Source organism: Erigeron canadensis, chromosome 5 (genome assembly GCF_010389155.1).
Source record: "Erigeron canadensis isolate Cc75 chromosome 5, C_canadensis_v1, whole genome shotgun sequence".
In the NCBI taxonomy this organism is placed as follows: Eukaryota; Viridiplantae; Streptophyta; class Magnoliopsida; order Asterales; family Asteraceae; genus Erigeron; species Erigeron canadensis.
Genome location: NC_057765.1, coordinates 39,516,698 through 39,577,415, shown reverse-complemented (window position 1 = coordinate 39,577,415; position 60,718 = coordinate 39,516,698). Strand labels below are relative to the sequence as shown.

Here is a 60,718-nt window from a genome sequence, read left to right as displayed (position 1 = left end):
CATGTCAGTAAAAAAAAAATTGTATCAGTTGTTAGTCATTCTAAACAATCATCTAATTGAAATTATTATGTCAAGATGACAAGGTTAATCGACTAATCGTCATGGGAACATGCAAATATCAGAAAAGGGTTTAAGATTATTACTAAAACTACGAATAGAATAAAGTCCATCAATTTATAAGTCGTTACAAAATATGTGAAGTTGAATCAAACTTTCAATATCAAAAGGCAAATTGTACAAAAAATAAAAATAAAAAAATTCCAAGTTTGTTAATTTCAAAAATTTACGTATTCTATTTTTTCAACAACTAATATTTGTTATTACAAAATAAATATCAAAAATAAGTAAACCGATTAATTAAAATAAACAAGTTGTGGAATCCACTGGTAATCCGATTGGAGCCCACCGAAAATGAAAAGAATATCTGCTAATATAGATACATACAAACCCATATATCTAAACACCATAGATTCTTCCGATTATTATTCTTTTCTTTTCTTAAACAAAGAAAAAAAAAGTTTACAGCTTTATTTTGCATCAACAACAAGAGGTTCAGGATCTTCAAGGTAATCAATCACCCACTTTCAATCTATATCTATATTCTTTCATATATACACACACATATAATTTCATTGTTTTTAGCTGATTTTTATAATTTAGTTTGTGTTTGTTAAGGATGGCTTCAAAGAGGATCTTGAAAGAACTCAAGGATCTTCAAAAAGATCCTCCTACCTCTTGCAGTGCAGGTATTATTTGCATCTTTTTGATCTATTAGATAATAAAGATTACATTTTTATGCTCTAATATTTCATTTTTTGTATGTGATATTATATATTGTGGGTATTATGTATCGTGTAAGGTTTTGATGTATATGTTTGTTAATAAAAGTTGTGAATTGTGGGACTTTTTTGTATGCATGTATGAGGTTTTAAGATTGTTGGATGAGATCTTTTTTTAAATTGTGTTATGTTTAGGGTATATAGATGTTGATATATACCCTGACCCCTGGTGACAGAGGTCAAGGGTTCAATCCTCATCCCATGCAAAGGCCGGCCGGAGGTCCTTTTCTACCATTTAGGTAGAAACTGGAAGCAACCTCTCTACCTTGTAGGGGTAAGGTCTGCCTACATCTTAACCTCCCTCATGCACCGTCGAGGTATTGGGACTCAAAACCTGCGGAAGGATGCACTGAGCAGTTTCTTCTAGATGTTGATATAGATGGTAGAGTAAAAGTGTTGTGAAAATTTGTGGGATGGTTGTTAAGATGTTTGATTTAGGAGTTTTGGTTGTTTTCGATGTTGGGATGCTTGCGAGTAAGATGTATCTTGAATCTTTCATATAAAAGTAAGGAGTGGCAATATGTACGTGACAAAAGTTACCCACGCACAATAGGTATATGCAGTGATCGCACAATCGACGTCTATGTAATGTATGCCCGGTTACCTGATTAAGCAATGAGCAACAATAGGCAACAAGTGTGAGCTAATTCTGAATTGTGCTTTAAGCAATGGGCAACAATAGGCAACAAGTGTGAGCTAATTCTGAATTGTGCTTTACAAAGTATAAACCCCGTTTAACTATGTTCTGTTTATGCTGAGTATTTATGTACATATGTAGTATATAAGCTAAACTGAAAACCACTGGTTCTTCCTTGCATTTAGCGTGATTTTTTGATGTGATTTTAGGTCCGGTGGCAGAAGACATGTTTCATTGGCAAGCAACCATTATGGGTCCTCCAGACAGTCCATATTCGGGAGGAGTGTTTCTAGTTACTATTCATTTCCCTCCAGATTATCCATTTAAGCCACCTAAGGTAATCGCCGACTGCATTTCGTTTTGGAATAGATGCGGTGATCTGTGTTCTATACATGCACATATCACTTTTGAATTTCTACTCTTCATATTGTGAATAATATATTCAGATTTCATCTCATAATTATTTTTGCTACTTAATGTATATGTCTTCCGTTCATTCTGAAGGTGGCTTTCAGGACAAAGGTTTTCCACCCAAATATCAACAGCAACGGCAGCATTTGTCTTGATATTTTGAAGGAACAGTGGAGCCCAGCTCTTACGATCTCCAAGGTTAGCATATTTAGCAGTTAGTTTCACCTGAATACCCAAATATCATATTATCATCTAATAGGATTTTTCGTCTGGTTCAATGGTTTTCTCCAATTTGTAGGTCTATTTATATTTCTTATTACAGCAAGCTACTAAACTTCTGTTTCTTGTGATTATTTAAATGTGATCCATAAACGGAAACGGTAAATCATATAGACGTATATGACTTGGAGCTCCAATTGGCGGGATCATGCTAACTGAGGTGGCAAAATGAGGGTTGGGCAGGTTGGGTAATGTGTCAAGATGGATAACTTTTGTTGCCTTGTTGGCGTGAGTTGAGCTACAGTCAATTGGTGAATATTGACATGGTTGACCTGTTTTCTTTTGAGCTAACTTTATTTTTGTTATATTTACCTATAATTTGTCTTGTTAGAGATAAAACATACAGTGTATATTCGACCCTTTTCATATTTTTTTAGGGTTAAGTATCTGTGAATGTAACTAACTATGCACAAATTTCTATAGTGTGAAAAAACTAATATGAAGTTCTGGTCAACTCAATATGAGGATTGTTTTGCAAATGACCTGATTACAAGTTTACAATGTTTTCATAAGCCAATGTAACCAAAACGTAAGCACCAACAATTGATTGATGAAGAAGTTCTACAACCTTTCTTTTTGTATGCTATAATTTGATCCTGATGTAATTATTAGGTTTTGCTGTCGATATGCTCCTTGTTAACGGACCCAAACCCAGATGACCCGCTGGTACCTGAGATTGCTCACATGTACAAGACGGACAGGAGCAAGTACGAGACAACGGCTAGGAGCTGGACCCAAAAGTATGCCATGGGGTAGCTGCTATGTGAGCTGAGGAAGGAAAAGGTCCTTCCCCTTATGGTTTATGCTTTTTTGTTTTATAAAATGTAATGAATGTAAAATCTGCTAATTAAGCTAAGTGTCTGTTGTAAGACTTAAAATGGGAATGCCAACAAAGTCCCTCCTATGCTTTCATTTATTATGGGAAAGTTTTCTTTTCAAGTGCCTGTTATTTCATCTGCACTTAGAATTAGGGGTGTAAAAGAGCCTTGGTCTCACTTTACTCATAAAACTTGGAGTGGAGCTAGTTAGGCTTGTTACAACCCTGTTTTGAAAGTAAGTTTGCTTTGCTTCAGTTTGCTAGCAAATGCAAATATTTTGCGTATCAGGTGTTGCAGGGATGAATAAGCGAACCAATTAGCCATTTCAAGATCTTATTGTCTGAAACAAAAACGCCAGTTCTTTATATTATGTAAAAAAATCAAAAATAAAACCTTTTAATGTCGTACAAAGCTACAATCCATTTGCGTGGCCCAAATTTTGTGTACATGTATAAAAAAAAAGAAGCTAAAATATCTCACGAATAGATTTTGGGGTGGGTTTCGTGGACACATGATGCCGATGCACAATGACGCCGAATCACATATTCACATCAATATCATAACTCGGCTTGTTACATTTATTTTTGACATGAATAAAAGAGAATGGTCTTGATAGTTTGCGAATTTTCAACTTATAAATCCTCAAGATAAGTTTTAGCTTGATGTCATTCAACGTCATTATTCTTCGTGATTCATGAAATAAAAGATTAAAAGCCCTCTAAGTTTTACTTTTCAACTTATTCATTCTCAAAATAGGTTTTACTATATTTCAAAAACAAGACTTTTAAACTTAGAAGTAAGTAAAAGTTTTACATTTGACATCTTCGTCTCATCTACTACACTCGTAAAAAACCCATGTATCACCCCTTAAATCGGAAAGATGACTTATACGCTAATCACAACCCATCTTTCTTATTTGTTAGTAGACGTATAGATTTTTACCACCCGTTTAACTTTTCAATTTGTTAGTAAACTTATAAAACTACATTTTGTAACAACTAGGTACATTCACAAAATACGATTCTATTTTGGTTGGAGTAAGGTCCGCCTACATTTGAATATTTCATACATCGTCGAGATATTAAAACTTAAAACCCGCGAAAGGTTATAGGAGCAGTTTCTTTTATTTATGGTCCAAAACATTTTGAACACAAATCTAGCAAAATCAATCCATTTTCTCTCAAAAAAATAAATAAAAAAAAATAAATTAAATTGACCGATTTAGACTTTGAAGATGAAAGACCATCCGGGTCTATATAATGTTCATTTTGTCCAACCCTTATAAATATCATTTCATAAATTTCCTTCCTCGGGTCAAGATCTTCAAAGTCAAGGTGATTGCTTTCTTGATTCATATTCTCTTTCAATCATTCATTCTCTCAAGATCATTTCTTTTACAAATTTTCTATCTTTATTTGTTGGATTAAAATACAGGAGGATCTGGTTTGTGAAAGCAGGAAGATCAGATGGCTTCAAAGAGAATCTTGAAAGAGCTCAAAGATCTTCAAAAAGACCCTCCTACTTCTTGCAGTGCTGGTTTGTACCCCCTTTTAAATTTTTCATTTTTTGGTGATTTTACTGCAACATGGCTTTGATTTTATGAAGAACAAAACTTAAATTTCAAGGCTTTTTTTGTTATTATGTGGAATTATTTTTTGATCTTAAAGAGAAGTTTGTTTAATGATATTTTACTTGGAGTATAATTGATTAGCTGTGGATAATGATTGAGGTAGAAAAGTATATGATATAGATCTATAGTGTATAGTGAATATTGTAGAGATAGAATTTGTATACATGTCAAAAATGGGTATGTCCATTGTTTGGCTTACTATGAATGTATATTTTTTGCTTGGTATTAATAAAAGATGCAACCTTTTAGATTATCTTTTTTTTTTTTTTTAAATGGTTGTTTATTTATTGGGTATTTGTGGCAAAGAGTCACCTTGCCTCCCTAAGGTTTCAGATTCGAATCTTGTCATAGACAAATATCTCGGGGATGGCTGGAACTGGCCACGAGCATAAAAAACCTAGTTAGGCCGCTATATCTGAGTCAAACATGACCCGCACCCACCATCCCCAGGTAACTCGAAAAGGGCAAACCTTTTTCGTTTACCCATTTGTGTATGACAAATTTTTGTTGCGTACATATCCCCTCCTATTAGAATATCTAGTTGTGAGCCGGGTGAAATTAATTTCCACATGCTACAACTTTGGGTTTGATCCTTGGCTGTGTAGCTCAGTTGGTTAAGGAGAAGATGACTTTGAGAATTTAGTCATGATTTCTGGGGTGATAACCCTATTCTTAGCGGGTCGCTGATTCAGTCAGAACATTGCCTTCCATATATGAGATTGTGCTTAGGTGGGGCGTGTCGCGTGTCATCTGGAAACCAACGTTTTACATTTTGTGTTCTGTCAAGGTTTTTGACTGTGAATGCCCAACAAGATGTACTTTACTCATTGGTATACCGTATACCATGTCCTTTGGTTCTTAGATTGGTGCATCCGTAACTTTGTTGTATACCGTTGTGCTTCTGGTTATAATTAATAGTTATGGATAAATATTAGTTTTGGATATACATAACATAAGTGTGATCTTGAAGTTTTAAGCTCTATTACACTTTCTGATTATAGATGAGTTTGCTATTTCCTGTCATGACCTCGGTCTTCTTTCAGTTTTGGGATGTATGAGGTGATATTCTTGTACTACTGAAAACATTAGAAAGCGGTATTTTAGAGGTTTTAACATCTCATTATCTCACATCTCTTCATTAACGGTTACAGCAGATCTTACATATAGAAAGTTGAAGATGCAAAGCCTTTGTGTAATTCGGACGCTATACGGTGCTTAGAAAATAAGCTTGTTCTGTTTGAAGGATATTGCATTCGAAATCTGATATTATTTGTGGAGAACTTGTCTCACTGAACGACTGGCGGTTGATGAGTGGACATTACCCAGCAATAGCGTGTCCATTTTCCACTAAGTTAGGATTGCAGTTTTTTATTTGGATATACACCATTAATCTCCATGGATAGAACCCCACAAGACTCAGCTAGGTTTCGAACCCCGGTCTATCAATAAAAAAGTCCTCTGGCAGTCCCAGTTGATCTAGGCCTCATTGGCTAGGATTGCAGTTAGCGGTAAATTTTGGAGATACAAGTGACTTATGGCAAAGCCATTGGTTTGAAATGGGAAATTAAAGAATGCTATGAACGCCACTTTGGGAAATCTCAAATATGTTGAAAAGTGCAGTAGCTATAAACAAAGTCTGGTATGAACTTTATACAAGGCTAAACAATGGTGAAAAGAAATTACAAAAAGAATATACGCTATGATCAGCTAGATAATATTGAATATGTTCTTATGTGCGACTAGGTGTATGCGTAATATGAAGCATGGACTTAGGTTAGGTCAGCTCTTATTTGCTTTTTCATTGGTTTTGGTAGCCAATCACTCTCATGTATCTTCGTAGCAGTTTAGCTTTACACTTTCTTATGTTTTTATATTAATTACTGGCATATATTGTCTCGAAAAGAGTGGGATATAATAGCAATATAATAGCAATACGACTACATAAGAATTCCCACTTAGCTTTTCATTTGTTATCCTTGTAAGTTGTTGCTTGACAAGGTTGAGTCTATGCATGTGTATCCAAATTTTTGAGGTGTACCCTCTTAGTGAGTGTTGGAAGATATCAAGTAGAAGTACGGAAATTAACAACATATCCATTGCCTACTTTAGTTATTTTATTAATTTTGTTAGCCAAAAGGCCATATCTACTTTGTTGATACAATCAGCAATTCTGTATGTTCTTGACGGTGTTAATGTGTGCTATATACTGAATCTTCAACTTGTGCGTGTGGCTTATTGAGATGGAAGATGTGTATAACATCGACCAACATTGTCCATAACCTGCCGTTTTGATGTGGTGGAACATTTTTTGCATATTAACATGGTTACATTTGTCTTCTTACACGTTCCACATGGTGCTTTCTTTAGTTATTTCAACGTTCAATCATCAGTACCACCATCAGAACTATTATAGTAGCTATTCACTTATCTAAGAAATATGCCGGCTCCCCTTTTCTATCATGTGACATTTTGAGTCATGTTTACTCTATATTGCTACTATACCTTACAGGATTATGGCATCAGTTATGTAAAGTCATTATATTGAGATGGATATACTCCAATGTTAGAATAAGTTATTGGCTTACCTTTTGTAAACAGATAAAGATACATGATCTATATGTGTGCTGATGTAGATTGAAAACCAATGTGAATATTATTAATTTCTTATTTCATATACCTCAATTTTGTCTTGTTACTTTAATTTAGGTCCAGTGGCAGAAGACATGTTTCACTGGCAAGCTACTATTATGGGTCCTGCTGATAGTCCCTACTCGGGTGGAGTGTTTTTAGTTACTATCCATTTCCCTCCAGATTATCCTTTTAAGCCACCTAAGGTAACCGTCAGTTACAATATTCATTGTATAAGTGTTGATCTTTAGATACCCTTCATCTTTAATGCTCAACATTTTAATCTCGCTTAGTTGTTTTTTTTTTTTTTTAATCCAGAAAGTTAATGTTAAACACTTATACTGCAATGTTTTGTCAAATAAAAGTTTATATAATGATTACAGGACATATACCTGTAGATGTACTGTAAGAGAATTCTGAAGCCTATTAATTTATTATCTATTGATAATTTAATATAGTAGTTGTAAACTTGTAATGATATATATCTTAAGAAGTGTAAAATTTGAACAAGGTTTTTTGGTCAACTCAACCTGTTTTGATATTCAACGCCTACTAAAAAGTACCCATATTGATCTAAGCTTGTTTTGGCTCAACAGTCAACACCCATGACCCAACTCACCTGACCCACCCAATTAGCTACCTCTGCTTTTAACGTATGAAGCGTCTTTTTGGCTTAGCTTATTTTGTTGAGGTTATTTAAGGCTAATAAGCCAATCTAAAATAGGGCCACATCTTTTGGATTTGAATATCAGCTTATTAAGGCTAATAAGCCAATACTTTGATAAGCTGTTTAGATGAAAAAAAGAGGAGTTTTTTGCTCTTGAAAAGCTAATAAGCTCCTTTACTAATAAGTGAAACAGCCCCTAAGTTAGATTAGGGGTACTCTTTGTTGATCTCACTACTATGTATCAAGTAACCTTTACATATATTGTATTGACCTCTCTTTAGCATAACTTGTATCTTATTTCTTTCTGCTACATAAACATACTTCTGTGGCCAACTTCTATAGGTGGCTTTTAGGACAAAGGTTTTCCACCCAAATGTCAATAGCAACGGGAGCATTTGTCTTGATATTTTGAAAGAACAGTGGAGCCCAGCTCTTACTATCTCCAAGGTTCGTGTTTTACTACTTCATAAACAACCCAAATATGTTACTGAAAATGACACCCTGAGAACCTTTAGCTGTGTTTGCCTAGTGGTGGTAATTACGATTTGTTTATTTAAATATCTCTTGATTTGGGCTATATAAACGCTAACAAGCCAAATGAGTAATATGAAAAATTTTAACGTAAAACAAAGCGGGACATGGGTAGTGGATTAAAATTAACTCATGTAATACTCTAAGTGTTCATTAGCTTTTAAATTGCTATATCAAAAAAAATTAAATCATTATTGTTTTGATAGTTCTTATTTACATATAGATTAAAATGTCCCTTATATAACTGCTTTTATCTGTTACCCCTTGACCAACCCGCTCTTGACTCACCTGTTTTGCCTTCTATACATTCAAAATAATGGCCACAAATTGGTTATATGCAGTGTTAATATGTTTTTGTGGCACAATTATTAGGTATTGCTATCGATATGCTCCTTGTTGACCGACCCAAACCCAGATGATCCTCTTGTGCCGGAAATTGCTCACATGTACAAAACAGACAGAAACAAGTACGAGACAACTGCACGAAGCTGGACCCAGAAGTATGCCATGGGATAGCTGTGCTGCACCCAAAGGTATCATGAGACGAGGAAGGGCTCCTTTTCTTTTGGTTTATCACTGTTTTTTCTCTTAAAATGTATGGAATTGAATGCCTACTGTGAATTGTGTCGAATTGTAAGATAGACTTAAAGAAGGAGCATGCTCTCCATGAATGTTCTAACTTTATATATGGGAAGATTGCTATATGTTTGTTGTCACTTACACAATGGTTTTCTCTTTAGAACATCAGTATTATGAATTTTTCTCATACATCTTTCCTAACTGATTCATTATCGTTGTGGATAATGATGAGTACTTGTTAGGGATAATATACAGATGTTGAATATAAGGCGATCTCCAATGAGGGTGCCCTTAGGCGTTCTTAGGTGTTCTTGGATATTCTTTGCAAGCTTGTCTAAAACTAAAGATTTTTTTAAGGATGTTCTTACTTAAGGACATGTCCTTACTTGTCCTTAGCTAATATATTTTTGTTTTTATTTGGAGGTAAATGATATATAAGGATGTTTGTATGGTTGAAGATAAAATGATAGGATTTGAAGGATTTATAAAGATGTATAAGGATTTGTAAGGATATGATGTGGCAGCTCAAGGACGTCTAAGAGCGTCCTTAGCATTGGAGATAGTTAAGGCTATCTCTAATGGGGTGCCCTTAGGCGTGTTTAGGTGTCCTTGGATATCCTTTGTCATTGAAGCTTGTTCAAAACTAAAGATTTTTCAAGGATGCCCTTACTTAAGGACATGCCCTTACTTGTCCTTAGACTATCTCCAATGGGGATGTCTTTGGGCGTCCTTGGGTACCCTTAGGTGTCCGTGGATATCCTTTGCGGTTGAAGTTTGTCCAAAACTAAAGATTTTTTGATGCATGTCCTTATTTAAGGGCATGCCCTTAGGTGCCCTTACTTATATTTTTTTCGTTTTTAGTGGAGTTATGTAACATCCAAAATTCTTTTCTTTTAGCATAAATAAAAGTGACATTTATTAAGTTGTCAAATTGTGACTACAAACTATAAATATCTAAATGTCAGGTAAATAGGTTGATTTAGACTATCATCTAATTTTGTCAAACGTTATATACGTAGTGTGCTAATATTTTTAGTTTGATATGATGATATGATTAATATTAGTTGTTATTCGAGCCATATTTAGAATAAAGCTGGTAACTAACTTTTGGTTCATCACATGTATAATGTATTAGAGCTATTAAAAGAAGATAATAACATTTAATTTCGAGGAGCTAAATGTGACAAAGAGGAAAGACTAAGGAGGCGATATGTGCATAAGTTCATGATAGAATATATAAATTTAAGTTGTTAACTTTGTAGAGGAGAAAATTACTATTGGGAACGTATTAGGGTTTTGAGGGTGCCTTGTATGCGGCGATGCTGAATACGAATATGAGAGCTAGCTAGATGACCATCGATAGATTGTGTTCGTCATTATATCTTCATGATCGCGTTCAGCCATTAGTGAATTTAGAATTATACATCGTGTCAACGTCCAACAAGTGTCGAGCGAGCCGAGATAATGAGAAAGCTATAAGGTGAGATCGATCAATGAAGGTACCTTTTGTTTGACACTTTCTGGTCTTGCCGTTTTCTTTATGAATTGAATTAAAACTGTTTAAAGGCATCCTATTGTGGGAGTCGTGATGTGATATCAATGACCAGTAGACAGATTAGCATTGGGGTTTTAGTTGTTGTGTGATGTAGGTGTTTGAACTCCGTTTCATTGTAAGGAGGAGAGGTCGATAGTGGTTACCTCTTTGTTTGACATCTTCTGGTGGATTTCGATATTGTGTCTACGAAATTGAGAAGACATATATAGATATATTTAGGCGTGTGAGAGGGAGTGTGCGTGTATATATATATATACGTATAGCGAGTTTATGTTGATACGGAGGACATGACGACAAGTTTCATTGGAATTTCGCTGCAGTATGATTTACGGTTCAAGCTGATTTCGTTATAAGGTATAATTATTCGATCATAGTTATATATAACGTAATAACATTAAATAGGCGAGGAGGGGCTGGGGTGGTCCAGTTTCAAAATAGATATTGTACTGTTTTCGTACGTCTTCGTGTCGTTCATGTATATATGTTAGTAGAGAACACTAAACGAAAATACTTTCTTTTATTCCAACGGTGAACTGAAATTTACAACTATAAAGTTTTGATGTCTTTGACCTTTTGTGGAAATTGTTAAATTGATAAACGAGGCTGTTGTGTACTTAACTGCTAAATGAAGTTATATCATGAAGTTTGTGTAGTCACGTTACACATTATATCATGCAGTAATGATATTCATGCAAAAATTATATACATTATCCACGATATTCACTGAAAGTCATGACATGAATGTCTAGTTGGTGGTCATTTTATGATTTATAATTATATTATGGTATCTATAGGTGCTAGACAACAACAGCAAAGTCCGTGATGGATATTTATCTCGAGTAAGGTAAGATAACTTACTTTTGACACATGAAGAACACAACAAAACTTAGTTTTGATAATTAAACTCCATTTTATGTTGCTTAAATTATCTCATGCATATGTTGGGTGTGAGATATATGAAGGAGGTTGACTGTGGTATTGTTTATGCATGTTTATGTAGTAATGAGATGTTTATTGCATGATTTACTTATGCAGCTTGTTGTTTCAGTTGTGAATATATTGGGTGGACTTGTTGACATAGAACACTAGACATTATTTAAGTTGCCATGTCACGTGCACGATAAGGGCCCTAGTGTTGATAAGTAGATTTGGTTGCAGCCTATTTGTGTAGATAAGTCTCGAGCATTGTGTTGGAAGAGTTAAGCTTAACCCACAGTTAGCCTATTTAGGCTAGTTATGCTGCGTTGATCATTCGGGGGCACTGTACATGTTTCTCGTTTGACCCAATTAGTGTTGGTAGAGTAATTCCGGGTGAAGTGATTGACCACCAGTGTAGTAACAGGTTACTCATGGATTTGGTTATGCCTATCCATAACGACAATGTGGGCGCCGTAAGGTCTACCCATCTAGTCGGGTGTGAGGTTTCCTATTTGGTCATGTGGCCGCCTCATACAACTTATTTGTGCAGATTTTATTTGGCATAACCTTTGCGTTGATTGTGTTGCTTGTGCAGTTAAATAGCTAGTGTTGATATGGAGGATTGCTAGACACATTATAGAAAGTAATACTCTTATTATGTAGATTGTGTTGATATTGTTGTTGTGCCTTTATGTATGCATAAGTTGTTTTATAAGTTGTTTTAATTGGCAATCCTTTTTATTAAACTAACCTGTTATCTTACTGTAACACCCCAATATTTTAAGGTAATAGAAAATTAACCTTTTTTGTAGTTTTGACATTTAATTAGTTTCCTGGTATTTTGTTTTGAGTTAAGAGGTTAATTTAGTTGGAACTTTAGTGGCTAGCGGGTATTAAACCCACTGAAAATTTTGTATGCTTTCAAGTGATGAGCCAGGCAAACACTTTTGTGACTCATATTTTCCCACTTCAAGTTCACTTCTTTCCCAACTATCCCATTTGTCTCAAAATTCTGCCATAGTCCATGCAATTGAATCTTCATTCATAAATTAAAGAATTTCAATCCTAAAACTATATCAACAATCATCTCCTATTGTGTTAGAATTGAAATATGGGGCTTTCTTGGAGGTGGTGGTGACCGATTCTTTAAGGAAGAAAAAGGGAAGAATTTCAATTTGAAAACCCTAATTCTTTGTTTCCCATTCTTGAGGTATAGATTTCATAACCCTAGTTTGATTTGTTATTAAAATTAGGGTTCTTAGCCTTAGAGTTGGGGTTTTTGCTATTGGGGTATTCAAGTAAACTCTAACTAATTTGAATGATATATGGATTATTGATTGAAAGAATTTGTTGTTAGTGAGAATCCCCTTTGGTAAGAATCTCATGGTGTTTGGCTAGTGTTTATAAAATAAAGCTTTATTTTGAGAATTGAAGATTTGTTGGAAAGTGTTTAGTAGCCAAACACCATAATCTTAGAGTTGTTGAATGTAAGTAGTTGAGTCATGGAACTCATAGATGATATGTGATTACTCTTGTATAGGTGTTGAAGATTAAATTGTTGATCTTGTAGCCTTGTTGTGTCAACTAGCCAAGTTTAAGGTGAGTGTATATGCATATAATCATGTTCTTGTTACTAGAGGTCATAGGTGGGTAAATTCCTATGACCCATTTGATAGTTGTTTGTTAGAACTAGTAGGTGGGTAAATTCCTACTAGTCAATTTGTTTGTAAGAGCTAGTAGGTGGGTAAATTCCTACTAGCCAAACTTTCCATGGCCATGTTGAAAATCAATGTATGTTGTTTGAAATGTATGAAAAGGCTAGCTTGCTAGGCTTATATGGTGCTTGATGCACAGAGTTGAAATGACATGATTATGATTATATGTGTATGCATTCACTAAGCGTTGCTTATGTTTTAGTTGTTTAACTCTCTTATAGGAGTTGGTAGTAGCAAAGGTAAAGAAGTAATCGAGTGAAGTTAGAATTTGGAAGCTCTTGCCTTTTGGAAGGTTGGCATTTTGGATAATTTGGGTAGATGATCCCTTTGGTACCCATTGGCTTTTGATACATGTTCTTTGGTCAAATTATTTTGGTAGAACTTCTGAAAAGTTGTAGTTGCATTGGAAACTTTAGTAATGGTAGAATTTGTAACTAACTTGACAATTACCCAAGTAGGGTTATCAACCCGCTTGTGGAATTTTGTAGTCAAAAGTCTTGTAAAAAGGAATGATTCAATGTATGGGTGATTTATATGCTCTAAAGGTCATGTTTTGGTATTTGGAAATGTTGAAGTTGAAATGGTGTTTTGGTTTAACAAAATGAGTCAAGTGCATGGAAAACCTGATTTTGAACAAAAGTTTGCTGTAGGTAGCTCCACTGCGCCGCAGTGGGAGCCTGTCCTAGCTCACTGCGCCGCAGTGAGCTTTTGGGTAATTGTTGCCGAGGAAAACCACTGCGCCGCAGTGGGTGTGTGGTGCTCCACTGCGTCGCAGTGGGAGGTTTTTCACTCGCAGATCAGAGATTTCCCACTGAGTCGCAGTGGGAGGTGTCCTAACCCTACTGAGTCGCAGTGGGAGGTTTTTGCGCTTGCAGATCAGAGATTTCCCACTGACTCGTAGTGGGAGGTGTCCTAACCCCACTGAGAGTGGGAGGTTTTTTCGCTTGCAGATCAGAGATTTTCCACCGAGTCGCAGTGGGAGGTGTCCTAACCCCACTGAGTCGCAGTGGGTGTAAAAAAAAAAAAAAATTATTTGATTTTGTTTAAAAAGGTTTGGGTTCTTACACTTACTCAGCTTTAATAGTTGACACTTGTTTTGTGGAAAATGTGTTGTGCCCTCAGGTTATGCGCTAATGGAGCTACTAGATTTGCGAGAGATGGGGTAGCTATTGATGAGGAATAGAGATGCCTTTTAGTTACCCATTTGCTAGTAGATTTAAGTAGACTTATTTATTATGGCGGTTGACATTTCATATTATTGATTGTGGATTTCCTTTATTTTTTGTGATGATACGATGCTAGTAACACCATTTAAAGTTGTTTAATAATTCCGTTAGGGATCAAATCAGATTTTTGTAACGTCGCTTTCACATTTTATTAAAGGAGTTATATTAATAGTTGAAATTTTTTGAAAATTTACATTTTTATAAAGCAAGGTGTTACAAGTTAAAGGATATGTAAGGATGTTTGTATGGTTGTAGGTAAAATTATAGGATTTTAAGGATTTATAAGGATGTGTAAGGATTTGTAAGGATATGATGTGTCAGCTCTTAGCATTGGAGATAGCCTTAGCTAATATATTTTTGTTTTTATTTGGAAGTAAAGGATATGTAAGGATGTTTTTATGGTTGGAGATAAAATTATAGGATTTGAAGAATTTATAAGGATGTATAAGGATTTGTAAGGATATGATATGGCAGTTCAAGAACGTCTAAGGGTAGTGGTGGTGGTTATAGACGGCGGTGGCAGGTGGTGGTTGTAGACGGTGGTAGTTGGAAATGGTGGTGGATGGTGGTCATTCCGCCGTCACATGGTGCATTCCCGTCGCTTGAATATCTTGCCAGAAATCGGAAAACGGGAAAAGTCCCGACGGTGGTGGCGTCGGTGGTGATGGCGACGGAGATTGGTGGTGGTGGTGGTGGTAAACTGTAGGTTAAAATCTTGTTTTGATGTGTCGTACATTACGGATTGGAATTTGTACATTGTTAAATTTGAAATGTTGAAAGTGAATTTGTTTTATAATATAGTATAGATTAATTCATTGATCATTATTAATTAGATAAATGGTTATTATGGCCACACATAAATATAAATATAAATATATATAAATACATAAGTATATATTTTATTCTTACAATGTCCGTACATAACCAATCCATGAGGTACTGAATCCTAACAATTCCATAAATTTAAACAAGTAACTCCAAAAAATAGAGTCGTAAGCCTTTTCGGTATCAACTTTAGGACAAAAGTAACTTACTCTTCTTCCTTTTATACCAGTTGATGATTTCGCTCAGCATGAAAGGACCATCTAGGATTTGTTGACCCTTTATAAAAGCCTATTGTTCTTGACGAACTATATTCTAACTACCCTTGACAATCGGTTAGCCAATATTTTTGCAATAATTTTATATTGGATGCCAATTAGACTAATTGCCCGATAATCAGACATAAGCACAGGATTACTCACCTTTGGGATTAGGGTGATGAATGACGAGTTGCATCAAGAAGGAATGAAGGGTTGCGAAAAGAAGTCAGCCACAAAAGAAAATATATCCTCTTTAATCAGATCCCAATAATGTTTCATAAAACTGAAAGTGAAGCTGTCCGAGCCCGGAGATTTATCATTACATCAACACCATACAGCTGCCTTAACTTCGTCCAAAAGGATAGGTGCCTCTAGAATGTGAATGTGAGAATCAGGGAGTAAAGTCCACAGTACTGATCTTACCAAACTTTGAAGCAAAATAATTATGGAACGCATCTTTGATATCTTTTGGGGGTAGAGATTCCTTCAAGTTATCAGAACTTGATGGGTAAAGTTGCAATGATATTGATCATTAGATCAAAATCAATGGTTAAGATTTAAAGATGAATCTTGAATCTTCATCATTGATTTCAATCTAATTGCTTCACTTCTCTTAACAATAGAAACTTCATCTTTATTATTAATAACAAGTTTGGATTCAAGTTTGGCAATCTCCGAAACCAATTCTTGGCGTTTGTTTTTCACATTTTCAACTAGCCTCCAATTTTGAGACTAGTTTCCGCAGCTTGTAAACATTTCTTAAAGAAGATACCTTTATTTTCCCCAATTCTCCTAACAGTCCCATTCCATGCTTCCTTTACAAGTTAACCACCCGGGCTTTGCAAAACACTTTAGGATGGTAATAAGGCCAACAGAATGCCCCTCTAGCCAAACTCAGCAAACTCAAAACGATAATTTTAATTCCCATATACTCTTTAATCTCCTGATATTACAGAAGTCATGAAAGATTCTTGTAATCCCAAAAAATTGATCTTATTCTTTAACAAGCTGGGACGCATGTTCTTCCTCTTCCTAGAGCTACCCTTTCCACAAACATTCAATGAGAGCACATTCATTAGTTCACCTGTAACTCACGAATACATTTTCCCATATGATCAAGTACCTTCCTTAAATTGTCAACCTGAAAGCCCGTTAACATGCCTATATCATTGACTTCTTTTACCAACAGTTCTGAATCATTTGACTGTGTTGAAGAATAAATAGGGAAAGTTACAACATTTTCATTATTATCTAACCAATCCACTTGTGTGCTAACCCCCATTCTTTATATCTTCCATATACTTCACAACCTCCTATACCCAGGAGCTATTTTTGGTCCTGAGTAGTTACCAAAATGATCAATTGACATAGACTTGGTTTTAGTTGCCTCTTCAGGAGTCTCAGAACTATTCGAGAACTCCTTAAAAATAACTTTAATTGGCGCCTCCATTATTACAAGAAAACATAGATAAAGTGATGATGAAAAGGAAGAAAATAAAAACAGATGCTACTAGTCATTGGATAGAAACCCTATTCAAATCCAAAATACAATTCTCTTCGAAATTTTTGTTACTTCATAACTTAGTGCTACATCATGTTGCCTGAATCCTCAAGACTATTCAAACCCCAAACATGGTCTGAATCATCCGAGATGTAATCCTCATAGTCTGAATCCTCGTAGTCTAATCATCTTCGACTGAATCCTCGTAGTCTGATTCATGTTCGCCTGGATCCTCGTAGTCTGATTCATCTTTGCCTGAATCCTCGTAGTCTGATTCATCGTCGTCTGAATACATAAACCACGGTCCTCTCGCTGATTCTTCAGGCTGCGGTGGTGGCTCAGGCTTTATGCCTCTCAAAGGAGTGTCACTGCAAAGATTTCGTCGTGAAATAAAAGTGAGGGTGGGAGCTATTATACCAGAAAAGTATGATAATACAAGAAAAATTAGACAAGAGAAACACAAAAGATGGGAGGAAGAAAGAATACTCACTAGCGTCCCAACAAGAGCTGCCAAGTTATCCAATTCAGTCTACAATTAATTCATTACAAAAACAATTAAGCAGGGTTAATATCATCATTTAATTAGTAACCATGCATATGAAAAGAAATAGCATTAGATGCTCACTTTTGTAATGTGGATAGGGAATGATAAGCATCAACACCCATTTTACTTAAACCTTCATCCACATTCACTTCAACTGATACAAATATATTAATGATCTTAAACGGATGAGACCGGGAAAAAATTGGATTTATAAAACGAAACAAAGAGAGAATAAATAAATATTTTAAGAGTTCTACATTCACCTTCTTCTTTGGTTAGATCCTTTGCACCCACTCTTTCAAGATACTCATATAAGAGTTCTACAATCCATCAAATTGTAAATAAATAAATAACTTAAACCTCAGCCAATTGGGAACAAATAAAGTAAAACACAAAAAAGAGGAAAAAATTTATGCACCTCCATCTACTGAACTATCATCGTCATCATCCCACATTGATTCTGCAAAAATCAATTTGTTTATAAATAAACCAATCCAGAAAAAAGTTCTAGTAATATAACAGAGATAATTATTCACCTTTCCTTGAACTGCTACCATCCAACTTCCGCTACAATCCATCCAATTTGTTAACACATAATACACATTCCCAATTGAGACTGAAAAATTGAAGGAAAAAAAAACTTTATGCACCTAAAACATCAGGCAGAGTCCACCGAGGATATATTGGTCCTGATACTCAAAAAAGGACAAGTAAAATGTTAATTAACCAATCCGAAGTCTCAACTAGTTAAAATCTAAATTTGCCTATTAATGAAGCAAAATAGCAAAGAAATTACATATTAATAAATTTAATTCATATATATATATATATATATCCCATATAGAAAAATCAAGATAACAAAAAGAACAAACATGATACAAAAAAACAGTCTAGAGTACTGCTGCTGCATCAACAGTCATTTTCCCAATACTTATTATTGTAACTATCACTTATCAATAAACAATTAGTTTTTTCATCTTTAAACTTATGACAGAACAAAAAAAAAGGAAGAGTAAAAAAATGTCAACCGTTGTAACTATCATTTACCAATATTTATTATGATCTCTGTTAACTAGTGATGATCAATAACTTTTAAGTCAACCTTAAAAGTGTCACTAGTTGAAACATTATTGTTGAACTAACTGCAAAAATTGGACCAAAAAAAGAGGGGGAAAAAATGCACCTGAAATGTCAGGTCTGTCCATTAAAGCAAGGTGGGTATACAGCATACTTGAGCATTCTACAATCCATCAAATAGAAATGTTAACAAATAAAATATTTAGATCTCAGCCATATATTAATAAATGAAGTAATAAAAATATGCAACTGGTCTGTATACAAAACTCTCCCACAATGGTTGGTTGTTCTGCTAAAATTATGCATGTTGCCTATCGTCAACAGCTACTGACCATAACTATGCTAGTTCTAATATATTTTTTTTAAAGAAGGACAAGTCTAAAAGTTAATTAACCAATCCTCAACTCGTTAAAATCTAAATTTGTCTAATAATGAATCATATATAGCAAAAATATTACAAACAAATAATTTAAACACTTTAATTAGTTCGTGAGCACACACACACAGACCCACATTACTTTACAGTTAAGTTGCTAGCATAAATTGTCAATAAAATTAAGTTTTCCTAGCAGAAAGATATCATTACAGCTAGGTTCATGGTGAAAAATTGCAAATACAGAAATGATATTGATTTGAATTTCTCAAGTGCAAGTAGAATGAACTCTGTTAACTAGTGATCATCAATCTCAATTCGCATAAATGATTTAAACAACTTTTTCACATATATTACATGTCAACTATGTTATCAATTTCGTGGGATTTAGGTTTAATGTTATTGTCTTTTTTATAAAAAAAAAACTTTTGCTTTTGGTCCAAAGTTGCACACTAATTTTTACAAATATTATCACTAATCTATCAAAAATTGACACTTATAAGCTTGACTTTTGATATTTCTATCAAGTATTAAGAATTCATTATTTATATATATAGATATCACATAATATTAAAATTATGAAACACCGAAATTTCGGTCATTGATTACATAGCATGTCAAGCGTATTGAGATGTTTATTCAATCTGTTCATGTGACTAAATCTTGCAATTGACAATTCTAAATCTCCAACAAAGGTGTTGTTAATAAATAAATAAATAAATAATCTATACATTAAAAAAATGGATCAGACTCCGTGTTTGCAACGATCCATGAATTTGATAGTAAATATACTAAACCAGGAATAACCGAAGTAAAATAACAAAGAGAGAGAGAAATCATCCACCTACCATCAGGAGGCAAAGATTCAAATAACTTAAAATCGAAGTGCCTCTTTACTGCTACAATACATCAATTGGTAAGTAATATATAAATTAAACAGGGAATAATTGAAATAAAAAATCAACCTAAAAACTGAAGTAATAAACAAAGTATGCACCTTGACCATCAGAAGGTTCCAATAAATTATACTTGAACTTGATTTCTACAATATGAAATTGATAGTATATACATCAAACCAAGAATATTTGAAGTAAAATAGCAAAGAGAGAAAGAAACTATGCACCTTCACCATCAACATACGTCAAATAACTTAGGATTGAAGTCCTTCGTTTCTGCCACAATCCATCAGTGGGTAATATATTAAACAAACAGGGAATAATTGAAATAAAAAGTCAACCATGAAAGCTTCAATATTTAAAGTTTAGGCCAAAAAAAGAATAACATATATATATATATATATATATAACATTATATCAATGTTATTGGACAGCTATTGCACCGATAACATATGAATAAGTTGAAGTAAAGAAACAAAGAAATAAACAAGCTAGCACCTTGACCATCAAAAGGTGACACTTCAAATGATGCAGAATCGAACTTCTTTTCCACTACAAATTCATAAATTTGCAAATAGTTCACAATGAAATGAACAGGGAACAAATGAAATAAAAGAAAGAAAAAAAAGATTCATAAATGTAGCACCTTGACCACCGGACCCTTCAGATAAAACAGGATTGAAGTTCTTTGTTTCTGCTACAATCCATCAAACTGTAAGTTATATATATATATATATATAAACAAGGGGGAATATTGAAGTAATAAATCAACTATGCACCTTGACCATCAGAAGGCGACCGCTAATAAATTAGTACGGAACATCTCGTTTTCTACAAACCATGATTAAACAGGGAATTATTGAAGTTAAAAAAAAAAATACACATTAAAATACGTTAGGCACCCTTTGTTAATAATAAGCAAGGGCAACAACAACAAACTGTACCAATCTTGGAATGAGCGGGGTATAAGAAGGGTATATACTATTAATTGGGATTCGAAAGGAACTAATTCAAGTGGAAAAAAATAAAAGAGATAAATTATGCACCTTTATCTGAAGATGGCGATAGTGATCTATCAGATACATCAGATTCAGAAGAACGTCTTCTTAGTTTTGGCTTCATCTTTTTTGGCTTGTCAATAGCTTCAACCAAGAAAATTATTTACTTAGAGAAATAATATATATATATATATATATATATATATATCCAAACCAAAAAATACATAAAATAGGTGTATCTTTCATTTAGCACCCAAAAAATCCCTGAATTGATTTGTTTGTCGGAAAAAAATCTCTAAATTATTTGTTACCAAAAAGCAAAACGTTAGACTAGATCGAACAGCAACGAATATAACGAGATATGTGGTGGTATTTGTTACCAAAGAACTAACCTCCTAACTCCATGAGAGGAAACCTGCGTCTGGATCAGATGGATGAAAGAATGCCCAAACCCTAGTATATATATGTATATATATAAGAAAATGTCTCAAATGGTCATGTGTTTTTTGGTATTCGCATTTTGTCCCCTCTAATTTTTTCCGTTGCAAATAGGTTTTTCGTTCTCGTTGGTACCGGTCCCTAAAACTAACTTATGTTAGTTTTGGTCGTCTAAACCCCTCAGGATTTTGTAATCACATGGACTACTTGTGATAAAAAAAAATGAAAATATCTTAATTAACAATACACATATATGCATATATATGTTACCGATCACAAGTCTATATCATTAAAAAAAATCTATACCATCAGTCCATCACCATTAAAAAAAATTAAAAATATCCACTTTTGTTATGAAATCACGAGTCCACTATGATGCCACCACCGTAGAGCGCCTCTTACCACCACTGTTGGGTCATCATCGGTCGTTGGGGAACATCTGGAAGGCCCGACTAAGGGAAGGGGTACATCCACTAGAAGTAAAGAGCTCTATTAAAAAGATTATAGGAGGTTTGAATTCAAACAAATAGGTTAAAACTCTAACAACCAAATAAGTGTATCTTGTTGTCTATTAAAAAATCTTTCATGTGCAGGTAATGTATTGGCCTAATGGGGATACATGGGTCTATGTATCTATTAAAACACACATTACATACTTTAAAGTTTTAACTACACTTATATACCGCTATCCATTTCATCATTAAAAAAAATATAAAAATGACAAAAGTTTACAAAGCTAAACCGACCAAATATCAAAAACTGAGAAGAAATCAAAAGGAAAAGTGTACAAGCAAATATGGCACAACTGCCGACACCATGATGTAATGACCTATTATTGAGGATGGAATTCAAGAGTGAATTTTTGATACATTAAATTCATATTTACAATTTAAACTTTTATTTTATTAACTTATACCATAATTATTATTTTTTAAAATATCATTATTATCATCTTTACATTAGGTATATTAACGTCATCCTATACCACTCAACATCGTCACCACCACCACCAATAGTCACCGCCATCATCATCATCGATGGTCGCCCAGAGGCGGCTCCACATAATAAGGGGTCTAAAGCAAGCTTTTTGTTTTGGGGCTTTTCGAATTAATAAAACTATTCATACTTTTTGTAACTACTTTTGATTACATTAACATGTTTTGAGCCTATGACATTTGATTTTCGTTACATATAATATACATACATGTAAATGAATACGTTCACATAACACATAATCATATGTATTTTATTTTCCTAAACTCTTTTCTAGTTCTCGTTTGTACTAAATTTTATGTATAATTATAAAAAAATGAGGTTTTAGGTCCAGTTTTGGTGAAAATTGGAGAGTCTCCAATTACATCTGGAGACCAAAAGATTTGTCCAGAAATATTAGAAGTTTAGTGCCCAGTGTTATTTCACTGGAGCTTCACTCCAGTTGAGATCTGAACAAGAACTGCAAACATTGCAGGTAAAGTCGAAGACAACAAGTGGAAGAAAGAGAGTGACCATGGAAGCGAAGCCCAGTGGACATTCTGCCCAGATCAAGACTGGAATGCATTAGTGTAAAGTACTTACAAAGCTTTAACTGATTACGAGGAAGACCTTTTTGCTTTATGTACTATTATTTGTATTTCGAATCAAATTCCAATGGTGGGGGCGGGAAAGAAACGTGGTGATTGTGGCAATAGCGATAGAACGGCGGTGATGGTGGCTACGGGGTAAGATGGAGAAAAAGCGGGGGGGGGGGGGGGGTTATGTGGTTAAGAATTATATATATTACAATTCAGGTCGGCTTAGGAACAGTAGCTGATGATGTCATGCTGACATCAGCTATTTTGTTTTCTTCTACTTTTTTTTAAATTTTATTTTACTTGGTTTTTTTTTTCTTCTAATTTTTCCCCCCTTTTCATAAAAAATATTTTAAAAAAGAAAAAAAATAGATTTTTGCCTCACTGATTAGGCAGTTAACTAAAAGTCTAAAACATTACACTTTTTTCTTTTTTCCTTGCTTTTTAGGTCTAATATTTTCCTCTCTTTTTTACAAAAACTCTTTTTAAAAGAGAAAAATAATTATACTTTTGGTAAAGATAATTAAAAAGGTAACTAAAAGTCTAAAACAATTAGACGATGAACAGACATGTATAACAATATATCGTACTACTTTTGTATCATTGACCTTATACAAACGTACGTTTTACGTACCGTTAGGTCTCCCGGAGCAACGTCCGCGTTACAATGCCTGTTATTATTCAATTTATAAAAAATTTGTCTACTTCCATTTAGTTGTAACTATTAAATGTAAATAAAAGATCTAACAAATTTTAGTATTATTATACTCTTTATTTAAAACATAACTTATATCATATAAAATCAACAAGGCTATAAAGTTTTTTTTTTATCTCGTTATTCTTAACATAAAATTGAAAAAGTTAAATGGGTTTCATTCATTGAAAAATGCTTAGAGCTCATGACAGTTAAAGCTCTTCGCCGAACAGGGTATACCCGTTTTCCCTCCAAATTTTCTAGGAAAACACATTTACGTGAAACATTGGTATTCACGTAAATTTTTATTAATAAGGTTGTAGGAACATTTTGATATTTGCCGAAAATTTTCATCCAAAACAAGCCGAAAACGCACAAAAAGGGACCAAAAATTTTTCGAACGCTACCAAACTTCAAATCTCCATGAATCATGTCATTTTAAGACCATGGGCAAAAATTATTTTTCCCGCCAAAAAATTCCTTTTTTTTTTGCTTTTCTACTACCCTGTCTTGTGTGCTTCAATAGATATGTCTGCACACAACTTGGAACCTCTTTACTCGATTTGCTTCTTATTATAAGATTCAAACAAGGAAGTAGTCATCTTCGTGTTAATCCAAGCACGAACTTGTTTCAGATCGATATACATCTTCAGCATGACGTCAATGCGTAGTAAAGGATACTAAGGCAAGACGTAAGCACGAACTTGATAGATTTGTGATTATCTTCGTGGTGATGTCAGCACGAAGGAAAATCTCCTCATGATGACATATACACAAACTTAATCAAAATTCGTGATATCTTGGCCTTAAACTCGTGGTGATGTAAGCACGAAACAAACATTTTTGTGGTGATGTCATCGTAAACTTGATCCACTTCGTGCTGACGTAAGCACAAGGCTAAACTCTCTTCGTGCTGACGTAAGCACGAAGTCACACGAATTTCTTCATTTTCACGAATTTGACACGCGAATTCGACAGAAAATCCTCAATACAAATCACGATTGAAGTCTGGAAACGTCTTCCCTGCTCTGATACCATGTTGAAACAAGTAGGATCGATCAAATCGTGACTAATATGACTACAAAAGTGCGGAATCCAATTGTAATCGTCTTTGAGGATTCTGATAATTAATGGACATGTAATCACGAATTACATGAAGAATAAGAGATAAGAACAGATGCAAAACTGGTGAATATCATTAATCATATGAACATTACACCAAATTGAGTATACGTCTGACTGGCACGGGGTATAAATCTCTACCCCGTGCACGTTGGACGATTTCTGTCTAGACTAAAACCCTCAAACGCAAATTGTGACCTAATTCTTATATTTATAGGTTGCTTCATGGGCTGGATTTCTATCTCGTTCGTGGGCCTTGCACTCCCTTACACGAACTAGTTGCCTCGTGCTGACGTAATCACGAGGTGATGATGACGTCATCACGACCTTGATGAAGCCTTCTCTTCATCATAGTCAGCCATTAGAATTGCATTGCGACGGACAACAATCTATGCACGAAATGTGCATCTACACATTGTGTATAAACATGATACATTTTGGTGTTTAAGTTTGACACTACAAGAGAGCAGAATTGGTGTGACAAGTTAGACGAATCATCACCCATCATTTAGTTTTATGACTAGATAGCCAAGGAGTTTTTTCTTTTCATTTTTAAAAAAAAAATACATGGGTGGCTTCTCCAATTCTGTCAAATTAATCCCCATGGGTGTAGTAGAGACAAAGTGGGTGCCTATTATTTGTTACATGGATTCAGTTGTTTTTTTTTTATCAAACTAATATTTGTTACGTTTTCATCATTTGATATCATACTCTTTCCAAATGTCTTTTTCCGTGGACTTCTAATAGATGTGATGGCATGACTAAGGTACTTCCGTGATAATATAATTTGTTAGATATGTTCGATGTGCAGTTTGTATTGTGTGCTTACTGTCTTTGGAGAACATAAAAAGGGAGTTTAATTAGATTTTAGGTACTCTAAATGTTTCAAGTCATAAAATTATAACGAAAAGGGTGTGTTTTAGAGACTTTGGAAATGGGCCAGGTAGAACCAAAACACTTTGCAAATAGATGATTTACAAGGGTTACACAATTTCACCAAAATATCTACTTTTGATTAAAATGAATAGATGTTTTCTTTTTTGTACATCAGGCACCGTAGCGATATTGTTAGATTTGGTCGCAACCTGCGATTTGTATTCACGATTTTTTAAAGTCTATTGAATGACCAAATACGAGTAACATCATTTAACTGTACATAAACTTTATCGCAGATATGGATCCAAACGATGGAAATGGAGTAGCTGAGGATGCTTTGCCACCACCTTCACATGTTCCAGAAGTTGTTGAACAAGTTCTGGAGCCAGTTAAGAGCAGTGCTTTTCTTTATTTTGCGTGGTATTTTTGGTTGTTAAGCTGATTATAATTGTCTAGAAATCAATTGTTTTTAGTGAAGCAAAGGAATTTACTAAAGCAATGCATAAGTTATAGTATGGGAAGTACTAAAGGATCTCTGGATTACTCCAACCAGTTACTATATATAGTTTTTGAGTTACTCGGTGTGAGCTAGCATGGATTATATTATGTCGATTGATCAAATTGTAACACCCCAATAATTTTAAGGTGATAAATTAACCCTTTTTGTAGTTTTGACATTAAAATAAGTTCCTAGTATTTTATGTTTGAATATGGGGTTAATTTAGTTGGATCTTTAGTGGATAGCGGGTAAAATAACCACAAAAGTGAAGGGGGAGTGGCATCACACTAGGATGCCAACCATATTATTTTGATTATTCATCCTTCCACCATCCTCTCTTTTCTCTAGTCTTCATATTTTCTTCTCATTTCAATTCAACCAAATCCCAACCTTTCATGCAATTCAAGTAATCCATTTAAGAACTATAACAATAATCTTCTTCAATTAAAATAGAAATTTAAAAGTTAGGGTTTGAGTTGGAGTGAGGTGGTGGTGGCCGAAATTACAAGAAGGAAGAGGGGAAGAGAAATTTGTGACCTAGAGCCTTACTTTAGTCTCTTGAATCCTTTGAGGTATTGATTTTTAACCTAATTCCTTTCTTTTCTAAGAATTAGGGTTCTAGATTGGTGGAATTTGGGGGTTTTGCTAGAAATGACTTTATAGGTGAGTTTTTCCCCAAATTCATGTATATTATGTTTTAGTTATTGAGTTGCTTATTTGAAATTGTTTATAATGAGAATGTTGGTAATGAAACTCCAACTATGAAAATGATGATTTGACTAGTTAAGTGATGTAATGTTGATGATGATGATGATTTCTTGATTTGATATGAGAAATTTTCTAAGTAAGCTTAATGGGGTGATTTGAGATTAGGAATGCTAGTGTAATGTTGAAAGACTAGGTTGAGTATCCAAAATAGCGAACATGGTCTTGTATGCGTATTGTGATGATTTGAATAGGTTGAAAGCTTAATTTATTGCAAATTTGCGGTTATCTTGATGTGTTGTTGTATCGCGAAGGAGGTGAGTATACTTGCATATCTTTGTATATTCGACGGGTCAATTACCATACGATGGTGGATTCCATGTGTGGTGATTGATTTGGCGTTAAGCCTAATTGGTGGCTTTCTTTGATTACAGGCCTAATTGGTGGCCTTAGCTCATGTGGAACATTGTTATTGTTATATTTGTTAGTAATTGTAATCATTTGCTTATATGGATCCATGTATAGCGTTTGACACAAAGGTGAGTATTATAGGTATGACACGAAGGTGTCATAGTCTATATGTAATAGACCTTTGTGCATTGCCCTCCTTCGTTTATATAAATATATGCAAGCATATTCACTAAGCATTCACTTACCCGTTAGTTGTTTATCATTTTATAGGTAGTTCCGGAAGAAGGAACTAGGCTTGGTTGATTTGAAGTATTGATTTTGAAGTTGCTAGGCTTGTGGAAGGTATTTTGATCATTCTAGGAAGAATGGTGTCGCTAGAAACCTAATTCATCCCTCCTCATCTTGGCTCTTGGTATATTTTGTGTCTTATGTTTAATTGTGAGACAATGTCATCTTTTTGGGTCATGATCTCTGAAATGTGTAAGTTAGTAAAGGGTATAGTGTACAAAAAGGGCTTTTTGACAACTTGGGTAATATGGGTAAATGACCCATATTGTTGTGTTCATGATGGTTGGCAAATTTGGAACTTTGATTTTGTTGTAATGGTATTTTAAACTTGTTAGGTGATTAGTAATGATGCATTTGGAAGGTTGATTTCTGAATTGGTATTGTGTAGGTTGTTCTAGTGTCAAAGAATGAAAATTTAGAAGGTCTGGATCAGTCATATTCCACTACGGCGCAGTGAGGGGTGGTATCACCCACTGCGGCGCAGTGGTAATCTTCTGGTCCGGGGTGTACATTGCTCCCACTGCGGCGCAGTGGGGATTGCATCCACCAACTACGACGCAGTGGGTATCAGCTGTAAATATATATATATATATTGTTTCTTTTATGTGTATCGAGTTTAGTCGTTTCAAGTTGGTTTCAGAACCAAGGTTTAAGGGATTTAGGTATTCCCACGTATAGAGAGTGCCTAGACTTAAACCTTAGTTGAGACTCGACCTTAGGTATTTGAAAATTTTATATGGGACCCGAATAAGTGTTTGATGATGTTAGCTTATAAATACTTTCTAGGCATTGAGGTCATTAATAATGGTGATGATGTTTGTTTATCACAAAGAAAATATTGTATAGATCTAATTTCTGAATTTGGATTGTTGGGGTGTAAGCCATCTAAAACACCCATTGATTATAATTTGAATCTTGACAATGACTTTTGTAAAGGTGTACCTCTTGAGAATGTTATTGGCTACCAGAAACTTGTTGGTAAGCTAATCTATTTAACTTTAACAAGGCCTGATATAGCATACTCAGTTCAGATTCTCAGCCAATTCATGCATGATCCTTATGAAACTCATCTCAAACTTGCCATGAGAGTTCTCATGTATTTAAAAGGATCGCCAGGTAAAGGAATTCTATTTAAGGGAAATTCTTCCCTCTCTCTTTCTGCCTATGTAGACTCAGACTGGGCCAAGCATGTAACTGCCAGAAAGAGTGTCTTCGGATACTGTCTCTTTCTTGGTGGTTCACCTATTGCTTGGAAAAGCAAAAAACAGTCCACTATATCTAGATCTTCTGCTAAGGCCGAATTTAGAGCTCTTGCTTCAGTGACTTGTGAAATTATTTGGGTATTAATAATGGATGAACTTGGAATTAAAAACCAAGTTCCAGTTAAGGTATACTGTGATAGCAAGGCAGCTTTACAAATAGCTGCAAACCCTGTCTTCCATGAAAAAACAAAACACTTTGAGATAGATTTATTCTTTGTTAGGGAAAAAATTAATCTTGGGGTTATTAAAACCATCAAGATTAAATCTGAACACAATGTTGCTGATATCTTTACAAAGGGACTTACTGTCACACAACATTATACTCTTAGCAAGCAACTTGGACTCTTTGACATATTCTCTCAATTAAGCTGAAGGGGGGTGTTGAAATTACACCTTAATTGTCTTAATTTTAACTTAGAAAGTTTGGTGCAGGAACTGTGAATTAAGCATTGCAAAGGACTAGTTTGGTGCATAAGAAGAAGATGAAGTTAGAAGGGCTAGATGTGCTCAAGATGGATTCTGAAGGACCAAAACTGACACACTCAATATCTTCTGCTGCCTATATATACCTGCAGACTTTCCTCTCTTCTTCAACCCTAAATAATAATCCTCTTTCTATCCTTCTTAATTTAGCCGTTTGTACTTTCCTCAAATTTGTATTCAAAACCTTTATTTAAAACCTTTTGTAATTTGTTCTTGCTTTGATGAAATATCACTTTTGGATATTATCATTCTTGTATTCAGATTCTATCTTAAGCTCAATCAATCATATGACTAGTTCGTTATATTATGTGTCTATTACAATCAGTTTTTTATCACATTAGCTTTTAAATTGCTATATCAAAAAATTAAATCATTATTGTTTTGATAGTTCTTATTTACATATAGATTAAAATGTCCCTTATATACATTCAAGATAATGGCCACAAATTGGTTATACGCAGTGTTAAATATGTTTTTGTGGCACAATTATTAGGTATTGTTGTCGATATGCTCCTTGTTCACCGACCCAAACCCAGATGACCCTTTTGTGCCGGAAATTGCTCACATGTACAAAACAGACAGAAACAAGTACGAGACAACTGCACGAAGCTGGACCCAGAAGTATGCCATGGGATAGTTGTGCTGCACCCAAAGGTATCATGAGACGAAGAAGGGCTCCTTTTCTTTTGGTTTATCACTGTTTTTTCTCTTAAAATGTATGGAATTGAATGCCTACTGTGAATTGTGTCGAATTGTAAGATAGACTTAATTAAAGAAGGAGCATGCCCTCCATGAATGTTCTAACTTTATATGTGGGAAGATTGCTATATGTTTGTTGTCACTTACACAATGGTTTTCTCTTTAGAACATCAGTATTATGAGTTTTTCTCATACATCTTTCCTAACTGATTCATTATCGTTGTTGATGATGACGAGTACTGTTAGGGATAATTTACAGATGGAGAATCTAATGATCTAAACAATAGAGGTAGTGTCAGAATTGCAACCCAACTTCTAAGATTGTGCCATTTATGCTCATATGGTTAAACTCACATGTATCGTCTTGAATCACATGATGGTGCTATGAGCATGCAAGCATATGAGGTTTATATTTGTTCAGATTACCAATAAAGGGCAACCCAAATCGCCTAGTAGTCTATTATACCACCCCGGTTGGGTGACCTGCACCATTTCTGTAGTTCCATGGCCTACAGAGGACGCCACATCCTCCTTAAGTAGTTCCTCCACTCTCCCATTTTTGGGTAGCAACTTGGGCTATGACAGGTCAAGCCCTCCACCCCCAAAAAAAGTGACACCACTTTTTTTTTAGAAAACAAATACGTGTATCTTATAGTATCCGTTAACACTTAACACATAAAAATTAGGATTAGTTAATTATTAACATAAACAAATATTTTTTTTTTTGAACATTATTAACATAAACAAAACAAATTAGCCTTAGTTGATAATAGAAACCTTGAAAAACTCAAAGCCTTGATGGAAGGCAGTGTTTTTAGACATCAAATTTGAATGAAATTAGTATTTGTTTAATTTAGTGGCTCGAAGTTGGTGATTAAGTTGGGTTTGATGCAAAACTTTGACTTAGATATCTCACTAATCAAATTCCCAATGCCAAGGCAAATTGTAATTGGAATACACAAAACAGAAGTTACCAAGCATTTGTGGAATATAGTGTCATTCAAAAACCACACTTGTTTCTATTGTTTTTGACATCATCGGTATAATGAATGTTTAGGATTATTGCACATTTCAATACCTATACTTATATTTATGCATATATGATACAATATAATTAACAGACTTTCATGATATAATCTTGTATAAAAATCGGAATCAAACTAAGTTATGAAATATAATTTGAAGTTGATCATTTTGGCTTCAAATATATGAAGACAGAACAAAAAAATCAATATTTAAGATTAAAAAAAATATATAAAATTCATATGTCATCATCTTAAAATTGATTTTTTTTACTAGTTTGTAGAATAAATTATCAATTCACTATCCAAACATTAAAATTACATGATTATAAGAAATTATCTTTTATAATTTAGATATGAAAAAAGCTGAATTTTGCGAGATAAGATGTCGGTTTGATTGGAAAACCGTCTGGTTTAATCCTAAATTCAATTCTACTAAAAACCGCTTTAAGTTAAACTAAGTGATTCAATGGGTTGCGGTTAATTATTGGTCGTCAATTGGCTATTCAAATTGGTGTAAAATGGAAAAGAACAAAAGAAATGCTTAGAGGTATGTAACCCATCGGTCATAAAAGGGAATTGATAAAGCTACAACAAGTTATAACCATCTACAATAATGTTTTATACGGTTGTATACTGTGTTGTAAAACTTGTATATTTGTTGTAGATGACTAATAATTGTTGTATATTTATCACTTCCCTTGAAGTTGCGGAAATCAATGTTGCCCCCTACCACTCATCGTGTTGTTCCAACCCGAAATTACCTCGACATTTCTATGCTTGTGTTTTATAAAAATAATAATAATAAAGTTCAGAACAGAAAGAAGGTTTAGAAAGAGTAAAAAGAAGTTTAGAAAATGTTTTTGGGTGTCTTGAATCAGAAAGAAAGAAAGAACAAAACATGCATGCTTGTGTGCCTTTTATGCTGTAGAATTGGATAAAAAGCATCAAAAGTTAAACACTTTTAATTGAAAGTATATTTTTATTGTAGCTTGCTAAGCTTAAAATCTTGAAATGCCTGTATGGCTTGCCTAATACGAATAATCTTGCTATATTCTTTATCGTAGGTGATTGAAAGTGGGAGTTTTTTTCCAAAATAGTGTAGTGGTAAAATTTATTTATCAAACTAGTATAGTTTCAATAATATTTACCATTTTAGTATAAATCATAATTAAACATTATATTTATATCTATTAAATATAATAAATAAAGATATGTTAGTATAAAGACAAAAATATCGGCATTTACGATGACACGTGAATACAAATCGATCAAGTATATCTCAAACACTAAAAATTTATGCTCTATAATATCGATCTAATTTGATATTATTATACGCCAATTAGTTTAATAATCTGAGATAAATAGGATAATAGCTAAAGCTAAAAGCAATTACTTGGTAGTTAATCAGAGATGTTATTCTCAATGGGATGACATCCTCTCTAGAAATGTCTCTTCCATTGATTCGACGATCCGCATTTAATTTATCATTTATTCTATTGTTTCAATAGAAATACCATTATATTTTACTATTTCTTTGTTAGTGATTTTTTGTATATTTATCGACATTTTTTTTTTATAAAGTTAGTTTCGATTCAGACGTGCTGAAGACAATTTTAACCAACAAATTGTTGGAACTCCAACCCCCTCCTTATGGAAAATACCTTGAGATGAGAAACCCAAAATTCGAACCCGAGACATTGGGGAAAACTCACCTTCGAGACCCACGTAATAGATTTAAAAAATACCCCTGACCAACCCACCTAATTTAATGTTTAATTAAGTTGTAAACTAACGTATCTTTATTTATTATATTTAATAAATATAAATTAATGTTTAATTATGTTTTATACTAAAATGGTAAATATTATTGAAACTATACTAGTTTGGTAAATAAGTTTTCCCACTACACTAGTTTGGAAAAAAACTCTTGAAAGTGGAATAGTTTATAAAAAAAAAAAATTATATACATGCACGTTTGAAAATTATAACATAACTACGCATATAAAGTAAAAATTCTAAATTCGGCAATTTATATAAGGGTTTAAAATCTATTTACTAAATTATATCATGATTGTAATTGTAATTGAGATCGGTCTACTTGTTAAATTAACGGAAAGCCTCGTCAGTCGTTACTACTGTTAGTGTCACGTGATTATCAGAAAAGGACTCTACGTCCAAATGTCATATATAATAGTATCTCTTTCGAATTTCGAATGTGACTTTATTTCGTTTACTTCTTCAACTTTGTTTTGGCGATTACAATTTTGAATTTTATAGTTAACCGTGGATATTAATACTCCAACTTAATTGTTATTTGATTTACTAAAAATGATTTTTAATTTTTCATTTATTACACATTAAAACACTTAAAAAAACGTCTATAACTCTTTGTATAGTCTAAATTTTAAAGTCATAAAATGTACTCCATATCATTAGTAAACGTACACATGTAGATGTGGGTAATAAACATACATTTATGAATGTGGGTGATAAACTTACATTTATGAACTTCTGCTGCCCATCGACATCCGTCGGGTGGTTTTATTGTTTTGTAACTAGTAAGCCCGCAAAAAAAGCCGAAAATAAACGGTTAGGCTTAATTCGATGCTAAGTTCAAAAAAAAAATTTGCCCCCTACTTTTTAGCTTGGTTAACAACCAAGCACCAGCCACCATTCATGATAATTTTTTATTGATACAAATTTCATCGATTATTATATATAAAAATTAAAAATAAAATATGTAAAAGACCCATTCTCCATATATGTGAGAGTTAATTTTTAATATGGTTTTCAAAAGTCTTAGATCTCATCTCATAAATTCGTGTGATTACTTGTGAGTACACCCATATATCGAATTTTCCAACTTGTGAGTACTTGTTTTTTTAGGTATATATTCAAATTGATTGATGCATTTACATACTCTATTACTGTTTATTAAATTTTATATCAACATTCAAAAAAGATCGATTAAATAACGATTGTCATATGCAGTTTAGAAAATGGTAACTTATTATGGCAAGAAGATACAACCGTAGTAGTGTTTATAGTAAGACTTATTTGAAATGGTTTACTCGTATTAATTAAGTCTATTTCTTTACGAGGCAAAGTGTTAGCCCTGCATAAATGTATGAGAAATGTATATGCTTAAAATGTTTATGGACAAACATAAACCCATGCAATAAACTAAGTCCCAATCAGCCTTATTAATTCATAGACCTTTACGGCTTTATCAGCCTAATTAACAATGCATATGGACAATATTCACAATGATGAAATCATGAAAATAGGGTAGTCACTAAGTACTAATTTGTGGTGAAATAGTATTAAAAATCAATATGTTTAAGAAGTAATTAAGTTTCGATAGGCTACACACTATAGAGTCATGTTATTCATTGTAACTAGTCATAGACATAGTCACATATATAGAGTGCTAGATACCATTGGGTTTATTACTCAACTAACGTTATCTCATAATGTAATGTAGTTAATTTTGTTCATGCTTATTTATAATTTGTCCATAATATTGAAGAATGTTTAAAATTATGGTATTTGTGGATATTTACATATTAATTAATTGATCAAAGATTAAGAGTTTAAAACTTTGAATCTCGATCTCCATGTCTCGTTGACATACCGTGTACATAATTTATCTTTTATCTTTGTTGATATTAAACTTATAACCACAATATGACACAATTTACATTTTCTTTAAAGATAGATCAATGAAAAACTGAAAGTGAGTCATTTCTATAGATACGTATTAAAATATCGTATGTTATAAACGTACGTAAAATTCTAGACTTTATCATGTGAGTGTTTTTTTAATAAAAAAGGCTTGAAGTTTAAAATATTGTTGTTGGTAGATTCTATAAAAACAACAAACACGTAGACATTCTCCCAAAAACCCCATTTTGTTTTATTCCTCCCTTTAAAACACCCCTCTCAGTCTACTTTCTTCACCCACTCTCTTCTACTTCCACCACAGTAATTTCCCCAAAACCCCACTCCACTGTAAAAAAAAAAATTCCATCCACATTTCCCCCTTGATGAAAACAAACTTCTTCATCTTCACTCTCACAACTCCTTCCTTTTTATAACCCCTGTCTCTATCTATCAATCTATATCTTTCTTTTCTCTCTTTTATTCTTCTTTTTTCAATGCGAATATAACATAATTCCATTACTATTCATCTTTCCAAAAAAAAAAACAATTATGGCAGAATTAGTAAAACACAGTGTACACAAAACCAATGTTACCAAAACCATAACCAACTCACAGTCGCCACCACAAACATGTTCTAACCGTGTCGTTAGAATATCCTTTACCGACGCTTATGCTACTGATTCTTCTTCTAGCGACGAAGAATCAAAATCAAAAACTTCGTCGTTTTGTCGCCAAAGAGTCAAAAAACACGTCGCTGAAGTCAAAATAGAATCAGAATCTCGTTCTGTTATTCAGCATGATGATAATAATAATAATAACAGTGTGAAGGATATTAAGCAGGTTGTGAAATCTGATAATAACAAGAAGAATAAAAATGTTTGTTATTATGGAAATGGCAACAAATATCGCGGTGTTCGGAAAAGGCCATGGGGAAAGTACGCGGCGGAGATAAGAGATCCCACGCGGCGCGTGAGAATATGGCTTGGTACTTTTAAGACAGCTAAAGAAGCCGCTATGGTTTATGACCAAGCCGCTATTCAGCTGCGTGGACGTCACGCGCTTACTAACTTTGTAATTCCGCCCGATGATAACAAACCAGACGACCCTGTATCGTCGGGTTATAATTCGGGTAATGAATTACTTGATGTCAAAACGACGTCGCCTAAATCCGTGCTGCGTTTCCCTTCGGTTTCAACTGACGGGTCGGATTCCGGGTCGGGTAAGGTCTTTGGAGAGCCCGATGTGTTTTCGGATTTCCGGCCATTTGATGATTTTGTTTCCACATTTGAGCTATTTGAGTTGCAAAAAGTCGACAATATTTTTGACCCGATGGATAAAGTATTCGGGTCGGGTAATGAGTTTGATATCGGGTCTTTAAATTGGCCGATGGATGAGGATGACCGTCTTCTTGATGACTACGGTGACATATTCGGGTCGGATCCTCTTGTGGTGCTATAAATTTTTTTGTAATTTAGGATAAATTAAAACATGAAGAACGTTATTCTATGATTTTTGATTGTATAAATATTTAGTGAACTCCGTTAGATTAAACGGTAACGGACGAGTTTGTGAGTTCTTTTTGTATCTAATGTTTTGAATCGAATTGGGTAGAACTTAACGAGAATGTCGATCAAGTTGTTTTGTATTATGTGTGTTGGAGTTTAACTTTTCATTTGGTAATTGTTCACGTAGTTCGTTTTTTCGGTACTTCTATCATCACGATAACTAAATCTATTTTATCTTTATTTTTGGTATTACGCTGTCTAAACAAAAATCACATATATGAAACTTTTTTTGTTGTTGTTGTCTAATACTCAACACAAACCATGATCCAATATGGCTTATCCGTAACTATGACTGTTTGCTATTACGAATTGTTAACATATCATTAGCAATTTATCATTTATATCTATATGATTATAATATACTCGTATTTATGAAAAACTATAACTGAGTTAAAACTTATAAATTTTTTTTTTTTTTCAAAATAGAAGTCATTGTATACATTTACACTATTCTGCAATTACAAAATAGTAAAGATTACAAGAGAATCACATTACATTTAATTTACTTCAATCCTCCCAACTTAAAGCGTCTCTTTTCATTCTACATTTATACCCAAAAAAACTTATAAATTTCGCCTCCAAGAACACTTTCTCGACACTAATAGAAGCTTGATTAAAAATCTTCTCATTTCGGGCTTTCCAAAAACACCAACTCGTCACGAAAATAATTCCTTTAAGTATCTTGGTCGTGTTCTTTCCAACATCCAAACCATCAGCAAGCATAATCAATTCTTTTACCGACAAAAACACTAAAGTTCAAACCTTGCACCAGGTACTTACGAGACCCCCAATCGCCGAAGAAGATGATCAATCGTCTCGTCCCAAATGTCACATAGACCACAAAGTGTAGTACCAAAATGGCAATTACGGTGTCCAATAGCCGTGTATGTAGGTAAACGATCAAGCGTCGTTCGCCACATAAAAATATTACATCTCTTCGTAACCTCTTTCGCCCATTTAAAAATAAAGCGATCACTGTAATCCCTATCACTTCTAAGAAACCGTTTAGCACTCTTCACAGTAAATTTTACACTATTGTACCCCAACCATCCCCATGAATCCGCAGTATCCGAGATTCTACAAGATTCCATCAAACTTTGTAATGAAACCCACTCATCCAGTAACGCTTGCGAAAAAGGAATAGAGTGCCAAGAGTTACATCCTACAAACCTTTTATACTCAGCACAAAATCTATCCCGTACATATCATTTTTTATCTTATTCGATTCTAAAAAAGTTCGGAAATAAATCTTTTAAGCAAGAATCATTTACCCAGGGATCAAGCCAAAATCTGATTTTATCCCCTCTACCACAAGTGCCTTTAAATAGATTACTAATGGACTTACCTGCAACTTTGAATCTTTCGACTGATTTGATGATGGCTGTCCAAACACCTAAATAAGATGGCACATAAGGGACTGAAGTCCAGCTTCTATTCCTGCCATGAAAAGCATCAATAACGGATCTCCTAATTAGTGCCGTTGGCTCCATTTTATATCTCCAAATCCACTTAGCTAACAACGCAATATTAGCCTCTTTCAATTTACCAATACCCAAGCCTCCGTCTAAAACCGGTGATGCAACTCGATCCCAAGCAACCCATTTAATTTTCCTTTTATCCGTTGTCCCACCCCATAGGAATTTTCTCATAATAGCCTCCAAAACATCAATAACCAACTCAGGAACTTTGAATAAGGAAAAGTAATATGTCGGTAAACTTTCCAATACGGCTTTAATAAGTGTAACTCTACCGCCTATGGACATGATATCCGCCTTCCAACGAGCGAATTGAGATTCAAAAATATCATACAAAAAAGTTCCAGCTTTCTATTCGGTTCATATAACTCCCAATTCGAATTCCAAGGTGAGTAAATGGTAGTAATCCTTCCTTACATTTTATCAATGAAACCATATTCTTGACCTCAGTAGCTTCGACCCCCACTCCAAATAAATTAGACTTGTTTAAGTTGATCTTTAAACCAAAACAAAGATAGAAAAGACGAAGAAATTTCGCTACATTAGTTAGGTTATCCTTCGTCCATTCTCCCAAAAAAGTACAATCATCCGCATAAAGGAGATGTGTGAGAAGCGGTCCGTTATTTGGAAGTTTTAAGCTGATTAGCGAGCCAGATGACGAAGCCTTATTAATCAAGCATGACAAACCTTCCATAACCAATAAAAATAAGAAAGGAGCAATTGGATCACCTTGTCGCATTCTTTTTGGCATTGAAATTCAAAAGTTGGAGACCCATTCACTAACACCGAGGCCCTAGCCGAAGAGAGAATCCCATAAATCCATTTATCCCACTTATCCGGAAAATCCATTTGCTCCATTATAGCTAAAAGAAATTTCCAATTGACGTTATCATAAGGTTTTTTTTTTTTTTAGAACGACAATATATTAAAATAAAAGACCACTAGCAAAGTACTAGAAAAACCCATAAGTACAAGATTAAAAATAAACGACTTTTGCTCCGTTATCTTCGACCAAGTAATTAACTTGTTTAGAATCAACGGACCATCCAATATCAATCTATCACTCAAGAAAGCAGATTGAGTATTTGATATCAACGGGCTAAGAACCTTTTTCAAACGATTACTCAAAACTTTGGATATCACCTTGCTAATTAGCCCGACTAGAGTAATTGGCCTATAATCGTTTAAACCACCTGGATCCAAGTTCTTGTGAATAAGAGTAATAAAAGCGGAATTACAACCACAATTAATTGTAAAAAAAAAAAAAGTTAAAACTTTTAAACTAATTTAATATATTCGATCTGCTGTTACAGATATTATTGTTGTTATCTAATGCAAGACATTAATATTGCACTTGGTAAATGCTAGAACGATTATGAAATTTGGTCTAAGTAATGAATGAATGCAAATTTTTAGCATGTGTTATAAGATTTTGTTGATTTACCTAATGAATGCCTTTTATACTCTAGTTATTATATATGCAAATGAAAATATACAGCCTTTTCTTTTACGTTTTAACTACGTGTACTTGCACTATTATCACATGCATGATAATTGATCGCAATTAGTCACAATCTTCTTAGCTAGTTGGTGAATCATTAGATACCGATAGATACCTAAAGCATTTGGATGCGAGTTGACTGATGAATACTTGATTATTTGTATTATTGTGTTATATCTAAAATGCAATAACAAATGAATAATGAGTTTGGTCGAAAGACAGACAAAAAAATAGCTAGCTTAAAATGTGAGTTCCACACAGCCGGTGATCTCGTATCAAATGAAAACGGCACGATCCAATAAGTTTTAACAGAATAGCATTATGTTTACTGTTACTACTATCATACGCTCATTTTAATACTTATGTCTCAAACATTAGATAACTTTTAACCATAAACACAACATTGTCATCCCAATTCTTATTTTTATGGTCATCATAACCCTTTAATTCATTCAATTAAACGATTCGTGAATCAAAATGAACAAGACATCACCATTTCTTATCGTGATTGGTTTCACTGCATTGTTTAAGTGTAGTCAAGATGAGACCCTAATGATTGTATAGGTATTTCTATTAATTATATATGAATATTGGCTTGCCTTTCTCCCATTTATTACACGCACTACAACAAAAATGTCATTTATTTACACTTATTTTTAAGAAGTGTGAAAATATTTCTTAATTTGTTCACACTTAAAAATGTTTAAAAAGTATTCATATTTAAAAGTGTGAAAAAATTTGAAAAATCATAAATTTTTCACACTTATATATGTGAGAAAAAAAAGTTCACACTTCAAAGTGTGTAAAACTATATGCTCACACTTAGAAGTGTAAAGAATAATTTGTAACACCAAATTTTTTTCACACAATGAAGGTGTGGAGAAATTAGGTGTTACAATTTGACTTTCACACTTTTAAGTGTGAATATATTTGACATTTGTTCACACTTTTAGGTGTGACACTTTTAGGTGTGAATTTTTTCTTGTCACATATATAAGTGTGAAAAAACTATAATTTTTCAAAAAATTTCACACTTTTATGTGTGTGTATTTTTTAAACATTTTTAATCGTGAATAAATTAAGAAATTTCTTCACACTTCTTTAGAAAAAGTGTGAATAAATGAAACTTTTTTTAGAGTGACGGTATTAGAAAACCATTTAGGTTGTCATCATCATACCAATTATGCATTGATTAAGTCACTAATTCATTCGATTAACTACACCATTTCAAATTATAAATCTAAAACTATTGATAGCAAAGTAGACCCAAAAGCTTGAATTGAAATTCGAACATGACTTTTATAAATACAAAATGTGTACCCAATTGGAATGGATGTTCAGTGAAATCGGTATTTCCAGTGTCTCTCACCATCTTATTGGACCAAATCCTTCACATATACGAGTAATATGTCTACTTCATACCCTGTCCACCTTTTTGTCATTTTATAGATTTTTAACCAAACAATATATATTCCTTCAACTGAATCGATATCGTGTTTTCTTCTCTCTTTTTCTTCTTTTATGTATCATGCACATTAAAACGTACGGTAATCCAATTGACTGACTTTATACATTGCTTGAAGGGATCAAACAAATTGAAAGGCAATTAACAAGGTATAAATGTTTATTAAAGATATATATGAAAATTTATATCATTTTATATGAATTTTGAAAGTTTTGGATATAATCCGTATAGAATTTGAAGTTGGGCTTAGCAAGTTACCATCAACCCAACGACATTAGCCTTTTGAAAAATATATAGAAAGTATAAGAAAGACAAACAAGAAGAAATATTACGAGAAATGATATATTTTGTAAAAAATAGTCGAACTGTCATGGACATCTGATAAAATTAGAACGATACAGAGAAGATTAACATAGAAGGATGACACGCACAAAATCGGGAAATGGTCCAAATTTTGTGCCATCACCCGTTAAGTGAAGTGATAGAGACTTTGTCCTCTCGAGCTAAAGATCAAGATTCAAACCTTGAAAATGGTGTTTATTGGTGTATTTAAATAAAATAAAGGTAGTTTAAAAACTACTTAATAACACGACAAGTTTAATCCATTTAACTACTTAATTACATGACAAGTTTAGTCTATTAAATCTATCTCCTCATTTTATCGTTTGATTTTACGAAGTGTCATGGTTAATATGTTGAGAGTACTATTAGTTAGACTTTATGGAATAAAAAATGGTATATCCTCTTAAAAAAATAACCTAATTATCCTTCTAATAACTTGATCATGATGTACATGTGTATAAATAAATGGATAAAATTAAGAGAGAATAAGTAGATAACAAATATCTTGTTTAAAGGTTATTAGAAAAATTATTAAGTTATTTTTTTAAAAGAATATATATCATTTAAAAAAAATATTTGTTGTATGATGCAACATGTTTTTGGCTTCGTTCATGGAGATCATTCTTTTGGCGTCGGGTTGTGATCTCCCTAGTGATTTTAGTAGCCGTATATATGTTGCGTGTTTGTCTTGTATCATTATAACTTACTCTCGTTTGTTTGTTGGATCGATTCGCGTGTGACTGTAATTGCTATATTCTTACTAGCATTTTTTAATAAAAATTTTAAATGTCATTCTAAAAAATAAAAAAATAAATTACTTAACACTTTTATCTTAAAAGTGAAAATCAATGATATCAAATCAAATCAAATCACCCAATTGCCTAATATTTCAAGTGTAGTCTTTTTCACACAGTGTTTAGTTGTTGTGTGTGGTATGTGTTTTAACTTTGCAGGTTAAAGACTACATTGGAAAGGGGTTTGTGGTTGAAGCTTGACTGAAGTAGTAGTAGTAGGATGGTCCCTCCACTACAAGAAGGTCAGCCACAACTAAACCGGCCAGTTCACCCAATTACCCAACTAAGGGCTCTGATCTCTCTGGTGTATGTGGATCCGGGTCCTGGCTCACCCTCACTTGGCTCCTTCAGATATGTTGCCAGAATCTCTGCAGCTATAGCTAGCTAGCCTACTTGTTTTTTCCTTTTTGAACTTGCATCGTACAACTAATTTGCACCACGCTGCAACTTCCCACGTATAGTACATGGTCGTTGGCTAGTACTTTTTAGGTACTCTCTTCTTTTTTCTTTTTTTTTTTCTTTCTTTCTTTTCTTTTTATATGTCGTATTTTATGGCACATAAACTTACAAAGTAATAAATTTTTAGATTGTTGGAGAACCTCAATATTATAACCTAACCGAAACAAAAGTCGGGTTATTTTTGTTTTAGATTAGTCGCTAGCTAAATGAAACCGAATAATGTTACCTGCAAAATTATTAATTTATTATGTTACGCAAAATGAGATTAATCGCAAATCGAGTATATCTAAAATAATGAGCTCGTTTTGCATCGACATGTGATGATGTACGCTATAATTATTAAAAATCCTGGTTCACTTATTCAGAGGTTTAACAGACAGCTTTACATATAGTGGTGTTCATCAAAATGTTGAATATATCTAACCAAGCCAAGTACGGAGGTTTGGTCGGTCTAATAAGCTAGAATGATACCGATCTTGCAACTTGAGAAAGCTAAAATTGAGTAGTTTGGTGGACGATTTGTATGATTGTATCTATAATTCAATTCTATAAACTGAAGTAAACCAAAAGTATAATAAATACAAGTTTTATCTAAAAAACTACATCATTGAACTTTTTGAAACCGAGATCAAATGGTTTGGTCCAAAGTTTTCAATAACACCAATTTTTTTAAGGTTAATTACCAGTGAATTTCGAAAGATCTGACATACGTTGTCTTAATCGAGCCCGTATTAGAAAGCCCACTTGCCAAATAGATCCCTAATTAAACCCTTGATGGGAAACCCCTATCACCGAAATACCTACTATAAGTGGAAATTAAATACCCATAAACACCTCAAATATGTAGAGGGTCGCGTTCTTTGAGGCTTATATTTGTAATTTATTTGTACTCTTGTACTTTTGGGCTTTCTAATACTTTACTGTTGGACTTTTATTTTAATTTATCGTCGTTCAAAAAAAAAAAGAAAAAATATATGTAGAGGGTAGGATTCAAAACCCTCATGTGAAGAAAAGAGACCCTTGTCATTAGACCATTTGGTGATTTGGTGATGGTTGAACAGTAATAAGAAAAATCAATAGAAACACCAATTAAACCAAATTATTAACCCCCTAATTACTTGTCTGGTTTTTTAAGTCATTTTTGTCCGCTGCCGATCGAATGGGGCTAAAAAAACATTTTGACCATACCAAAGGAGAGTGATGGGGCTAATTGTAGATCTTTGAATTTTGTTTTTCCTACAGATATCTTTTTATTATGAGACAAAAATGGACCATTTGAATCATGCAAACTGCAAAACATTCAAGCTATACATAGTCATACACACAGATATCTCTGAAACTGTGGGGACTACTTGGTCATCGTAATCATGTCAAAACGTTCTGAATTTTGGTTGTGAACAATATAAAGGTATAGGAGTTTTTCGTCATGATATTTAGAAATTTATGTATAGCTTGGATGGGTAGTGGCGGAGGGTATAGTTGGCACAAAAACTTGGAGGTTGGACTGTAGTTAAGGGCTTGGGGATGGAGTTTGAGGTTAGGGCTAGGGGTTGGGGCTTTTTTTTCAATTCTCTACGAACTTTTATTTTAAAGACCTTTTGAGACTTTTAAGAGCTTTTTGGGGCTAGGGCTTTTGATTTATTATGTATTACTAAACAGGGCTATAATTTTCAAATAAACTTATTTTTAAAAGCTAAGGGCTTTTAAGCCCTTAAAAGCCTCTAAAAACCCCTTGCTAATATGGTGGCCAAGGGTGACCATGAGTCCATGACAATCACACAATTTTTATAGAACTATATTTTTCTAATACTATTTTCATGTATTTTTTTTAGTTTAAAGGCAATTGGCAACTCCAAACTCGTATAATTTAATTTTGTAGTTTAATTTTACATATGTTAGTACATGAAAACGGTTCAGCGATCCCAGGTTGAAAATCATGACCCCGCCACTGTGTATGGGAGACTTTCGTTTGTCATTAAAGATTTTTAAGAAAAAATAGGGAATTAGTCTACTTTAGACAGGGCCGTCCCGATTTTTTTGAAGATATACCGTATACGGGCCGCTTTGGACACATTAACAAAAATGAAACTCTGAGAAAAGTATTAATTGACATTTATTGATATGAAATGTTAATTAGTATATGGGTTATGATTTATGAACCTATGACGAGCACGACGTTCTGACAAAAATAATGTTTGGTCATATAAGCATAACATGATGTTTGCTTAACATTGTACTGATAAAATCAAAATGATTAGTTTCAAACTATTTTAAACATGTATAGACTGATATTCACTAAGTCATGTGACTATGAGAGATTGAGAGATGCTAAATTGAGGAGAAAAATGAACCAAGATGAGTCTAGCCCAACAGAAACCCATAAGGTAGCCCAAATTATATATTTATTTAGAGTTTTAAATGGCTAAAAAGTAAAAATAATAAATTTCGAAAGGTTGCTCAAAGATTTAAAAAAACGCACGCAATACCATTATTTTTGGTAATGTGATATTTAAAAAAAAAAAAAAACCATTGAATATCCACCAATTTATACAAAAAATAATAAACAAAAAAGAAAGGTTGCTGAATCGACCCAACTCAAGTGTATATGTATAAAATAAATTTTTGTTATTATATGTGAATTTTTCAAACATCTTCAAAATTTTGTTTCTCCCGATATGTTACCTTCTTTTCTTTTCATTTCATTTATTCATTTAGGGCTATAGTTATTCTACGTTAATATAATTTCATATATAGTTGCTACGTAGAGCATCTAAAGATCCGTTAACAAGTGTTCAATTGAGAAAGGGACACGAGACAAGTTTAACATCTACATCAAGCTATTAATGGCTATTTTGATACATGACATTAATATTGAAATAATCTTAGGATCATGATGTTTACATGTAACCACAAGAATTTTAGTAGCATAATCTAGTTATACAAAAGATTAAACTACAAACAACTATTTCATCATTAAAGGTAATTGGTCCTAAATGAGGCAGTTTGCAAGTGAATTGAGCCAACATGTTTTCGTTGCTTATATAACTTTGTTGATTTATATATGGTAAGATAAGATGAGTTAATTAACTTCAACGACAAGAAACATAGGAACGAGAAGAACAAATCTTGTAAAATGTAATACTCCGTAATTTAGAAACAAAATTACTTAACTTGTTACAACACCGCTTGTCATAAATAAATAAATTTGATTTCCTTATATTAGTGGTTCTTAATTTAATTGCATTTTAGTGAACTAATTAAACATACATTATGCTTAAGCATGTATACTTGATTAGAAAAACGAAAGTATATTGTTTAATGCGATAAAATTAAAATTATAACAACACTTTTACAATATCGGTAAAAAGTAACAAAGACTTGTGCTCCGATTAGTTAAAAGTTAATGGCAATGAAATACAACTTTTATTTTTTTAAAGTCTCTTCTATAACAATTATTAATTAACTACTTCTTTAATCAAAAGTTCAACCTAAGTTGTTACAATAAAACCGATTTAATTAGGTTGGGCTTTTAAAAAATAAAATAAAATAATGTCACAAAAGGAATGTTTGAAAAAATATACTAGCATTAACCCTCTAATAGTTCGTCTAGGCACCAGGAAGAAAACTCTCTAATAATCTGCTTAAACACGATAATATATTAAGTAAAAACCTTGTATATATTGGACTATTAACCTAATTGTTCATATTCAATGATTATAGCTTTAGCCAATGAGGTTGGTGGGTTGGTGGCCCATTAGTAAAGTCTTTGACCTTGGTATAATCCATTTGGGTTCGAGTCTCACTTCGCATATTTGTTAGGGTAGATTAATAGGGTTTTTCGAGAGTCTTAATTTCTAGGCATACATGTAATTTAAAACTATAAGTAGAATAGAATATCGTTCGGAAAAAAAATGATTATAGCTTTAACTCCAATAACCCAGAAAGAATCGTATTTGTATTAAACATATTAATTTACAAAACATATTATATGTATGTACAATAAGCTATATCTCTACTACATTATAGAATATTTGTTTTCGTCAAATTTTTTCAACTTTTCAACATTTTCATCTTTCTACAAACCTCAACCACTTATATTGTTTTCTATCTTCCATAAATCATTTTATCCCTTTAATTCATTCAAAAATCTTTTATCTCAAAAACCTTACATCGATAAAATATAAATATTATATAGTTCTTAAAATTCCATGCTCTTTCATTAGTCAGGTCATTCGATATACTTTCGATAAATTTTTAAATCCGAGGGCGAAGCCTGTACGGCTAAGTCATTTGCCTATCACACTTTATGACCTATCACCCCACCATCTCATCGCCGCAACGCACGGGTACTTTCTCTCGCGTTTAATATAGTATACAGAGTGCGATATAGTGTATATAGAAACTTCCAGCTATCCTTAATCTATACTCGTATTTTATTGTGTTAACCAAATCAACGACTTTTGAACCAGGTATATTACCAACTAAATCCACACCTTGTATATTGGTTTATCACTTCCCATAAAGTTTCAAACCCGAGAGTTTAACACTACACCTTTTCTGTTACTAGCTAGCGTGTAGTCGATCGTTAAAACATACAGAACATCAATTTCGACCCACAATTATACAGAACGTCACATTGACATTAACTCAACGATATGATAAATTAAGGGGACGACAGAACTTTAATAATAGTCATTAGTTATATATATAGTATTTAAACACACGATCACGAAAACAATCCGTTAAACTCTAGCAACGAAGATACTAGACACCACTGTACAAAGACATGTATGACGACGACTGAAAGACTTAAAAAAAACAAAGATACTTAACTTCGATACTGAAAGCTAGCTAGATTGCACGAAAGAACATTATATTCTTTATGCAAAAATTAATTAGCTTACAATACGAGTAAGCTAGCTTAGCTAGCTATATATAGCTAAATAATATAATATATTGATCAATTAAGTCCAAAGAAAGGTTCCCATAGCAAAGTTTCTCTTTTGGTCAACATCACCTATATCGGTAGGAAGTCCATATTCTCTAAGAAGACAATCAAGCTTCCATTCGGGCATCTTCTCATAATCCTCTCTTTTGTACCTTGGATAATGAAGTGGCATTTCAAATCCACACGTACTAGTCATGTTCTTCTTCTTTTCATCATTAGAGTCTCGCTTGATCACCTTTTCTTGATGATGATGATGATGCCCATTATTATTCATCATGTTTAAACTTGTAGCAGAGTTATCATCGCAACCTAATGAACCCATATATATGTTTTTGTTTTGTTCCTTTTTTTATTTGCCTTTTTTTATTATTTGGTTATGATCTTAAGTTTATTATGTGTGCCGCTATTTATAGAGGCATGTATAGCATGGGGTAGGGGTAGGGGTGGGGGATGCAACTTGGAAAGGCAACTATTTAGTTTCCTTGAATGGAGGTAATCTAATTTGGACATATTCATAGATACATTTATTTTGATGATGATGATGGTCTATATATATGGCAAGTTAACTTGATGGATACTAATTTTTACATGTTAAAATGGGTTTCGGGTCATAGTTAACCATGCCGCAAATTAACTTACTATATTGAATTGCAATATATAATACCAACAAGGAACTCCTAGTTTCTATGTTTTATGGTTTTTCTAGTATCTACTTAAATAATAATATCGATTTTCCAATAAATTAAAAAGATTTTACTAATAACATGCGGTTGTCAATACCATACATAAAAAAAAATAAAAATTGATACCTTACCTTAATGACATAAACATATATACAACTTTTTATATATGCTAAAAACAACGAGAATGTTATAGCAAAACCCAAAATAAAAAGTACAATGTATTAATAAATTATTATGGATCAATCACTGAATGATTAATGTATTTTTCATTAAGTTAAAAATATTTTACCATGTATAAACTAAAAAAAATAAAATATAGACGATACATATCAATAATCCAGTTTAACAGACAAATCATGTATATGAGAGAAAGTATATCGGTTTCCCTAAATTTTACCAAATAGATCAGTAATTTTAAGGGCCCATACCTTATAAGGCCCAAAATACAAGGTTGTCCTAATTGGATATCCTATAATTAGTCTTCATCATTGATTGTCAGTACATTTTGATATGAGATATTCATTCATTCACTCATTCACATATTCATTATTTATAACACAAGAACATACTTATTTCATATCATCTGAAGATTGAAGCATCTCTTGAAAAAAATCATCATCCACCTTTAATTCACGAAGAATTGCAAGATATCTTGATGATTTTCGTAGTTAAACCTATTTCTGATTGAGCTTAACAACTTATGCTCAAGCATTGTCGCCTATTTGTGGTTAAACCTATTTGTAATCTTTATTATTATAAATATGTTAAATATACTATTTTGTTAAATAATTCAATATTCACCTGGTTGCTTTTGATAGTTAGTCATAAAACCATTTTTATAAGCTAAATGTGGTTATATCCCATGCAAGAAGCATAGTATATATACTTTCTTTTTTTTCTGATTATCAAATTATGCTAATTTACAATGACATATATGATCCCCTAGAATGCATGAGAAAAAACTAGAACAATAAACAACGACAATAGTCATTTTCATCAATGAATATGGCATTTATGATCTTAGTACATGCAGGGAATTGATGTAGCTAAAATTATTAATGGGTAGATATATATGGTCCATTTCTTGACTTCTATAATCTGGTTGATGGACACATTAGGGCAATAGGATATGAATGTACATGTGTCTTGGATTTTATTCACACAAACATATGATGCTAGAGTAATGGAGTGGACGATAAGAAATTGAGAGCTTGTTGATGAAGAAATATATTATATGTTTATACGTATTTATTTCGAAAAGACAGATAACGGATCAAAACAAGTTGTCGTGGAATTATGGATACAACTATATGCATACATTGCGTACTATCGGTCATTTATTGTTTATTAGAAGAAAATTTATAATTGAGTGGGTTAAAATGTTACAACTTTTCATTCAAATCTCCCACATAATTATAACAATAAACGTTTCTTGAACAAGACATTTCTAAATAACTTCAAGAGTACGTAAAATATTCGTTTGTGATCATGAGCGGTTCTTGCCCTCTTGGCAATTACTATTGCTCCGTATTTTATAGTACATTTTATAAGACTATCTCCAATAAGCTAGCCGTTAGAGGGTCAATTCGTAGACCTCCTAACCAATCCTTACTATTATACATCAGTCATGTATATAAATATTATGTATCGTGGGCAGATAATGATGAAGAAATTAAGAATGTAAGTATATTTGTAGAGTTGAAGATTAAATGAAAATACTTGAGTAGTATTTATAAACTTATGATATAACAGATAAAGTGACACTTAAGAACGCCTACGAACATACTTGGAGATACTCTAAGACGCAATGGAGCCATGGAGGTATTTTACATTCTACTGAGGACAAAAGTAAGGTACAATACAAATAATAAAAATAAAAAACTAAAAAACTATGAATTATACAACGAATTTTTGATGTAACCCATGACTCCATCACAAGCCCAATAAGAGTAATAGGCTGAGCCTGTTTGACTATTTGCTTTTAAGTGGGCCACAAAACTTAAAGGTGTCTTGGCCTTACTTAGACTTGGACAGACTTGATTATACCCCAAGTATTATACAGCTTTGCCATCAAGATTATATATTTTTGATAGTGAGAATTCTAAAATGTTGGCAGAAAACAAAGACCAAATGTTGTTTCCAAGTATTAAACAGCTTTGCCATCAAAATTATGGAAGAAAAACCGAAAAAATTACCATAGAAACAGGGTCGTAGAGGGTAAATTCCTCATGCTTTCTAACATTACCATAGCCCATAGGCACGGTTTACGGTTACATCTTTTTGTAAAAATTTTACAAGCTATTACGGATGCTAGATTCAGCTATATATAGAAAGAACATAAACTTGCGTCTGTGTATGTAGACATTATCAACAACGAAGAAGTAAAACGTTTAATCTTATGTTGTATCAACTTAGATGTTTTGGTTCGCACTCTCTACAATATTGCCAGCCTCTTCCGTCTCTAATTGGACTTGGGGCTCGGATTCACTTGGTTTAGCGATAGGTTCCACGTTTTTAAGCTTTGAAACACGAAAAATTGCTAGATTGGTGTCACCTGTAACCACATTAGAAACGATACAAATGTTTAACAACTGAAAATGGGATACACAAAGTGGTAATTTTGATTAAATTTTTTTCTTTTATAAGATTAATGAATGAAAATCACAATTTACAAACTCATAAACAAATGTTAACAAGAAAATTAACATTAATTTAATCGATGGTTGTGATAAAGAAGTATTGATAGACATGCCAAGTTATTCTTTTGATAAACGGGTAAACGGATAAGGTTTTTTTTATATTCAATTTATCCAGGGAAGACGAGTCTTTTTTACTTAGATGTACAGGGCTCACCTAAACGACACAAAAACTAGTGGTTTCTGGTTGTGTATTCCCAACCCACTATGTTGACAGCCCAACCCATCGACCCAAAAGATTTTCATATAAACTCTTTTTGAATTAAATACATAAAGTTTTTAATTCTTCACAAAAGATTTAAATTTTATACAACTTAGACCTAGAAACCTATTTCACCTGAAATCAACCCACATTGTTAAACACATCAGATGGTCATGTCCGGGTTAAAATGTTGCAGCCTTTTAGGCAGGGTGGACTATCTAAACTGTTGGTATTTTAGTGTAATTGGGTTAATTGGTTATTTAGTCATAATAATACATCATATAAGTTTGGTGGTGCGGAGTGCACGCTCATATGAATTTATTATGATCTTAGGGGCGAACCCCTAAGGCACGGGGGTCCGGGGGCAGCGCCCCCGGGAGCGGGGTCTAAGGGGCGGCAGCCCCTGGCGGGGTCCAAGGGGCAGGCCCCTGGCAAAAACGTCTCAGAAATTAATTTTCGGAACTTGAGGGACTAATTTTGTCAATCTTGGAAACTCGAATTTAACTGCCATAAAGGCAGTTAACAGACCCTGTTTTTCATTCTGTTGTTATGAAAATCAGATAGATTTTCTCTCCCATTTTCTCACAAAACTCAAACACAAATCATACAGAAAATTCTCGAATCATTGATTGTATCCAGTTGAATAATTTGGGGTGAACCACCGAGTTGATTCAATCTGAAAGCGTATCGCGCCTTCAGTGATTGTATAATCCGGTTTATTTTCGTTGTTTACAGTATATCCCCAACATGAACCCAGTAATCTAATTAAGCCGTGCTTGGGTTTAACCCATAAACCCGAACCCAGCCTAACAGTCACCCCTGTGTACAATTTTAATAAATATATGATATATGAAAAACGAATCTATTTAGTTCTTTTAATCTTAAAAGTATAGATGAAGGAATAGAGATCGCACCAAATGTCACATATCTCCCGGGAGGGACAATGTAGGGCACACCAGGCGCAAGCCGTTTTTCATCAATGAAGGTTCCATTTGTGCTGCCTAAATCCATAAGCAGAAGATCACCACCCTTCTTCTTAAACCGAGCATGTGTACCAGATACTGCATAGATACACGGTTCATCAAAACAGCTAAAATGGATTTACTAGTTGATTGTTAAAAATAGAATGACTGTAATATTTAACAAAAGATTTTCCATTGGGTTCAGTCATTTGCAAGTGTAATATAAGTACCTGTTGCAACTGGAATTACTATATCAGCTTTATCAGCAACACGTCCAACAGTCACTTCACTCTAGCCCATTTCCGGAAACTTTGCAGTCAGAAGTCGAATATTCAGGTTAAAAAGAAACAGAAAAGGGGTATGAGCGTAAAGAAACTACTTACGGATGCTATCTCAAATGCAGATGGCATGTCAACCTTAAAACCAATGTGTCTTGAATCTCCATCACCTGTGCATAACCATCTCTACCCTAGTTAGGTTAGGATGTAAGTTCAACTCTGCATATTTTACAAGTGGACCGATAATGGGTCGATTATCCAATTGGACCTATTTTACAAGTTTGATGACTGCTTGACATTATGTACGAGTATATCTGTATCTATATTCATGCGAGTGAACAGGTTGACTTTTTGTTTATCCAAGACTATTGTTTCTTGCAAAGTTAACTGTTCTTTTTTTTCTTTCTTTTTTTTTTATAAAGAAATAAGGCATATTGCCTCTCTTTTATTACTTTTCAGCATCATTACACTTCATTAGATCAAAAAAAACTTAGACAGTCCCAAGCATTACAATATATATAGCTCATATCTAATCCTATGACTAATCTATCAGACTCCCAAATCCAAATCATATATGTATGTAAAGTTAACTGTTCTTATTTCTTATATCACTAATGTTTTTATCTATATTCTGTATCCATATATGATTCAAACAGTAATACATATCTATCAAAGTATTAAACTAAGAGAGATATTTTTGCTTAAAAAAACTAACAATACTACAAGATATTTACTTACCCACTGGCTCAAGAAGCCATCTTTCTTCATCATCATTGCCAGTGCTTTTACCAGCCATTGAAGCCCTTATAGGAGCTCCAACACCCTTGTCTGAAAATGATTTCAACTTACCATTTACACAATAATATTGTAGTTTTAAAGAGGATTGTAAAAAAGACAAAGTAGGTCTATGATGGAAAAATGATTGAGGAAATTGAGATTTTATTGAATGGTTTTTCATATTAAGGTATGAAATAGAGTGACATGTGATGAGGGTCTCCATTTTTGTTTAGAACTCTGGCTGCTTGATCAAAAAAATTGGAGAATCAGAAATGTAAGAGTGAATCATTAACAAGAATAAGTACAATGTGATTGAAAATCTTGAGATGTCATGTGTGGCAGAGAGTTAATGATGTGATGACATGGAATTTGGATAGAAGTCATGATTTAGTCATGACCCCATATATGCATATGTGTGAGCATAAAACATGGTAATATTTTGAGGTTGCATTCTAGTTTAACTTCTTTAACAGACAATTTAGCTTAACAATGTGTTTATATATAAACTTTTATGCTTATACAAAAACTCATAACTTAGCTAACAGTTTTTGCAGCATTAGCATTAACTATTTATGGACTATTTTTGAAACTATTGGTGTTTAGAAAATTTCATGTCCGCGTAAAAGATCTCACATTCAAATCTCAGTAGCTGGCATCTTAGCTTGTTGGGGTGGTTAAGGAATGGTTTAGGTCGCATACATTCGAGTCAATACTCTCCCAAGGAACCTGAACCGGAAAAATTTTATCCATTTTCCAGCTAGTTACCCCCATCAAGCCCATGTCAAGGCGATTCTGAAATTTGTAATAATCTTAGTTTGACTCGTAACCCAACTCACATTTTGTCACCTATCTATATGAAGTAGTTCGAAATCTAACCCATCTGTCCCAGCCCACCCATTTCATCGCCTATATAAACTAGTACGAACACACGTGTTTATCACATCAAATATGCAATGGTTTGTAAACAACTACTACGCATTTAGGAACATAAAAACACCAAAACATGTAACATATGCAAAAACAGAACCTTTTCTCATTTGAAAGCTATCTGGTATACTTATAAACATCTATCATAACTTACATATAAGAACTTTACTTGCAAATTTCATATATAGAAAAAAAAAAGATTATGCAGTATGCACATATAACCACTCTATCAGTGCCGCTTTTTAGGGTATTGGAAAAATCTGCAAAATTCTGGACCTTGTCTCAATGTACATGTGATCGGGTTAGCCTGAGGCTGCACCTATCAGAATTGAACGTTTACTTTTAGTCTCGACCACTATATACACTTTTGGCTGCAATTGGCTTAAACCATTTGTAATAACTTCAGGCAGCCGCTAGAGTTGGCGGCAATTACCATGTCCGATTTCTGCCGCCAACACACACTTGAAACAAACTGGTTGTTTGCATGGTCAGTTTCTTTGCCAGAAACTGGATCAATTGAGCCAAACTTGTGAGAGGTAATTGGCATGGGCAGTGATCGGTAATAGGCGAAAACCTGGACCAGAAGCAAAAATTAAAATATAATGGAACTAGAAACTAGAAAGTGGACAGACATGAAAAACCACAGTTCCGATTTGAAGGGCCAGTCTGGTCCCAAACTGGATGGTGACACACACACTGTTCAAATTAGTCAACGTTTAACTTCTATAAATATCTACTTTGTATATTCATATAAAATGTAAATGAAGCAGCATACCTCGTTCGTTTCTGAACCGCATGCAATGTATCCATCAGCAACAGACAAACCAACAAAATTCTGTAGACTCACAATTTCCACAAAAGAATTAAAACCCACTTTGCAACCTATAATGAATTAAAACCCAAGAAAGAATTTGTTGTGAACTATAATGGAAAAAGTGGACCTTCTCGTTCGTGTGCCCCTTATATGTTAAGACGCAAGCGTCGGTCGATAAGCAACCAAAACTGGCTTTCTTTAGATCCCAAAGCTTTAGCGTGTTATCAGTGGATGCAGAAGCAATGGTTTCAGCATCCAAGAATTTCACATAGCTAACAGCTCTGTCATGACCGGCCAGTATACACAACGGGGTGGAAATATTTCGCATATCGTAGCAATAAGTCCGGTAATCAGAAGAGCCAAAAGATAGCAAATGAGCAGAGTAAGGAGAGAACTGAACACAACAAACATTTGCAATGGTTCTGATTGTTGATAAACTGTTCTTCTGCATTTGGAAAAGATTTCAATAAATGAATACATAATATAGTAAGGGGTGTTGTCGATTTGCATATCGAAACTGATTACATGATATTATATAGCTGGAATTGTATAATCAGAATCATATAATCAGCTGTGATTTAAAAAAAAATACCATTTTTCCTGTTCTATTTAAAACTTCAGGAATACTATTAATGAAAAAGGGTGCTTGCCTCATTAATGCTCCAAAGTTTCACATAACAATCATCACTTCCACTTGCTAACTTTGTAGGATCCACTTTGGAAAAATCAACTGACCATGCTCTCCTTTCATGCTCGATGTGATGAGAAACTGTTTGACCACTTCCTATATCCCATAACTGGAATCATACACAAAAGTTGACCATGAACATATAGACAAAATTAGATCATGACCATACATAAGTTCTCTGTGAAGATATCTTTTCAAAGACAAAGAAAAGAGATACAGCTATGCAAGAGTAGGATATATTGTATAAATTAAGTATACAACGTTTATCATGTACAAGTTTCAATATTTGCTAAACTTTGATAACGAAAACTTTAATGCAGACTCCAAAAATAGAATAATGATGATGGGAAAACAAGATCTACATCGACCATGTCTTTATACCGTACTTTTGACAACAAAAATCGAAGGGAGGGTTTGGGGGAGCTAATACACAAATTGTATATCAGTAATCCCTATCTCTAACTGACAAGCATCTAGAAAGGCTACCGGGATTCTATGATTTGTTCTATTCCTCTTTTGTTAGCATTAACAAAAAAAAAAGATACAACAAACAAACAAGTCCTACTGATTCTAAAGTTATGATGATGGAAGGGTCTAGACTTCTTGTAACCTAACGTGGCCCTAAATTTAGCATAATTTAGGGAAACTGATACTGTATAAAATTTCTTACCATGGAAGGTGGAGATTGAAGAGCGTAAATAAATAATACAACTGACAATTATTTAGAATTCTTGCAAATCAAGCATAGCACTAAATCCACATGCAATAGACGCATAGATGTGAAATTCCATTTTCCGTAGAATAATAACTTACCAAGTCACATGTCTATAAATTAAATACCAGTTTCAGACAGCATTTGTATAAGAGTTTTGTAAAGAAAACCAAGTGTATACACCTTTACTATGCCATCGTAGTCTGTAGAAGCAAGATAATTCTTGATATAACTATTCCAACAAATGCATGTAAGTTTCGAGTTATTTGGCATCTCAACAGCAGGATAATGAATGTCAACCGAGTCATCCAATAGCAAATGATAATCATATACTTTAATTTTCTTCGACACTCCAGCAGTTGCAAAGTAATCCTCATCCCGATCAAAACCAAGAGAACATATGACATTAGCAGAACTGCTAAAATCACCGCTCCTTAAATTACCACGCACTTCAAACTTACTAAATCGGGCATACTTGCACAAACCATTGAAAAATATCCCGAGACGATCAACTGGTTCTTTTCCTGCCTCAACATGTTGTGTCCCCTTATAACTTTCTCGACTTGTTAAAACTTTGTGATCAGAAATAACCATTGCATCACTCACAGGAACCTCAATGCTGGATCTCACCAAAAAGTAAGCACTTTCAAGATGTTCTAAATTGCTTTTTACTAAATTTGATTTAACGATAGTCGACAAGGGAGATATTGTATTATTAGCATCAACCGTCATATTAATTGAACGTCTTGACTCAATCTCTGTGATATCGGATTCTATGCAATTAATATCTTTGAACAATTTTGTGGCACATTTTTGCTTGTGTTCTTGTAAAGACTCTAGAAAATGCAATAATAAATCCGAATCAATATCCTCTTGAGCAATGGATGCTAACAGCTTGTCTGCCGATATGTCTACTATTTCACTTACAAGCTTGGATTTTAAAATATCCCTGTTAAATATAATGAAGGTATTTAGGTAAATTAGAAGAGCGATTTTATAAGCGAATTTAGAGGGAGGTTTATCCATAAGAACTTTATAAATCAATCTAGATGAAGCAAATTTCAAATTTGGAAGCAAATACCTATGGCTCATAAAACATTCTTAAAATTTTACAAAACTGTATTGAAACTTATCGGCAAAGAGTATGGCAGACAAGAATATTTGACCCTACAAATAGCAGCTACAACTCATTTACTTATAAGCAAATTAAATTCTCTAAGGGCATCAAAGTTGACACTAAATACTAAAAAAAATTTAGTGTGGTGAATAGTGTTGGCCAAATTACACTAAATTTAGTGTTACACTATTAACTACACTAAATCATAAAATTTTTATATTTTTAAGCCTATAAATGGATATATGTATCCATTTATGTGAATATCATGGTTTAGTGGTTTACTTAATTTATGTGATAGCTACATGCTAAACATATATTATAAACTTTAACATATACCAAATACATTATGAACGTAAAAATTAAGTAAAAACGTTCCCAAAAAATGACAAATTACATTACTAAACTATGATTAAGATACTAAAAATGCATTTAAAATTTGATCTTTTTCAATGAGATATGATAAAATATATTATGTTGCTCATATTTCCTATAAATTTTTATAAGAATAGTGTAAAAAATTAAGTGTGTACATTGGAACAAAAGTTTTTTACTGCAAGTATATTACAAAAAGATTCCATTTAGTGCAAAACTTAGTGCATACATCTGAGATGCCCTAATGGGTCAAAAAGGTAATTGAAAATATAGCTTGATTGGAAGTGAGTCAGATGCCGTCCAAACTATATTCTTAATGCATACAATCTTCAAAATCATTTTACTTATAAAAAATTAGATTATTACCATATATACAGTTTTAGTAATCATATTTGGCACACAATTTACTAGAAAAAGCAGACTTCCTAATACCTCGACTTTTTTGGGTCAACACAAACCGAGCCGACATGTTTCGACATGCACCAAGCAATTGCCGCGTTAGCTGACCCACCTGACCCGCCCATTTTGCAGCCTATAAATCTTACAATTACCTAGTTGTTGGCCGTGCCGGTGCCTCGGGATGTAGCAGCCAAAGACAGTATCCAGCTTCCTTAGGATTTTCGGAAAGGAAACTAGGAGGAAGGATCCTTTGGCGTAAATGCATCATTGCAACTGCATGTTCTCTCGTAGATTGAAATGATCCAAGAAGCTGAGAAAACAACAAAAAATACTATAAATTGCGAACAATTATTTTTCTATCTAATCAGTAATCACGATCAAGAAAGATAACATGAAGGTGTATATTCACCAAAAGGAATAATAAATGGTGGATATTTGCACCTCAAAAAGAAGAACCCCCAAAGCATATATATTTGACGACAATGTAGAGCTCCTCTCTCTAAGTTCCTCGGGACTAGCATACCACTGCTCTTCTAGCAAATTACCACCACTAACAACATTCTCTTCATCAGATCCATGACCAGAAGCTCGTGGACCACCAATTTGGCGTTTGACGCTATGTGAAGTTCCATGGACTGAACCAGAACGATTTGGGAACTGTGGCCACCTGCCAAAAGATTTCCAGTTTTCCCCATATTTTCTCTTTTTGCCATCTCGGTTATCCAAATGATGTATTTCTGGGACTTCTTTCTGAGCAGGTGAACCAAGGAACAAAACATTATTTGATGGTAACAATCTAAAGCATGATGGTCTTAAAGCTTGTAAGGCCACCCCTTGAGAATGTGATGAATCCACCAAATCTAATATCTGCTTGAAAATATAGAGGCTTCTTGATTTATCAACATTATTCCTGCCACCATTCAGCCATTCTCTCAAACTTATACCTTCACTGTGAGAAGAAACACTAGTCCTAGGCTCGGGAATGGGAATGTCCCGAGAATCACTTTGACCACGAATTTGAACACCGGCCCCGTCTTGAGCTGGACCTCTGAAAACAACACCTTTACCCTTTAGTGTGTTTTTCACAAAAAACTCAGAAAACCCGGATTTTGAAAGAATCTTTGTTCGAATACCTCCAGGAGACAATTGTCTTTCTTCTAGTGACAAATTGTCAGCTGTTTCATTTTTATTTCGGTCTTCTTGTTTTTTGTCTAGAAATTCTGAGAAAGAAAGAGAGTCGGAATCGTCCCTAGCACCAGGATTGGATGCACCGACTATTTCTAACTTCCCGCTATTTAAATTTCTTATTGTTAATTCTTCAACCATGACCCCGGGAGACTCTGAACAAAGTGGACTGGTGCATGCACGTTCTGATGTACTGACCCAAGCATTGTTATTACCATCCAAGAAATTTGGAAATGAGTCAGGTTTGTTTTCATGAACATTAACATCCTCTTTGTTCTGTAGCCGTGCTCTATCAATATCATTAATCTCATTCACTTCATTATCCATCACTTTATTCGCGGCCTTTAAAGAAACTTCATTCAGTCAGATCATAGAAAACAACTAGCTCGTGATTATTTAGATAATATAACAAGAAAAACTAATAAGAATGTAGTGGTGCATGATGAAAAGCGTGCATTATTAACACATTTTCTTTATTTGCGATATGATCATTGAGGTAAACATTATATCAATATGTACTTCTATACTACTATATAACGAAACACACAATCCTACACACCCCAACATACACAAACCTAATCATCTCTCTTTTAGCACCCGCAGTGACATTGAGCAGGTACACAGCTAGTCACTACATAAACATGGTATTTGGGAATGCATTTTGAACGTGATCATTGCAATTTGAAGATTCAAAACAACATAATCTGTTGTTTTATAACTATGGATAAGACAAGTAATTTACACTATCTAATTCGTTAGATTCAAGTCTCTTCAGCTTCTCATCTATTTATTTAAATATGATCAACCTAAGCAGGAGTCATAAAATAACCATAATCATAATCACTTTATGCAAACTCTCAAATATGCTAGCTGCGGCTTCAAGTTGTAATAATCGATATAAACAAAATTACGGCAGTCAGTTTAGAAATTACCTTATTTATTCTACCTCCGGTCCATCGTGACAATGTTACTCTTTGTACCGTCAGCATCAACAAAAGCAAACATTTACATGCACTTCACCACATTATAAACAATTTCCAACGGAACACAACATACATCACAAATTTACAACTTTACAAAAATGCATCATTCTGGCACCAAATACCGAAAAGTACCGAAAACTATATAAAAAAAACTGCTGCAGTGCTGCTATTATACAGAGAAACTCGGCTTCTGGTAGCACAATTGGCAGCTTAAGTTTCAACAGTGAAAGTTAAGACAAATGATGCAAAAGCTACTAAAATGTGTGTGTTTTGATGGAAGATTGATGTACCCAAAACAAATCTCGGGTATCCACAATAGAAAAGCTTCAAGATTTCTTCACCAATATCATAAACAAAAAAACTGTATCATCAAATGAGTGTGACCCAAATTCCTTGATAACTTTAAAAAAAAAAAAAAAAATTTAATCAATTTCAAATCAAAAATAATTAATTTCAAAAACTTAGATTTAAACAACTCAAGATTCTTAATACTAACACCAACTTTAAAGTCAAAACAAGTCAGCTCACTTCAAATTAAGCTTACCCACAGTCCAATGACACAGAAGCTTAATTACCAAGAAATCTTTTTCAAATAAAAATAATAATTAAGCAATGCAATAACTCACAATCTACAGAAATTGTTGTGAACTTGATAAAGTTTATACCTTTATTTGAGCCCAATAGAAATCCAGTTAGATTGAAAAGGCTCAAAGTGAGCAAATTTATTGGTATGTAGA

General features: G+C 33.5%; 7 protein-coding genes, 1 long non-coding RNA gene and 1 other non-coding gene across 10 annotated transcripts; 5 read left to right on the top strand and 4 right to left on the bottom strand.

Moving 5' to 3' along the window:
- The first annotated feature begins 387 nt into the window (after positions 1–387).
- LOC122599281 (ubiquitin-conjugating enzyme E2 28-like) lies at positions 388–3,105 on the top strand. Of its 2 annotated transcripts, none has more exons than XM_043771769.1 (5): positions 388–566; positions 676–746; positions 1,686–1,813; positions 1,981–2,085; positions 2,779–3,105. In XM_043771769.1, the coding sequence occupies exons 1-5, from the start codon at positions 412–414 to the stop codon at positions 2,920–2,922; spliced, it is 603 nt and encodes a 200-aa protein (XP_043627704.1). In that variant the 5' UTR covers positions 388–411; the 3' UTR covers positions 2,923–3,105. The 2 variants fall into 2 exon arrangements, with proteins under 2 accessions (XP_043627704.1, XP_043627703.1); XM_043771768.1 differs by having other exon boundaries at positions 661–746.
- Positions 3,106–4,209: 1,104 nt separating this feature from the next.
- Positions 4,210–9,160, top strand: LOC122599212 (ubiquitin-conjugating enzyme E2 28). Its single transcript, XM_043771677.1, has 5 exons — positions 4,210–4,318; positions 4,419–4,520; positions 7,321–7,448; positions 8,252–8,356; positions 8,813–9,160. Exons 2-5 carry the CDS (start codon positions 4,451–4,453, stop codon positions 8,954–8,956), a joined length of 447 nt encoding a protein of 148 aa, XP_043627612.1. The 5' UTR covers positions 4,210–4,318; positions 4,419–4,450; the 3' UTR covers positions 8,957–9,160.
- A 7,850-nt stretch (positions 9,161–17,010) lies between these two features.
- Positions 17,011–18,203, bottom strand: LOC122600124. The gene is made up of 6 exons (XM_043772789.1): positions 18,097–18,203; positions 17,979–18,020; positions 17,824–17,880; positions 17,642–17,714; positions 17,507–17,545; positions 17,011–17,384 (listed from the first exon to the last, which is right to left on the bottom strand). Exons 2-6 carry the CDS (start codon positions 18,013–18,015, stop codon positions 17,198–17,200), a joined length of 393 nt encoding a protein of 130 aa, XP_043628724.1. The 5' UTR covers positions 18,016–18,020; positions 18,097–18,203; the 3' UTR covers positions 17,011–17,197.
- A 2,482-nt stretch (positions 18,204–20,685) lies between these two features.
- Positions 20,686–21,352, bottom strand: LOC122600125. The gene is made up of 3 exons (XR_006324012.1): positions 21,297–21,352; positions 20,953–21,048; positions 20,686–20,737 (listed from the first exon to the last, which is right to left on the bottom strand). It is a non-coding gene; the product is annotated as an uncharacterized LOC122600125 (long non-coding RNA).
- A 4,548-nt stretch (positions 21,353–25,900) lies between these two features.
- LOC122601786 (uncharacterized mitochondrial protein AtMg00810-like) lies at positions 25,901–29,139 on the top strand. Its single transcript, XM_043774524.1, has 2 exons — positions 25,901–26,000; positions 28,292–29,139. Exons 1-2 carry the CDS (start codon positions 25,901–25,903, stop codon positions 29,137–29,139), a joined length of 948 nt encoding a protein of 315 aa, XP_043630459.1.
- Positions 29,140–35,092: 5,953 nt separating this feature from the next.
- Positions 35,093–36,335, top strand: LOC122602385 (ethylene-responsive transcription factor CRF2-like). The gene has a single exon (XM_043775075.1). The coding sequence runs from the start codon at positions 35,187–35,189 to the stop codon at positions 36,093–36,095; it is 909 nt and encodes a 302-aa protein (XP_043631010.1). The 5' UTR covers positions 35,093–35,186; the 3' UTR covers positions 36,096–36,335.
- Positions 36,336–41,002: 4,667 nt separating this feature from the next.
- On the top strand, positions 41,003–41,100 carry LOC122602444. Its single transcript, XR_006324263.1, has one exon. It is a non-coding gene; the product is annotated as a U6 spliceosomal RNA (small nuclear RNA).
- Positions 41,101–50,080: 8,980 nt separating this feature from the next.
- LOC122599778 lies at positions 50,081–53,088 on the bottom strand. The gene is made up of 5 exons (XM_043772352.1): positions 52,746–53,088; positions 52,113–52,177; positions 51,960–52,020; positions 51,682–51,828; positions 50,081–50,423 (listed from the first exon to the last, which is right to left on the bottom strand). Exons 1-5 carry the CDS (start codon positions 53,005–53,007, stop codon positions 50,281–50,283), a joined length of 678 nt encoding a protein of 225 aa, XP_043628287.1. The 5' UTR covers positions 53,008–53,088; the 3' UTR covers positions 50,081–50,280.
- Positions 53,089–53,797: 709 nt separating this feature from the next.
- On the bottom strand, positions 53,798–60,390 carry LOC122599944 (protein SPA1-RELATED 2-like). The gene is made up of 8 exons (XM_043772564.1): positions 59,931–60,390; positions 58,255–59,340; positions 57,966–58,123; positions 56,109–56,874; positions 55,176–55,322; positions 54,653–54,970; positions 54,487–54,546; positions 53,798–54,285 (listed from the first exon to the last, which is right to left on the bottom strand). Exons 1-8 carry the CDS (start codon positions 59,985–59,987, stop codon positions 54,094–54,096), a joined length of 2,784 nt encoding a protein of 927 aa, XP_043628499.1. The 5' UTR covers positions 59,988–60,390; the 3' UTR covers positions 53,798–54,093.
- Positions 60,391–60,718: the final 328 nt, after the last annotated feature.

Excerpts from the sequence above, each read along its gene's own strand:
- LOC122599281 (XM_043771768.1), top strand. The coding sequence starts at position 412 with ATGAAAAGAATATCTGCTAATATAGATACATACAAACCCATATATCTA. Across the intron at positions 747-1,685 it reads TCCTACCTCTTGCAGTGCAG|GTCCGGTGGCAGAAGACATG; the intron begins GTATTATTTGCA and ends ATGTGATTTTAG. Across the intron at positions 2,086-2,778 it reads CAGCTCTTACGATCTCCAAG|GTTTTGCTGTCGATATGCTC; the intron begins GTTAGCATATTT and ends TGTAATTATTAG.
- LOC122599212 (XM_043771677.1), top strand. The coding sequence starts at position 4,451 with ATGGCTTCAAAGAGAATCTTGAAAGAGCTCAAAGATCTTCAAAAAGAC. Across the intron at positions 4,521-7,320 it reads TCCTACTTCTTGCAGTGCTG|GTCCAGTGGCAGAAGACATG; the intron begins GTTTGTACCCCC and ends ACTTTAATTTAG. Across the intron at positions 7,449-8,251 it reads ATCCTTTTAAGCCACCTAAG|GTGGCTTTTAGGACAAAGGT; the intron begins GTAACCGTCAGT and ends CAACTTCTATAG.
- LOC122600124 (XM_043772789.1), bottom strand. The coding sequence starts at position 18,015 with ATGTGGGATGATGACGATGATAGTTCAGTAGATGGAG. Across the intron at positions 17,881-17,978 it reads TGATAGTTCAGTAGATGGAG|AACTCTTATATGAGTATCTT; the intron begins GTGCATAAATTT and ends GATGGATTGTAG. Across the intron at positions 17,715-17,823 it reads GGATCTAACCAAAGAAGAAG|TTGAAGTGAATGTGGATGAA; the intron begins GTGAATGTAGAA and ends TATTTGTATCAG.
- LOC122601786 (XM_043774524.1), top strand. The coding sequence starts at position 25,901 with ATGGATCCAAACGATGGAAATGGAGTAGCTGAGGATGCTTTGCCACCA. Across the intron at positions 26,001-28,291 it reads TCTGGAGCCAGTTAAGAGCA|GCATTGAGGTCATTAATAAT; the intron begins GTGCTTTTCTTT and ends AATACTTTCTAG.
- LOC122602385 (XM_043775075.1), top strand. The coding sequence starts at position 35,187 with ATGGCAGAATTAGTAAAACACAGTGTACACAAAACCAATGTTACCAAA.
- LOC122599778 (XM_043772352.1), bottom strand. The coding sequence starts at position 53,007 with ATGGAGACCCTCATCACATGTCACTCTATTTCATACCTTAATATGAAA. Across the intron at positions 52,178-52,745 it reads ATGGCTTCTTGAGCCAGTGG|GTGATGGAGATTCAAGACAC; the intron begins GTAAGTAAATAT and ends GGTTATGCACAG. Across the intron at positions 50,424-51,681 it reads CGGGAGATATGTGACATTTG|GTGACACCAATCTAGCAATT; the intron begins GTGCGATCTCTA and ends ATGTGGTTACAG.
- LOC122599944 (XM_043772564.1), bottom strand. The coding sequence starts at position 59,987 with ATGCTGACGGTACAAAGAGTAACATTGTCACGATGGACCGGAGGTAGA. Across the intron at positions 56,875-57,965 it reads CCGGCACGGCCAACAACTAG|GGATATTTTAAAATCCAAGC; the intron begins GTAATTGTAAGA and ends TATATTTAACAG. Across the intron at positions 54,547-54,652 it reads AGGGGCACACGAACGAGAAG|AATTTTGTTGGTTTGTCTGT; the intron begins GTCCACTTTTTC and ends GTGAGTCTACAG.